The 72,089-nt window shown below is 42.4% G+C and overlaps 1 protein-coding gene across 5 annotated transcripts; it reads right to left on the bottom strand.

The window, feature by feature from the left end:
• Positions 1-35,832: 35,832 nt before the first annotated feature.
• Ints10 (integrator complex subunit 10) lies at positions 35,833-66,295 on the bottom strand. 5 transcript variants are annotated; one of them, XM_028789065.1, is made up of 19 exons: positions 66,117-66,295; positions 65,583-65,650; positions 64,192-64,295; positions 63,141-63,280; positions 60,442-60,523; positions 59,818-59,958; positions 58,001-58,172; positions 55,513-55,682; positions 54,584-54,717; positions 52,820-52,973; positions 51,587-51,669; positions 49,873-50,025; positions 49,214-49,322; positions 44,776-44,855; positions 43,377-43,539; positions 42,136-42,229; positions 40,134-40,211; positions 39,267-39,344; positions 35,833-37,135 (listed from the first exon to the last, which is right to left on the bottom strand). In XM_028789065.1, the coding sequence occupies exons 1-19, from the start codon at positions 66,243-66,245 to the stop codon at positions 36,979-36,981; spliced, it is 2,289 nt and encodes a 762-aa protein (XP_028644898.1). In that variant the 5' UTR covers positions 66,246-66,295; the 3' UTR covers positions 35,833-36,978. The 5 variants fall into 5 exon arrangements, with proteins under 5 accessions (XP_028644898.1, XP_028644895.1, XP_028644899.1 ...); XM_028789062.1 differs by lacking the exon at positions 39,267-39,344; XM_028789066.1 differs by lacking the exon at positions 40,134-40,211.
• Between the last annotated feature and the right edge of the window lie 5,794 nt (positions 66,296-72,089).

Here is a 72,089-nt window from a genome sequence, read left to right as displayed (position 1 = left end):
TCTAGTTGATGGTTAACAGGGAAATCACTTTCCTCTTGCTGCCCTCTCTCTTCCTCCTTCCCCCGAAACAAATACACAGAACTCAGTCATTTGAAGGTTGGAGTGACTCAGCCAGAACCTCGTTTTCCAGCCTTTTCTCAATATCTTTTTTTTTTCTTATTGTGTCCTTTACAAACCTTTCCCTAACGTTATCTCCACCTGTGGACATTTAGAACACATACATTCAGCACTTCTCTTTGTGCAGATTGGTCCTTTAGAAGAACACACATCATCACAATCACTGACATTTTTCATTTTACTACCTTAAAACCTGATACTGCCTGAGAGTGGCATTACTCCCAAGAGCGCATGGTCCTCAACTGTCCCTATGCTCAGCTGTCCTCTTCATGTTAGCCCCTCACCCCCTGTTCCCTTAGACAATCTCACTTCTACATCATGTCATACAGGCATTTAGTTTTATGTATCTGTCTGCTATCTAGGACCCGCATGAGAGAGAACACACCGTACTTGTTCTTCTTCCTATAGCCATCTCCATTTGAATCCCTGCTTCTTTCCCCCTGTCATGGTTCCACACAGGGTGAACAGCAAGGAAGCCTATAGTTTCATTTATGTATTCAATGTGTGACTTTCGAAAACAGTTATAGAGCATCAACTAGAAATTAACAATATACTTAAACATTGAGTTAAATCTGCTTAGCTGAATATCAGAAGGGGCAGGGAATTAAAAAAAAATCACTCTAATTGATTTCCAAGCTCCTTGTTTGACTAAATGAAGACAGAGGTGAATGTCCTCCCCAAGTGAATGAGAAGGCTGAGTGACGTAAGTGCCACTTGGCTCTTAGATGTGAGACAGTAACCTATATTTTAAGAGTGAAGGTGCTGGTTATGTGTACTAGACCCAGCTTCTGTGCCTTTTTGTCCCTCCTCCCAGTTCTGTACTTTTAGCCTTACCCAGTAGCCTTGCTGAGTAGCTAGAATGTTCTAGAAATGGCTCATGCTGCTGCTGTCATTATGTGGTCACTGAGAAGAGAGACCACCACACTCGTGCTCTGCTTGGATGAGACCAAAAGGCAACTGTAATCCCCAGCAGGTGTTTGTGGGGACTGGGTAACATAGGGCAGAAGTGTGTTGGCTGGCCAACAGGACAGGGGAAGAGAAGGAAGCAGTGAAGTACATACTTCTGCCCAATAATGGATGGGACTAATTTCAGTTGCTCCTGAAAGCAGTGATTTTATATTCTTATGAGACATCCTTCCAGCCCAAGCAAACAGCTAACTCAATTACACAGCACCCAGCTTACTTTTGTACACTTACCTCCCATTCTTATTTCCCAGGGATTGTCCAATCACCTAGTATCAAAGTTTTTGTGTTACACATTGTTTTCTGGGGCAAAGTCTTTTGGGAATTCATTGGCCTATCTCTGTAGGAATAGAAATTACTTTGATATTCATTCAACAAAAGAATTTCATTTCTAGGTTTCCCACTTCCAAAATGCTATCTATTGCAGAAGTATTTTTTTTAAAGTTATACTCAAATCATGTTTCTGACTTATTTGTACTGTGAAACTTATTAAAAAGTAGTGTTTGTGATAAGGTATTAAATCTTATTTTGCCTTACAAGGGAAGTTCTCTGCCTTTTTATACAAAATGAAAAGGGATTTATTGCCAACACAGCTGTATCCCCAGACAGTGTTCTTTCACTGGTTTTATGAATACTGAAGAGGAAGCATCATGTCGGATGACAGCCAAGACAAACAGGCTTCCACAAGTTCGGGCATAGATTCAACTGAAATGCTTTTTCTGTGTGAAATACATTGTGGGGTGTGTGTGTGTGTGTGTGTGCGCATGTGCACACCCTCTCATGTACATACATTTAGCATATGCGTTAGGGCCAGTGGGCAGTGTGTGCACATGTGTGTGCATTTATGTGAGCCTTAGTTGCTCTCCCACCTTATTTGTTGAGGCAAGGTCTTGTGGTCAAACCCAGAGCTCAGCACTGTGGCTAGCCTTGCTACCAGCTTGCCCTCCTGTCTGTTCTGAGGCTGGAATTGCAGATGGGATTCCAAGTCTACCTAACATTTGTGTGGATTCTGGAGGTCTGAGCTCCAGTTCTCATGCCTGCACTTTGGCAGATGTCCAGGATCTGATGTTTAGCCAATCTGGTCTTAGTAGTAAGCCTCAGGTCAAGGAAGAGTATTAAAAAAACACACAAACAAACAAGAGAGAGAGAGAGAGAGAGAGAGAGAGAGAGAGAGAGAGAGAGAGAGAGAGAGAGAGAGAGAATACCATTAGAATAATTAGAATATAATATGAACAAATTCCCTGGACTGGATTCAAGCCAAGTTCTTTATTGATAAGCTTAATACTATAAGGCTCATTGTGAAATGCAGATTTCAATGTATCAAGGACCTCTTTACTTCAGTGAATACACTGAGATAAGTGAGATCTGCTCATTAGTTCAGGCCTGAGAGCCCCCACCTTTGAGAATAGTGAGTTAGGTCTATGTCTTCCTGAACATACCATACTGAATTATTACTGTTGTTATTTTCTTTCTTTTTAACAGGCAAATCCCTACATTTTTTTAACCTACTTAATTTATTATTATGAAATTTTATTAATTTTATTATTTTTACGTCTATTTTATTAGTAGCAATTTTCTTTTAGTAATTATGGTAGAAACATCTCCTTTTTTAGACTGTAGAATTAGTACTCACTTCTGGACTGAGGGACAGACACTGGATGAATTCTAGCCAATGGGTATATTCCATCTTTTGGTTAAGGTATACTCAGGGATAGACACATGACCTGGGAAAAGCCAGTAATTATTGAATGTGCATGGCTAAGGAGCAAAAGCTCAACCTGAACAAACCCAGAAGAGAAGAAAGCCAAACCAACAGGTGGTCAGAGCTGCAGTCCTGCATTCCTGGATCTGGCTGTTAACTTACCAACTTTGTAATCCAATATACTCCAGTTTGTTCTATTGTTGGAAATGATGGAGCTAGGCTCTCCATCTTGCATTCCAGAGTCTTGAGGATTCCTGGAGGTGGGGCATGCAGAGAATAAAATCCCAACTTCAGGCTATGGTAAGACAGTGTGATGTGAACAGGTCACTTTTCCATCTCAGTGACAAGACACCTGATAAAGCAAAATAAGGGAGGAAGGATTAACTTGGCTGTGGATCCAGAGGTCTCAGTACACAGTGATTTGGCTCTAATGTTCCTAGACATACACATAATATGTGTTGATACACATAATCATGGTCTGTGTTCGTATGTTTATGTGTGTTTGTGCATGTTGTGTGCCTTTATGTATTGTATTTGTATTCCTGCCTGTGCTGTGCATGTCAGTATTTGTGTCTTTGCATGTACTTGTGTGAGTTTGTGTGTATGGTTGCATATGTGTTTGTCCGAGTATCTTTGTGTTTATGTTCCCGTGTGTATTATGTGTACATATTTGTGTAACTTTAATTTTTTCAAAACCTATTTTTAACGATGGTTCTTAAACACTTTAACCTCCCTTCTATCCCACCACCCACCAGAGGTAGTAGAAAAGAAAGGATACTGGGGAAGTGGACCTGTTTAGGAATGGTTCTTTGGAGCAAATTCTGTTTGCATTGTCAGGAAATCAGCAGTTTCTTTCAAAGATCAGTATCAGCAGCTCAGTCCACTCAGAAACACTTCACAGATATACCAGCAGTCAGTTCAGTAGTGTCGGGATAGCAGCAGTTGTGACATGAGCTAGCAGGAACAGCCAGGCCTCAGCTGAATCACAGGAAGGATTTGGATCACCAGGAGAAGTTGTTGACTGTGCCTCTCTCGTTGAATTGACCAACAAGTGTTGCACAGATAGCTCTATAAGCTAGACCTGCCCAGCTTCCTTCACTGCCTGTTGAGTCCTGCTTATACTCCCTCCAAACATCACATGTCCTCCATGGGTCTTACCTCACCCCACGTCTTACCTCAGCACCTGAGTCTGTCTTAGTTGACTTCATTTTGCCAATCATTGGAGTCCATGGATGTCCCCTTCCCCAGCCTTGAGCAGTCCAGAAAGAATTCGACCTTGCTGCAGTAGGACCTAGGTGGAGTTATCCACCCTGGCTGCACATGCAAATTCCTACATGAACTTAGAAGAACAGACTGTCCACTGACCTTGACTTGCGACATAATCTATGACATAATCCAGCCTAAAGAAAGGATGGGTTAGGTGGGGCTTTCCATATATATACAAGAGCTGAATATTAAACTTTGAGCTTTTATCAGAGAACTTTGTCTTGGCTTCATGTTTCTCTTGCCTTTCCATCTCTTTTATTTCCAGCCCTCCTTTTAGCTGAACCCAGTTTGTCCATGGTCCCTAAGTGGCTACAGGTGGCACCTGAACAATGGACCTGAAAATAGGGGGAACCACTGAGAAATACTGTTTTGGGTGGAGCTCCACAGAAAACAGAAGAATTGTAGCCCTCATGCAGTAAGCAACGAACAGCATTGATGCTAGCACTCATTATCTTTTGGAGGCTATGTTGCAGGTGTGTTTAGGCAGATTCAGCTAGGCTGAATAGATGTTGACCCGGTGCCCACTTCACCTAGGGGGTGATAGCAAAATTTTGAGTGGGAGAATCATAGGCCTTCATCTGCAGCCTAAAAGCTACTTTAGGGTTAGGAGGAATTGGGGAAGTAAAAGAAAGCAGGGCACTGAGGAGTAACTATCAGTACTATCAGTAGCTGCCTTTGCACCTTCTAAAGAAGGAGCTGAAGAGTTAGACCTTGGATATGAGAGAAAGGGGGTTCAGAAAAGCAATTGTCCCATGTATGGGACACATTAGCAAAAGAGAAGAAAAAATCTATTTCTGAACTCTCCTAAGAACAGGGGGTGTTAGTATTCTGTCTAAACTCCACCTCCACAGTTATCTGGCAACACCCAGATATGCTCCTCCCCACAGTTACCTGGCAATAGCCAGGTAGGCGTGCCCACTATAAAAGGGGCTGCTTGCCTCCTCCTCTCTCTCTTACTCTCTTACTCTCTTGCCTCTAGCTTCTCCTCACCCTTCCTCCCTTCCCTTCCCCCTCTCTCCACATGGTCATGGCCAGCCTCTACCCTCTCTACTCTTCTCTCTCTCCTCCCGCTCTCCCACTCTCTTAATAAACCTCCCCTCGTAGAACCATCTAGTCTGCTGTGATCTGTCCAAGCTGCGTGTGACCTTTTAGGAGGAAATCGGGAGATATCCTGCTTTCACTCTGGCCTCTACTGGAGAAATCCTTAGTTCTGTCTATTGTCTGTCTTTGACATGCCAATCTGTCCACATTTGTCAATTGTCTGTTTTTGATTTCTTGTTTGAATGATTGTTATTCTGTGTTTCATATTCAAAAGAAAAAATGGTTAAAACCTTGTCTGCTGGCTATCCACCCCTTGGTTTAGTTTAACTTGTTTAAAAAGTAGTCTTAATGTGCACAGCAGAAGCTGAGAAGTTACCCTGCACTTGTAGCTATGAGTTAAGCAAAGCTGGAGAAGTCTTTCCAGGAACTGATTGTCTGCATAAGCTGCTCTTAAAGCCAGCAGTTTTTTGGCTTCTATGGTAAGGTGATAGTTGTTTTTTTCTAGAAAAATCTCTGTTACAGTGATTATTGGGTTTAGCAGATGACAAGGTGCTTTTCTCTTGAAATTAAAGCTAGAAAAAGTGAGAAAATTTTGTCTTGTTTAAATATATAAGATATGTGTCTACTTCATTTTTGTTTTTGATTAGTTTTAAAAGTATAAATATGCTCTGTATGTCTTGGTTATAGATTATTGGCTTATAAGTAATTGGGTAGGATTAAAGATTTGTAACATTGGTAACAGAAAGTTGGCTTAAAGTTGGTAACTCATGGTTGGAGTCATTCAGACAACAACATGTAGCATGAGCCAACCCGGGAAAATAGGTCTTCAAAGATCCTAGAAACCAGATGTATAAAGGATAGGATTTAAAACAATGTCTCTTTAATGAGTTATTAAAAGCTGCACTACTATGCATTTCATATATAAGAATTGGCAGCCAAGCTTTGTAACGTGAAAGTAATGCTATTGGTATTGATTTTAAAGAGAATGGATTGTTTAAAATGGGGTTTTGCTTTTCAAAGTTGTGGTTGCTCTGGTGTTGCAAGGGAAACTTTAAAAAATATGGTTGAATTGCCAGTGTTCCATTGGCTGCAGTTTGCAGTTCAATGGCAGGCTCTGGATTTTTGACTCACCTATGTTGATAGTTGAGAAGAGGATCAAGCAGGTAGACATGATTGCAAGAGTAATAAAAGAGTTAAAAACAGCTGTAGCACAGTACAGGCATGTTGCCCCTTACACAAGTTTTATTGGATATAATGGTAGAAGCAAATTTAACCCCCCAAGATTGGAAAGCTATATGTAAGGCTACCTTGTCAGGCGGAGATTACTTACCTTGGAGCTCTAAATGGCACAAAACAAGTAAAAAACCTGCCATGATAAATGCTCAGGCCGGTAACACAGATAGGGATATTAACATGCTTCTGGGATAGGGCCAATATGAAGGTAATGCTAATGAGGTTGGGCTACCTGCAGGAGTGTACACACAGATTGCAATGGCTGCCCGCCATGCTTGGAGTCAATTACTTACTGAAGGGGCTCTCACTGAGAATTTATTTAGGATCAAGGCCCTGATGATCCATTTCAGGAATTTGTGGATAGGCTGCTAAAGTGGCTGATAGAATTTTTGGAGACTCTCAGGCAGGAATCTGACATTGGGCCATGACAAGGAAGTAAGTTCAGGCAGTAATCTAATATTAGGCTAAAACAGGGAAGTAATTTCAGTCAGGAATCCAAATCTTAGGCTAGAACAAAGAATTAGGCTTTAGGCATGAATATGACCTTGGACTAGGACAGGGAAGTAGGCTCAGATATTTTGGTCATCCTGATTAGCCCTTAGAAACAGTGACCGTGGGAGTAATCATGGGACTTTTTTAATTGCTTTGCTTGTTCCTTGGGGAGGAGGGGTCAGCCTCAGACCCCCAAGGCACTCACAATCCGCAGCTTATAGGCCAGGTGTTATAGATAATGATTATGTAGGAGAAATTAAAATTATGGTTGCTTCCTGCCATGGCATTATAACTGTGCCTGCTAGCAAAAGAATTGGTCAACTTGTTTTAGTTGCTTTGCATCCTCTTCCTTCCAAATTTGTTAGGAGTAAGAGAGGACAAGATGGCTTTGTTTCCTTTGATGTGTATTGAGTTCAATCTATTACTAATAAGATTCCTAACCTCAAACTAATAATTGAAGGAAAAAGTTTTGAAGGATTAATAGATACTGGGACTGGTGTAATAATTATTAGAGGACAAGATTGACCTTCAACTTGGCCTTTATCTGATACTCTCACTCACTTTCAGGGAATTGGTTATGCTAATAACCCAAACAGAGTTCTAAACTTTTAACCTGGAGAGATAAAGAGGGCAATTCAGGACAAATTCAACCCTATGTCATGCCACATTTGCCTGTTACCCTCTGGGGAAGAAATATCTTGTTATAGATGAGTCTTATGATGTCCAGCCCTAATGAAGTAGTGACTAAACAAATGCTAAGACAAGGATTTTTGCCTGGTCAGGGACTATGAAAAGAAGGACAAGGCATTAGGACTTTTGAAAGGCCTAAGACTCATTCTAACACTAGAGGCTTGGGGTATTTTCTGTAATGGCCACTATCTTGCCTGCATAATAGGAGAACCCTTAATTTCAGATCCTGTTGCACTGGCTAGAGTAATCATAATCAATTCCATCTCTCTAGTCACACCTTAAGCCTCCAAAATAAGATCACTAAGGAACAGGCCTAGAATGATTGTAAAACAATGTCCTAACTGTCTTACATTATCTCCAGTCCCTCATTTAGGGGTTAATCTAAGGGGCCTTATGCCCAATAATATTTGGCAGATGGATGTAATTCACTATCAGAATTTGGAAATTGAAATATATACATGTCTGCATTGACACTTGTTCAGGATTCCTTTTTGGTTCTCTACATGTAGGAGAAGCTTCTAGAGATGTAATTGAGCATTGCTTACAAGCCTTTAATGCCATGGGATTACCTAAAGTCATCAAGACAGATAATGGATCTGCTTATACTGGAAACAACTTTGCATCATTTTGTAAGGAATTTGGTATTGAATATGAAACGGAAATTCCTTATAACCCAATTGGACAAGGAATTGTTGAACGTGCACATCACACTCTGAAAAATTGACTTTTAAAAACAAAAGAGGGGGAGTTATACCCTCCAATGTCACTGAAAGCACACCTTGCTTTTGTCTTGTTTTAAATTTTTTTGCAAACTGATGCTAAAGATCAGTCTGCAGTGGATTACCACTGGCATCCAGTCATTTGCCAGAGTTAAATGGAGAGACTCCCTAACTAATACATGGAATGGTCCTGACCCTGTTTTAATTTGGGGCCAAGGTTCTGTCAGTGTTTTTTCACAAAGAAAACATGGAGCTCAATGGCTGCCTGAAAGCTTGGTTTGTCAAGTGGACACAGATCCTGAGCCTAATGATTATGACACTAATGAAGACGGCTCAGAATCCCTACCAGTCAGCTGAGTTAACCTGGTGTGTAGTCTCCACTCTTACTGGAGAGCAAGTGTATTTTAAACAATACTCAAAGCCACCCACCATATACCTGGTGGCTAGAGTTTGTGTTTGATCTTTGCCAATTAGCAGTGGGATTAGATACCTGGAACATTCCCGCTTACTACTTTAATTTCTACACTGCTTGGACCATTAATTACAATCTTGCTGCTTTTAACCTTTGGATCTTATTATCTTAAACAGGTTGGTTGCCTTCATACAGGATCATTTTCAGCAAGTCAGCTATTCACCATGGCAGTTATCCATCACCATGAACAAATGTATTGAGTGTATGGCCACAGGTCCTTTGGTCTGAATGTGGCTTTGGTCTATATGGGAAAGAATGTGCCATAGAAGGCCAGGAGTCAGAGATGGGTAACAGTGTTTTGAGCTCCTATAGAACTAAGACAGAGGCATACATTAATACTGCTATGCATGTTCTCCTTGACTGGTAATAAGGAGTAATATAGACACTGGACCTAAGCCAGACATGGTCACCTGGCCATTCTACCCTAGACGAGGTGATGGAAAACAAGTAAATCTTGTGCCCCCATTCAGCTACTGGTATTGTCATCTTTAAAAAACTAAAAAAGGGGGAACTGTGCCCTTCCCCAGCTTCCCCTATATATACAAGAGCTGAATATTAAACCTTGAGCCTTGATTAGAGAACTTTGTCTTGGCTCCATGTTTTTCTCACCCCTCCATCTCTTTTTCATTTCCAGCCCTCCTTTCAGGTGAACCCAGTTCATCCGTGGCTGCTGGGGGAGCTACACAAAGAAGCAGCAAGAAGCCACAGAATACTACCAGAAGTTTTTTGTGTGTGTGCATTTCTGTCTGTGGAGTCCCAGAAAAATGATCTCAAGTATGCAATGTAAGGCAAACCAATACATGCATGTTGTTAGCAAAGAATCCTTCATCACCTGTCCTTTCATGTGCTTGCTGCTTTAGCAGACCTCCTTTTACCAGTGTCTGCTTCATCAAAATATTCCTTCATGTGTTTGCCCCAGCAAAACATCATCCCTTAAGTTTCCACTTCACATTTGTATTATCTATCTCTGTATATATTTGTGTGCATGTTTGTATGTACATGTTTGTTTGTGTTTGTGTGCATGTATGTATGTGTGTGTTTGTAATTTTGTGTGTGTGTTGCTAAGTAGACAGGATATTTGCAGATGATTCCTTATATCCTTCAGTCACAGGTTGTAAGGCCATGAGCTCCCATCCTGATATGGCAGAGAGGAGCACCTGCCATCTGGAGCAGCCAGGTATCTGCAGGAGAGCACTGGTGTCTGGCTGCTCTTGTGTCACTTTCAAAAAGCCCATTGACTGATAAACCTGTGTACTCGCTGGTTTTATGTGTCAATTTGACACAAGCTAGAGTCATCACAGAGAAAGGATCCTCAGTTGAGAAAATGCCTTCATGAGATCCATCTGTATGGCCTTTTCTCAATTAATGATCAGTGGTGGAGGGTCCAGCCCACTGTGGGTGATGCCATCTCTGGGCTGGTGGTCATGGGTTCTATAAAAAGGCAGGCAGAGCAAGCCAGGGGAAGCAGGTCAGTAAGCAGCCTGGCCTCTGCATCAGCTCCTGCTTCCAGGTTCCAGCTCTGCTTGAGTTCCTGTCCTAATGTCCTCTAATGATGGATTGTGATCTGCAAGTGTAAGACAAATAAACCCTTTCCTCCTCTACATGCTTTTTGGTCATGGTGTTTTGTTACAGCAGTAAAACACTGACTAGGCCAACCTCTTAGGTATCTCATCCTCTTTAATAGTTAGAGAACTGAGCAGTACCCAAGGAGGTCTTTGTCTGCACTTTGGCAGAACATTTTCAAGCTTTACTTGATAGTATTATCCTTTTAACATGCACTGCTGTATGCACCCCCTAATTCTCTCTGTCATATAAGTCTTTTGGTGGAAGAGTTGGGAGATGGTAAGCCAGGATGATCCTTTTCTTCTATCTTTCTATGTAAGCTGTCAAAATATCTGAATGAAAGGTGAAAGAAGATGTAGTCACTGATTCAGTTTACCTTTATATGTTGAAACTTAGATACACAATTGTTCTATGCAGTTTCTGGGTTACCATTTTTGTCACTGACCAGATTAAAAGCTTTTTAATACATCCAGGACCAAGGGATCAGGGAGGGGAGGCAGGCGGAGGGAACTGAGACTAAGTATATCGAAAACACTGTATGGGAGCCTGTTACTTGTATGTTAATTCAAAAAATTAAATAAATGGGAGAAATCCATAAATTGTTGATATACGCTGTGAACAACATTTGGATGAAAAAGTCATAGTTTTCTTTTATAGATTTAGTCTGAAATTGGCTGTAGCTCATGAGCCCTGAAAGGTACCATAAATACTGTAAAGGAATAGGAGACAATGATAGCCCCCAGTGCTGCAGAGGAGGGAGGTTGATCTTGTGGACCTGGAACCTACAATCTGACTAAGCAATCTTTATTCCTAAGTTTCTTTCTCTGTAACTATAAGACAGTAATATCTCCCTTCCTACATCAAAGGGTATTCTGAAATCAAACAGAATCAGTGTGTGTGTGTGTGCTGAACACATGTGTACACCGACCTATGGACATGTTTGTGGAGGTGACAAGAGAATATCAGGTCCCACTCATTGCCTTATTGCCTTGAGATAGAGTCTCTCACTGAACCTGGAGCTAGACTGGCAGCCAAAAAGCCCCGTAGATCCCCCTGCTTCTGCCCTCTACAGCTCTAGAGTTGCAGGTGGTTGGCCATCTTGCAATGTTTTATATGATTGCTCAGATACACTCAGTCCCAAAGCTTGCACAAGTGTCTTATCTACTGAGCCATCTCCCTAGACTTTGGCATCAGTTTGGAAAGTAATTGGTGATCTGGGTATGCTATATAAATGCTGGAGTTAGGGATTGTTTGTCCCTTCATAATGATGTTGTTTCTGACCCAAGCATGAAAGTAGTGCCCCGTCCAGCGGGGCGGTGATCTGGGAGTCGCTCCCAACAAAGTAGTGTTATGAAATGCACCTTTGCTCCCCCCCCACAGACAGTCTTAGAAGCTAATGCTTTAAAAGATGGAGAAATCTGTACTGCACACTTACCCAAATAGATTATGTTTCTGAAACTCTGCTGACGTCTGAATTGAAAGCATGTTTCACGCAAGAGCTTTGGCTTCATTTCTACTGTGACGACATGTGAGAGCTTTCACTAATGCTCAGAATTTCACCCCTGAAAATTTAGAGTCCTGAGAAGTGCAGCAGGAAATGACTTTGGAGTCCAGAGCCAGAAGGTCTTTTCCCTATGTGGAGACTGACAAGCAGGGGACACAATGTGCCATGTGTGTTCAGTGCCAGCAACCCCAGGGAGCTGGCCCTTAAATGGAGCCTCTTCTGTGCTGGTGGCTTTCCTGGAGCCTGGGATTTGCAGGAGAGCTCTGCTGTTCGTGCCACTTTCAAAAGTCTATTGAGTGGTAATCCAGTTTACTTCATCCTCTTCAGAGGTTAGTAATATTTCTTTCAAGGCTCTTGCTATGTAGCTCAGGCTAGCCTAGAACACAAGATCTTTTGCTTCAGTGTCCCTTCCTAAGTGCTATGATTCCAGGCATGCACACCCTGCAATTATTGTCCTATGTACATCTGAATTGAGATGCTCTAAAGATTCCCATTTAGGTGGAACTGAAAATCCAAAAGCTTCAGAAGAATTGACAACCAGTTGGTGGCCACTGACCTTTGTCCCTTCATTTTTTTGCCAGCTTGATGTCTGACACCCACTGGTCTGGGTGACGGTGAAACATGGTGCCATCTGAAGTGACTGTTAGACCAGGGTTTATCATAGCCATCACGTCTGAGCCCAGAGAAGTCCCACCACTGCTTCCATCCTCTTTGCTTTTTCTCATAAACTAGCTAGTGAATATAAGTGATGTAGACCTCAACTTTCTGAAATGGAGTCAACTAGGAGAACAGAGCTGGCTATCCAGAGAAGATTATCCCAAGTCTAGTCTTTTAGTTCTCAGTAACTTTTGTATGCTTGTCTGTCTCCTAAGACCATCTTGAGTAGAAAGCTTCCGTCTAATAATAATGATGATGATAATAATAATAATGATCTCTTTTGTCTTCAAAACTCTGAGTTGGTGTGAGTGAGGGTGCTTTTTCTATTCTCTTTAAAATTATACAAGAGACATTCATATTTTGTAGGTTGATTTTTCTGTGGCTATGAAATCATTGTCTGCTTTGAAAAGTATTTTACTATAAGAGTACTTGCCTATGAATATTTATGAGAAAAAAGGCTACAGAACATCAGTTTTTTGGTGGGTCATGATCCTTTTTGGAGGTCATATATCAGCTATCCTTCATACCAGATATTTATACAATTCATAACAGTAGCAAAATTACAGTTATGAAGTAGCAATGAAATAATTTTATGGTTGGGGGTCAGTACAACATGAGGAACTGTATTAAAGGGTCATAGCAATAGGAGGGCTGAAAACCACTGCTATGGAGAGATAGAAATATTAGTTCTCTTATACAATGTGTTTCACTGTTTGTGTGTTAAGAGGTGTCGGGAGTGCCTTGCTTTACCATTAATTCTTTAGCCTGCCATACATGCCTACTGGCACAAAGTCTTGGCCTCTGTGAGAAAGCACTAACCCAGTTAATAACAAATAGCTATAGATTTTGTGGGTAGGTAGCCTAGCTTAGATGAGGACAAATGATCATAGATCTTATGGACAGGTACCTAGCAATCTCTTCTGCTTTGTTTTCTGCTCTGTGAACTTTTCACCCAACCAATAATCTGTTCTTCAGAATATCTGTGCTCCCCAGAAACAAAGATACCCTATGTCAACCCCTCCCCATATCCTGCTTCTATGTGTATATAACCTGATGTGGGAACAATAAAAATTCGACAACTTGATCAAACTTCTTGACTTGCTGTCCTTCTTCACATACCCTTGTCCCCCAGTTCTTTCTTTCAGGTGGTCCCCAAGTCCCAGTTCATTACCCCGCAGAATGGGGCAAAGAGGTGGAAAGAAACTATCTGCATTATACAAAGTATTTAGATATTTGAAAACTTTCCAATAGCTTTGAGTTGTAATCAGTTTTGAATCTAGAAATGAATGCTATAGTGAATCCAATATTGGAACCCTGCTGCAAAATGAAAATTTCTTAAATAATAGAGATGTATTTGTGTGTAGAAACATGTGGGGATGCATGTGTACATGTGTGGGTACCTGAGGACAAGAGCATGGGTTGCTTGTAGGCTTAGATTTCTCAAAACCTGCTTTTAATAAGGGTATTTAAATGCTTTGACCTTCCTCCTAGCCCACCACCCACCAGAGATAGTAGAAAGGAAAAGTTAATAGGGCAAAGGAGAATATGGATCTGCTTAGAAATAGTTCTTTGGAATGAATCCAATCTGCATTGTTAGGATATTAGCAGTTCAGTTCACACGAATCAGCATCGACAGCTCTATCGACTTGCAAACACCATTCCTAAATGGCAATGGCAATGGCAGTTGGATCTAGAAGAAACCTTGAGGCTCTGCCAATCAGCCTGAGTCCATGGAAGTGGCAAGAAGCTGCAGGAACACCACCTATCAAGTCAAGATAAACCATAACCAACGAAGAGTGGCAAGGTGAACCAATACCAGACAGAGGAATCAAAGCTGTCAGGTCCCTGTTAGCCTGCTCTCCTAGTACCTAACTCAGTTTGAAGAGACCTCACTCACTCTTGGAGACTTATCCGGTTTCTTAAGAGGTAGAAATCCATTCATGAGATCAAATGTATTTTATTTTTTGTAAGTGGCACCAATTTTAGTATTTTATATTTCAAATGATTTTCACAAATGTAGTGGGAGATATTAAAAAACAGGTGTCCAGCTAGCTCCCGGCTCTAATGCAAACTCGCTCAGCCCCAGCAGTCCCACATTCTAGCAAGCAAATAGAACCGCCATGTTCCTGCACTATGCCTAACATCTGCGGGCTACCTGGATCCAGCCAGGTTTCTCACCTCAGCAGGCTCTTTGGCCTGAGGCCTCCCCACCCTCACCCCCACTCCCACCCCCACCCAGACATTGTGTGGTCACTGCCTCTATCCATGGCCTCCACAGCCTCCATGGCTCTAGGCCTAGCCCCTAGGCCAACTCCGCTGCCTTGTGGTTAGATATCTCAATACTCAGTAACCCAGTAAATCAAAACTCTTAAAGCTTATAGTTAACCAGTCAGCTTTACATATCGATAAAATCTCAATACACAAGATGCCCACACAATTTAGACAAGTTATCCCAATTATCCTAAACTTTTGATATGCATAACTACCTAAGGCTACTAAAGCCACATGGGTTCTTGTCATCTTCATTTTTGCCTTTCTCCTTCTCTCCCCCTGCCTCCCTCTCTCTCCCACTCTTAGCTCCACCTCCTTTTTCCCTGTCCAATCACAGGCCTCTGGTTGCACTAATATTTAAAATAGATTGGGCAGAGAAATTCCTGGCACACACAATTTTAAAATTATGTTATGTTTCCCCTCCTTCTCCTCCCTCCCCAACTAACCCTCCTCGAAGCCCTCTCATGCTCTACTCAAATTAATAAGCTCCTTTTTCTTTAATTATTACTGGTATGTTCATATTTGTGGATATATATCTATGTATACTCATGCACACATACCATGTATTTCACACAGTTAAAATGTGTTGAAGGAGTGACATTTTGGAACAGTGATGATGTTTGAGTTATGCTATTTTGATATAGTCATACCTTACAAGGCCAGAGGGGTTCATGACTATTGTTTGTGTACGCTCCATCATTTTACAGATCTGGAGACTGGGGCCTATATGATGACCATGTTGTACTCAAGCTTGGCTCTTTCTATGCCTGCCCTATTACTATTTGTATCACACCATAGCAGGCTGTGCTGATCTAGGTAATGTGATCTAGTCTAACAGGGGCCTTGCACTTGGAAGTCAGGCACAGGTGGTCAGTTATTCTGCTGTTGCCTCTGGTCTAGCTGTTCTTCTACTGGCTCATAGTTGTGGCTAATATCACTTATCTTTCCTCCAACACTTCTGATTTTTTGCCTTAGATATTTCTATTGGTAGATATGGAAAGCCCTGATTTGGGGTGGGGGGGTCCTTAGGAATTTGACACTTAAGGGTTAAAGAATAGTATGGTTGTTGCTTCAGCAAGTCATGTTTCTGGGGAGCATTTCAGTGCTTGTATTTTTATTTCTTCCAAACCTTGTTTTATGGGTGGAGAGAAGCTAGGCTGGCTTTATTCCTGGGGCCAGAGAAAGCATGGCTCCAGAGCTCATGTGACTGAATGCAAAAGCACCGAGCCTGGACTTTATATAACGTATATAACGATCTCCCTTGCACAATATCTCACTGTCATAAATCAATGTTCAGATTCTGTAAGGCCCAAGGCCAAGTCAAGGGCTACTGCAAGCAAGAAGGTGGGTGAAAGACCCTGACAGGAGCCTTTGGAAACCCACTTTCTTTTCCGTCCTTTTGCCATTTGAACCAAGCTCACCTTTCCCATCTCCATTAAATGAGATGAAGGGATTTTTCTAGGCCCTATTCTCACTGACAAAGTCCTGGAGTCTCAGCCCTCCACTACCTTCAGATCTATGGTGCTGTGTTGGGCCTACATACAGAAGGACATCAGTAAACCTTGAATAACTGTGGCACATATATTACTGCTATTGACAATATATTATATAAGAGCTCTTGCTTGGAAGTGCAACTCTCTGATAATAAAGATCTTGTTTGTCCTCTGACTTCCGGACATCTATAACTGGCATCCATTTGTACTTGGGAGTCTTTGAGTTGATTCTCTCTGGGACTGGGAAGTAGGAAGGTGGCCGTCAGCTGACTTCACAATACACACAGTCGTGTGACATGTAGGGGAGTTTGTGTGAACTTTTGTGAATTACGGCTATTGCTACTGGTGGGGTATCGCGACTGGACTGGTTGGTGCCTCACCACATAAGACTCCCCTATCTACCTCCAGGTTTGCTGAGTGTCAAGACAATGTATGAACATGCTTTTCCATTATAGAACACTATAGGGAAAAAGTTATTGCTAGAAATGATTAACAACATCATATTGTGAAGCTGGTCTGCCCTTGGGCTCCTGTGCCATCCCTGCTCACAGTGCTATACCCACATGTGATATATACTCACCAAAAGAACTCCCCGCTTCCTTAGTTCACATTGCAGATTTACGTTTTTGTGCCACCAAGCTCCAGCAAACGCTAGTTTTTTGTTTCAGGACTTCCTGGGTTCAGATAATCGCCGTATATATAACTGCCACTTTGAGTTTTGGAGAGGAATAGTCTTAGGCAATTTGTCCCTTTTATTTAACCTTTTCTACGACTATTGGGAAACTATAAGAAATGCTTCTCCACTGTTTCTCAGTCTTCACAGTGACACAAGTTCTATGGGGCAAGATTGTTCTATTTTAAAAGTTCTTATCTTACTCAATTCACATGTGTTGCTGTTTGCCTTATTGGCTAAGAACTGGAAGGCTGGGGACTGCATTTTCACAATGGCTTGACATTTCAAACTCCATGCAAGTGTTGAAAACAAAGACATTTCCAGACAGCCCTAATGTCAGAACAAAATTTAGTGAAAAATCCTAACTAACTCCAGAGCTGTTACCAGGTTCTTCCCTAATCTGCTCCAGGATCTTGTGTGTGTCTGGTGCTGCAGGTCAGAAGGAAAGGAGAGACTGAGAGGCTGTTTAAGGTCATGCCCTCAGGTGCAAGGTGAACTCTGGAGCCCTGCCTGACTTTCTCAAAGCAAGGCTATCTGCCCTGCAGTAACCCAGGAAGCTTCAGAAGCAAAGAGCTCCCAACCCTGATTCTAGCCTCTATCCCTAAGCATGGGCCTAGTCATATTCTTCCTTTCTGCATCTGACTTCTTAGCCATCTCTGGACTCCTGTTTGATTAGACTCTGAAATACTTTTCAGAGACTCATGTGGTATGTCCAGGCCTGACCAGGACACCTGAAATATAGAAATAAAACAGGGATTATACTTTTTGCCTTTTGTAATCTTTTATAATTTCTATGATTTCCCTTCTTATACTCTCTACATAGAAAGAAAAAGGGAAAACAACAATAACTGGACTGGAAGGGCAGGTGCTCCCTCACTGTTCACAATGTAGGACTGGAAGGGGAGATGGTCCCTAATTGTTCATGGTGTTTGTAAGCATCTTGCCAGTCTTTCCACATCTTTCAGCAAACCTCAAGCATGTCTTCTTTAGGACCTTCATCAATGCCATCAAAGGTGATTTGGAATAACTTTACTGTCTATGTAAGCACTCTTTCTCCATGGAGTACCTGGTCTACCAATGGGCAGCAATGATTTTGGAGCATTTCCTGAAGCTAAATTCTAAATCTGTTTTCCTAGTGTTATTTAATGAGGAAAAGAATCACTGAATTAGGTATTGTAGAAACTTCTAGATGTATAGAGAGCATCTAATTACAGAAGGCACTGAGATGCTAGAGATGATGAAAATATTTCAAATTCATCAGAAGGTAGCAGGTCTGGGGTGGTCTGAGTTTCTAAGAACTTTGATTTATGCCTTTAATCCCAGCACTTTTGAGGCAAAAACAGGCAGAATTCTGTGAATTCAAGGCCAACCTGGTCTACATTGAGAGTTCTAGGCTCTCCAGGGCTCCAAGATTAAGACCCTGTCTCAACACACACACACACACACACACACACACACACACACACACACACACAAAACAAAACTAAACAGAGCCACTCACAGCTCTGTACATGGGTCTCATTTAGGGTCACTGTGGGACCCTAAGAAATTTCTGAAACTGAGTCCTATTTTCTGGCCATAAAATCAGGGTAATAAAGTCTCTCAGGCATTGTGTAAGGAATAAATGAGGCAAGTGTGTAAGCCTGCTGTATTAAAAGGAAAAAGCAAGAATATAAAACATGAAATAGATATATCATTTGTTCACTTTGGAGAGCTCACATTTGGAGCATGACTTGGCATTATTGAAAAGTATATTAACTGGGCTACTGAATTATAATACACTCATGATCTCAGAGTCTAGAAAATAAGTATAGATGTGAATCTTTGCACAAATCAAAATAATTCCAAATTTCTCTCTCTCTCTCTCTCTCTCTCTCTCTCTCTCTCTCTCTCTCTCTCTCTCTGTGTGTGTGTGTGAGAGAGAGAGAGAGAGAGAGAGAGAGAGAGAGAGAGAGAGACTGGGGGTAGGGGTGTGTGGGTAAGCTTTTTGCTTTTTAACTGCATCCTCCATTGTAAATAGCAGTCATGGTATACCTACATATAACAAGTTGTTTTTCTTTCCTAATTCATTGTGGCTTTGAAATCTGTTGTGAAAGCTTATTTGAATAGAGTGTCATGCAAGAATACATATAGTCTGAGGAACCAAGGTACACAGTCCATCAAGTGTTATCATGGTGCTTGTGTAAAGTGGGTTTTTTTTCCTTGTCAAAATTGAAACATCTACTCTTTTACACTGTGAGGATCAGGTTGAGGCTGAGAGCTACCTGAGAGAATATGAAATTTGGGGGTTATTCCCTGTTACTAACTATATTCAATCTGTCACCTTTAGACTCAGAGTTTGCACTGGCAAATGCATCTATAGTGGCAAAAGCCTTTTGAGTGGGAGACCACAAGTAGATAGAGAGAAAGGGTTGCTGGTATCAAGTAAGCAGCTGACACATAGGATGGTTCTTTTGCCAGATACCTTGGCAACCTTTACGAGGCTCCGATAACCATCTCATTTAGTCAATATTATTGCAGAAAAAACCAAAAGGCCAAATGAAAAAAAAAGTCAGAGATAAACAGAGGAAAGTGTCAACTCAATATTCTCAATATTTGGAGAAGTATAGCAATATCAGGCAAGATATCTATCTATCTATCTATCTATCTATCTATCTATCTATCTATAGAGAGAGAAGCAGGGCATTTGTCATAAAATAACTTCTCCAAGAGCTGATAAGGACAAGGCCCATCTTTCCTTGATCTTCCTTTCACTGGATTTTCCTTTATCCCAGGAAGGTATGGAGCTCCTAGTTTCAGGTAAAGATCTTCACAGTGGCACTGTTCCACATGTAGCATTCAAAGAATGCTCTGTGGTCACCAATGTTGATGATAAAACTATAACATGGACTACTGTCTTCCTTGGTTCTACTGCACACATTCTGAGCTGTGTCAGGGAGGACTAATCTCTATAGACAACCAGGAACTCTCATGCTCTCATGCTCTGAATTCAGTGCCAAATCGAATGGGTGCTTCTAAACCTTCAGTCCATACAAATCCCTTGGGGACTTGAACAGAACACAGATTCTGACTCAGCAGGTCTGAAGTAGTCTGAGTTTCAAAGAAGATTTTTGCTGCATGCCTTTAATCCCAGCACTCTGGAGGCAGAAACAGGAAGATCTCTGTGAGTTCAAGGCCAGCCAGGGTTATATGATGAGTCCCTGTCTCAACACAAAACACACACACACACACACACACACACAACCAAACCAAAATAAAATGATGCAGAGCCACATCCCACCTCTGTGCACTGGTCTAGTCTGGGTATAGTGAACCTGGAGGAATGAAAACACTAGGTCCAGAGACTGGGTCTGTATCTGTCATATGATGTCATGTTTTCTCTCACTCAACTCTCCTCTGGCATTTGACAACTCTGAATCTTCAAAAGTTTATTATCACTGTGGGACCCTAAGAAGTTTCTGAAACTGAGTCCTATTTTCTGGCCATAAAATCGGGACAATAAAGTCTCTCAGGCATCGTGTAAGGAATAAATGAGGCAAGTGTGCTGTGGAAAGCCTGCTGTTTTAAAGGGCAAAAACAAGAATATAAAACATGAAGGGGTGAACTGTAAAAATCAGATCAATAGGCAAAGAGCTGCCAGCCTGTGGGCTCAAATAACTCAGTTGTTCTTAAGGAAGCTTAAGAAATTGTTGTATTTCAAACCCTATTTCTTTTTTAAGTTTCAAGCCATAAAAATCATAAATGAGGAAATGCCTCCAAAACCTTTGATTGTGTTAGAAATCTCAACTAGATTTTTAAAATATGTTTATTTTATTATATGTATATATCTGTGCATAGGTACGTGCACATGGCTGCTAGTGTTTGTAGAGGAAGCTAGAGGCATATGATCTCCTGGAGCTGGAACTACAGGCAGTTGTGAGCTGCCCAACAGGGATTCTGGGAACTCAGGTTCTCTGCAAGTGTAGTCAGTGCTCGTAACTACCCTGCCCCCTCTCTAGCTCCTCAACTAGATCTTTTAAAGCAGCCACATCTTACATGTATCAGACATCTCATTTTGAGTTATGTTGCTAGCAGAGACAGGAGGCAAAGATTTGGGTTCAAGTAAGAAAATTGGGAGATGTGTTAAGCTAGATATTGAAGATGAGACCCCCCAAGATTTCCATCCCTTACTTGTGGGACTGAATGAACATGGCAAGGTTGCATGATTGAGATTATATGACAATAACACTGTAGAAGGGCTGGGGAAAGTTAGTTGGGTTGAATCCAAAGGGCAGGATTACTCAAATAAGTTCAATCTAATTACACAAGCCCTTTAATAGCAGAAAGTTTTCTCTAGTTCTTGGCAGAAGGAGATGTTACACAAACACAAGTACCGAGAGGCTTCCACACAGGCTTTGAAAACAGGTAGACAGGTAGGAAAGAACTGTGTTAGTGGGCAGGAGTGATTTAGTGGAATGAGTGTTACCTGAAGGCAAAAAGCAGGAAGGACTATTTGCTAGCAGATGGGGGTGGGGTGGGGTGTGGGGTGGGGTGGTGGGGTGGTGAGATGGGGTGGGGAGCAGAAAAAGTGCTTGTGGTGGGGTGGGGGTATAAGGAAGAGATGGTTGTTGAGAAGGAGGGTGAGTAATTACAGAGAACATTATCTCATACACATATCAGGAAACACACACACAGCATCTATCACAAGAAGTCCAGTAACTTATGTAAGTTTAAAATTGATAAACACAAAACAAAAGAACAAACAAAAACCCTTGGGCATGGCTTCCAAAAGCTGTGTCAACTGCAGCTGACAGTTGAGTTGCTAGGACTTGCCCATCCAAATGATGTAGCCTCATATTTCCAGCTACTTTGGAGGCTGAATTACAAATTCAAGGCCTGAGTTGTAGAATTCAGTCATTTCCACCATAACTCCCATTTGTGGGACAAGGGATAACTTGTCCTATAGGTAATAAAGGTCTAGTGACAAGTTGGATTTTTTATTTGGCAATAAAATCTAACGTAGGAAGGAGCCTCAGGAAGTAGGAGTGAGGGAGTGCAAAGGAAGAGGGAAAATGGAAAGCAAGTGCAGAAGTGGCCCATGTGAGAGTGTCATTGGATTAGAGCAGGCTCAGTTTTGTGACTTCCTAGGATTATGTGACAATAGCCAGAATCATCCACAATGTCACAGTATCCACCTACTTATTTCCTTGGGCTGGCTCTGCCTTCAAATATCTGTTGTGGTAGACGATTAATGCTACTCACCCCAATGTTCTGAGTTCCCAAATGAAAGACACACACACACACACACACACACACACACCCTTATATTTAATATGCCTTAATCAGCTCAATGTCTGGGCCACTCCCAAACATCCACATGGATAACACATCCCTTCCAATATTCCTGAGTTATTAATTACTAAAATCTATATTCCATCATTATTGCCCTAGACCCAATGTGGGTTGCTGGGGCTGGTCTTTCTCAACTCTTACATGATTGGTATGCTCCCTCTTGTACAGCTCTCAAATCTGGTCTTCTTTCCTTTCCAGGCATTGTGATTCTAAATCCTCCTTCCTCTCCCAGTCCCCTTGTCTGTGAATCCTAAAGTTTCGCCTCTGTGTCACTGCCCAGCCATTGGTCACTGGCAACTTTATTTACCAATCAAAGCCAACTGGGAGTAGGGACCCTCAGTGTCTTACATGCAGAATCTCATGAAAATTTGGGAACCCAATTAATATAATATAAGCATTAAACCAAATCCACCACAAGTGCCCTTCACTGGGGGCTCTAAATTATCTGCATTTCAAGGCAATAGTTAATATTGTAAGCTTGGCAGGATCTAGAATCACTCACGAGGCAAACCTCTGGAGAAACCTTGGGGGATTATCTAGATCAGTGGTTTTTAACCTTCTTAATTCCCCTTGATACAATTCCTCATGTGTGGTGACCCCCAAATCATAATATTATTTTGTTGCTACTTCATAACTATAATTGGCTACTGTTATAATCATAATATAAATAGCAAGTATGCAGGAGATCTGATATGTGACCCTGTGAAAGGATCCTTCCACCCCTAAAGGGGTCACAACCACAGGCTGAGAACCACTGATCTATATTAATCTCTGGGCATGCCTGAGAGGGATTTTCTTGATGATGTTAACTGAAGTGGGAAGACCCATCTTATATGAGGGTGGCTCCTTCTGGGAGCGAGGGTCAGGGGATGGTTGTGAAGGCCGAAGAACAGCTTTTCCTATTGGACTGGTGTTGGCTTTCACATCTTACTGAGAAGTTCATTTGCCCTGTTCCTGAGTTTTATCTACCCTGTTGCTGTCACTGTCATCCCTCAGTGACATCAGAAGACACCTTCTTCAGCCTACCAACATGGTAAAGGAATCCTCCAGGTCTCTAATCCCAGATAGGACTGCTCAGCCAAGCAGCATCATGGACTGAGCAGCTACCATACTCTGACTACATTGCATGAGCTAATCTAATACATTCTCTTTTAATATACATTCTCCCTGTGGGTTCCATTCCTCTGCAGAACCTTGAAATACCAAGGCTGTTCTTGAATCTTAGTCTAAAGAGTGTGCAAAGTGGGATAGAATAGGCTCTGTGGCAAAGGGCAGAAAGATATAATATGCCCTCTGAGTGAAAGGCAAGTCCTACAAAATGAGTCTGAGCTTGCACAGGGAATTCTCGAAAGCTGTGGCTAAAAGCAAGTCAAGGTAGTATGAATGAGTATTTGCGATAAAGTGTGGTGATCGTAAATAAACAGCCATCTGTGAGTGTCGGGAGGAAACAGTCTCCGTGGACCTGGTACTGCCTGGCAGCGTGGGAATAACAGCTGAAATCTCACAGCTAGCCCTGCTCTGCTCCTCCCAGTGCTGCTGCCCTGCAGGCAGAACAGTGTTAAATCTCAGCAGATTTCTAAATTCTACCCACAGCTTGAGCCTAACCAAACAAACCCACAAGGCCACTTGTAGCCTCTCAGTTCATTTTAACCCCCTGAGTGTGAGAAGCTCTGAACAAGCCATTAGTGTCAGTGCTGCAGTGTTGGTAGGGAATCAGCTATGGAGTTAGCTGGGAAAAATTGAGACAACTGACATTTTCAAGCTTGGGATTTCTCAAATTGGGTTTAGAAGTATTCTTGCTTTTCCTGGCTTGTGCGTATGTATGTACATTCTTTCTATGTCTTCTGGAGAAGGAACTGAATAAGCAATTTAGAAAGTGCCTAAAGTCACAAGGAAAAATAAGACTGCGACAGACACATCACAAGAGATGGAACAGAGGAAGCTTAATATGCAGTCTCAGTGAACTGACCCCAAACGGCCTACATTTATCTTAGTATCTAAGCATGGCAATTCATTAAGTCAAATCCTACCCTTCTTGTGTTTTAACAACTCTGAACTCAGGATGCTTGGGGAACGTTTGTGACGTATTCGGTTTTGCCTAGACATGTAACTCATTTCAAAACTACCAGCATCAAGATAATTCACAGAGGCTCCTAGAGTAAATCTCATGAAGCCTCACTTCTGTCTGCTCCCTGCTATTTTCTCCTGCCTCGTGAACTTTCTCAAGGCTCGGAGGTCTTGTCTGAAGCTGTAGGCTTGGCTGGGCATGAGAGCATTTGCACCACTAATTCAGTTTGCCCGGAGTGTACTTTCCTCCATCTTCAGTAAGGTTATCATTTTTCTTCCCATTCAAATCTCAGCCGAAGGATGGCCTCAAACACCTACATAAATAAAATAGCTTCCAGTCCTTATGAATCTGCATTTACTCACACTACCTGCATTTTCCACAGTGGTTTGCTTATTGATTAATCAACTGATCAATTGATCATCTCCCCTCCTCAGATTTATAAGGTCCTGCCTGACTCTGGACTCCTGACACACTCACAGTACATGCTCAGTGAGTATGTTGAAAGAATGAATATACGACAACTGTACTTTAATCCTGTTATACACAACGTTGGTATTACCAAGACAAGTTTTATCCAAAATATATCATTTTGTTGAGTGAAAAAAACAAGAAAGAGTAAAGTACTTTCTGAATAGAGCAGCCTGGTGTAATGTGCTATGCTAGATCTCAGTGTTAGAGGCCCATCGCCATCTCTAGTTCCAGGTTTTAAGACTCTAAATCAGTTTGTTAAACCTCTCTCTGCTTCATGAATCAAGAACAGAAGTGAACAAAGTACCTGCACTGTGTTATGAGAGAAAGCCAGAGAAAGCCAGAGAGAGAGAGAGAGAGAGAGAGAGAGAGAGAGAGAGAGAAAGGGATGGAGGGAGAAGGAGAGGGAGAGGGACAGGGAGAGGGACAGAGACAGAGACAGAGAGAGCACCTATGTACAACAGTACATGTCTTACAGACAGAGGACAGCCAGCAGGAGTTGTTTCTGTCCTTTGACCGTGGGTTCCAGGGATCAGACTCACGCCACCAGGGGTGTGCAGCAAACACCTTTAGCTTCCAAGCTCCCTCACCAGCCCACCCATATTTTGTTTTGTTTCTTAGCAAAAATGTCTTTGCTGAGGGAATGACTTTATCATCCCGCCAATTAAGACAGGAGAAGGAGTGTAGTTCCAAACAATCCTATGGATGAATCCCCTTGGGATGCAGAGTCCAGACAACGGCAGGGTAAAGGTTTAAGAAGTTCTAATCTTTTCTCTCATGTTACGGATCCCACAAATTTATACCACTGGTACAGACGATGCCCTTACATTTACCTATCATAACCTGTCAATCACTGAGCAAATGGTTTATCTTATTAGCGCCCCTTTCTTTCCTGACACTCTTTATTTCGAGGCTGCTTAAGAGCGGTTTGATAAAATTAGAGACCTTACAAACAAATAAGCCCATTTAGTGCCAGAGCTCCCAATATGGATACTATGGTATCTCTTTTACAGAGAAAGAAAGTGAGCTTGAAGGGAAGTTCTCTGGAGCTGTGGAAATAGTAGGGGGTCCTTGGTCTCACAGGTCTCTTCTCTTTCAAACCCCACATGGTACCCAGGGCCTCGTTATTTACACATCTTACTAAAAATGAGAAGGAGCCAGACTTCTGTCACTGAGTAATGCCAAATTTCTTAAAGTCAGAAAATAGGAAATCAGCTTCCGTTTCTTTTGCTTCCTACACTCAAGTGAGTGGTGTGCACACTATCTCGGTGTTCATTCTTCTAGCTCTTCGCTCTCTTCAGGGTTCTGCTGTATATTCTCTCTGTGGGAGGTGAAATGTTGCCACTAAGCCCCAGAAGGGCCAAATGATGATAAAGAGAGAGAGAGAGTGTCGTTCTCTAGTGTGGAGAATTCATCAACAGAAAGGCATACAGGAATCCTCACCCAGTTCCTTATCCACAGAGTACAACCAAGACACAGTTTCTCACATAGAGAAAGAAATGCACTGTAGGAAAAAAAAGTCAGGAGAGGAGTTCCAACAGAGATAGGCCATCTGGAGAAAAGAGTTTGCTAATTGAAGTCAGGAGTGGGTAAGAGAAACAGTAACGTGAGTGGGGATGGGAGGGAATGGAAAGCTGTCAGGCGTGGGTGGGAAGATCTGTTGATTGGCTACTGAAATGCAGAGATGCTAAGTCTGGAATAGTATGTGTGGGCAGGGAGGGAGGGAGGGAGGGAGGGAGGGAGGGGGGGAGAGAGAGAGAGAGAGAGAGAGAGAGAGAGAGAGAGAGAGAGAGAGAGAGAGAGAGAGAGAGAGAGAAACCACTGTGGAAGAATAGCATTTAGGAACCACTGTGCACCAACTCATTCCTTGTGCTTCTGCAAGATCCATACTCAATGAAAGAAAGGGCTGTGGAGATGGTGTAGCTGATACCTAAGGTCGATCCCACACAAAACCCGGGTGTGCCTGCAGCCCCAGTGCACAAAAGGCAGAAATAGGGCGATCTCCGGGGCGTGCAGGCCAGCCAGTGTTGTCAAATCAGCAAGCTCTAGGTTCACGAGAGACTTTGTCTCAGCAATAAAAACAGGATGGAGTTAGATTGAGGAAGACATCTGATAGCAACCTCTGGCTTCCAGATACATGTGCACATACACACAAAAACTATGTGCACACTCATGCAAATAACACACATGTAGGTGGTAGCATCATGTAGAGTGAGTGCAAACGGCTGATCAGAGACAAGCCTACTCAGACCTTTTCTCCTCCTTGGAATCAGAGTCTACTCTATTCACATAACCGGTATCTTTGTGTTTTCAAAGTATACTCTTACACAAACTCTCAGAAGTCAGTAAATAAATGAGGGGGCTCCGTGGCAACGAGCTGGTCCGCCCTGCATGCAGGGATTTCTGGGAAAGAGAAGAGCTTTAATGAATTCACATCTGCTTTTCAAAACAAACTCCCAAGAGAAATGGACCATATCAGAGAATTTGATGATTTCAGCTTAGTGTGGTCAGTATGGAACTATTTGTGGTTAAGTACACTCTGTAGAAACAAACAATCTCCCCCCACCCCCAAACTAAAGATCAATCCACTTGAGCTTCTGGTTTCCTTAGAAGAAAAACACTCTACATGGACCCCTAGTGGCTGAGAAGAGGCAGACTCTTTCCTGCTGAGAAGAGGAGAGTGCCACCTGCTGGCAATCTAGCATGGTACTTGCTGAAGTTTTTCTTCAAAGGCAAGTAGAGTCTTTAAAAAATAATTTTCATTTAAATTTAAAAATAAAAATAAAAGACTAGTGTGTTTAGAACCAGAGAATAGCCAGTGACACATAATGACAAAAGTCTGCTCTCCTCTTCCCCACAACTCCTTGTTTCCACAGGTAAAGAGTTTCTACCCCTTCTGTCTGTTTTCATGTGTCTTTTGGAAAGGGCTTACCCTGCTTTTGATCAGTCACTGGTAGGCCTTTTCACTAGAGAACTCCTCGGTATGAATAAAATGTCTTTTCTCTTGGCCACTCAGGGTCCCCAGAGACAAACTCATCTCTCTCTGACGTGTGGCAGGCAGCTGTCCCTCCTAAATCAGGGTTGTAAAAGAGGTTTGGAATTTCCCAATATAATCTTTTTTAAAAAATTAACTATTTATATCCGCATACCAAGTAATGGCTTTCAACATGGTGTCTTCGTGCATGTGTGTTTCATCACTCCTTTCTCCTGATGTCCCCCTCACCACCCCACCCTCGGAACCAGGCTCCTTTCTTCTCCCTGTTGGTCCCCTTCTACTTTGTTTTACACGTCTATCACCCTCTCGGCTTCCCGCCTTCCTTAACCACACATAGATGGTCACATGCATACATACATAAACATAGCCTTTACATTTAGGTTCTGACTATGAAAGAACAGATGCTGTTTGTCTTTTGTGAGACTGGCTTATTTTGCTCAACATAGTGATATCCAGTTGCAGCCTTTTTCTTACAAATGTCATGATATCCTTTTTCTTTAGAGTTGCATGAAATTCTACCGTGTGTCTACACCTCATCTTCTACAGCAACCACACTGTCATCTAGACCGAAGCAGAAGAGGCCTACAACAAATTCAATCTCCCTTCATGAGAAAGTCCTCAGGAAATTAGCAACAGGGTGCCTATAACTCAGCACAATAAAAGATCTATACAGCCTAGGATGGTTTGTATATGCTCGGCCCAGGGAGTGGCACTATTTGAAGGTGTGGCCCTGTTGGAGTAGGTGTGTCACTGTGGGTGTGAGCCTTAAAACCATCATCCTAGCTGCCTGAGCCTGTATTCTACTAGCAGTCTTCAGATGAAAATATAGAACTCTCAGCACCTCCTGCACCATGCCTGCCTTGGACACTGCCATGCTCGGACCTTGATGATAGTTGACTGAACCTCTGAACCTGTAAGCCAGCCCCAATTAAATGTTGTCCTTTATGAGACTTGCATTGGTCATGGTGTCTATCCACAACAGTAAAACCCTAACTAAGACATAACACCTAGAGCTGACATTATACTATAGAAAGAAAAACTGAGAGCTTTCCTTCTAAACTCTAGAACAATCGAATGGTTCTCACACTCTCTGCTCTTATTCAACATACTGCTCAAAGCCTTACCTAGAATAAAAGGAAGAAATAAAAGATTAAAAATAGGAAGGAAAGAAATCAAATTATCCTTCTTTGCAGATGACAGGATACCATGGTTAAAAGTTTAAATATTCTTCTGCTAGAAGATTCTTAAATCGGATAAATGCCCTCATGTTTAAACCAGTAGAAGACAGAATCAATACATGAAAACCACTAAGTAGCTTTTCTGTATAACAATCATGAACGCCAAGATAAAAACAGTCAGGGGGAAAATTCCCTTACTTCAAGGAATAATAAACTACCTAGAAATAACCCTCTATGATGAAAACTTCACAACACTGACGAAAGAAATTGAGGACACCAGAAGATGGAGAGACTTTCCAGGCTCAGGGACAAGGCTATTTAATGTTTTGGAAATGGCTATATTACTGAAAACAATCTACAGAAAGCAAACTACTGAAAGCAGTCAGTGTAATCTTCACTTAAAATTCTACCGACATTCTTCTCAGACCTAGGAAAAACATCCTAAAATTCATAGGGAAGCACAGAAGTGCTGAATACCCAAAGCATCCTTGCAGAGAGGAATGACATAGGTACCACAAACCTGCTCTCAGGGTTTATCATGGAGCCAAAGCAGTGAAAACACTATGGTAGTGGCACAAAACCGGACACATAGACAAATGGAACAGACTCGAGACCCCAGAAACAACCACACAGTCACAGCCACCTAATTTCTGATAAACATGTCAGCGATGTGTTATTCCTGGCTGCTTGCTGCCTCACTCTCTGCTTCCTCGTCTAGCCTGAGTGGAGGGAGTCTGTCCTCCATTCCTTCTTCAAGACACACCGGGTCCTCTGAACTCATGAGCCAGAGTCAATCTTTCTTGCTTTAAAGTGCTCCTGCCAGACTTTCTGCCACAGTGACATAACACATGGCTCAAGAACAACGTGTTGCTCAGTAATCATGCTCTCTGGCAAGAACCAGTTGTGTTAATTTCTTGGCCACACTTGGTCAGTGTCCCTTGGGCCATGATGTCTCCATTAGGTCTCTGACTTAGTCTGCTGAGTTCAGCTTCTAAAAGGGATTTCACTACACCAGTTTTTAAGATCTACCCACCACTCCCTTGTATCTAGTTCCACACCCCTCACCATGGTTAATATGCAGTTTCCAGCACAGTACCTCAGACCCCCAGACCTGGCCCAACAAACCTCTTAATTCATAGCTTCCTCACATGCCCACTGGTTACAGCTCTCCACTTGATTCAATCTCTTCAATACTGCAGTAGTCTTGAACAAAACCTGTCTTGCTATTTTTAACAAGTACTGAAAAATAGTCTTTCCAGAAGTAGTGAAAAATAGTGTCCCGGGAATGATTTCTTGTGTAACGCTCAGTAGCCCTCAAAAAATGATGACTAGAAATAGAGTTTTAAAGCACAAATGCCTAAAGGGTAATTGCTTCTTTTTGTTCAAAATGAGCTATATTGTACCATGTAGGAAATGAGCAATTTCATGTACCTGGGTACAGAGACCTATGAATCTTGAGATGAGAGTTAATCTCGCAATTAAAAAAGAAGAAGAATGTACGTGAGAATTTACATATTGTCTGAGACATCTTTGCACTCCAATGGCAGAGCTGAGTAAATGTAGTGATGCCGAAACGTTGGCCCTAGAAGCCCCAAAGATTTATCACCAGGCTGTTTGTATGATTAACATTTTCAAATATACAGTATGAATGGTACTGCAGGACAAAGCACAGAACAAGAAAGCAGAACTCCAGGAAGTTGGAACCAGTCTCTGTGTTTGCAGTGAGCACTGTGGCTGGCTTTGGAATGAGACAGTTGATGGGACAAGGTGTCAGGGGAGCCAGCTGTTTCCTTTGTGACTTGAACATGGAATTGGGTTTAACTTGGGTTAAATGTGAAAATCTATTGTGCCATGGATACATGTTGTACACAGCTTTTAGTATTGTATTTTAAACTTACTTTTAAAACCCATGTGCTAGAAGTTCTGAAGTTTAAGAAAATCAGAGGTAGAAATGTCTGTTGGGTTTTGGACCCTGGGACAAGGGATTGAGGTTCATATTTTACATATCAAAGCAGATCTGGCCCTCAGGTTCTCTCAGCACCCCTCAGTCCCTATCTGTCAACCTGAACTTTCCAGGCAAGACATTTTGTATGTGTGCGTTTTCTCTCTCCTTCTCTTCCTCTCCCTCCCCTTCTTCTCCCCCCTTCTCCTTCCCGTCTTTTTCTCTTTCTCCTTCTTCTCTGTGCACTCACACCCACCGTTTCACTTTTTCTTACCCTTCTGGCCCCCTCTCCCCAGAGTCACTCCCCTAGCCACAATCCTTGGGGCCAATGAACCAAAGAGCAGCGTTCCAATAAACCTGCCTTTAATATAATCTAATCTGGCTTGAACTGGCTCATGTCACTGGAGGGAAATTACCTGTCAATGGAATCATTAAGGATTTAGGTTTCCCAGGATTTTCTTTTCCTATAAGATTAGTATTACTTTCTTCTTGAACAAGTGGTATTAGGTATTTAAATCTATAGAGAAAGGACAAAAATGGTATTTTAGGAAACTTGTAGTTCTTCGAGTCTATTAAAACAGTACAAATAAGTCGACAGCCCAAGGCACTTGCAGTATAATATAAACAACAGCACAGTGGCTAGAACTCCCTCCCATTGCTCTCACAGAAACCCGCAACACATCTGTAATCATGCAATCCTTCTTTCCTCAGAAGAAACTGAATGTGTGAGCTGCAAAAAACTGCTTTATGTACTCACACAGATAGGCTGGCACACCTTAGGAGGTTAAAGTTTTATATAATAAGGACTGTGTGTCTCCCAGGGATATAGCATAGACGTTGAGATCCTTAGGTGAGCCTGGTAACCAGTTTTTTCAACTATATGCAGGGAGACAACACCAACCCCTCCAGCTTATTGCTGCTGCTTCTTTGTTTTCTTACATCTAACTCCTTACTCCCTCCCGCTTTGCTAAACATAGAAGAGTTGGGATTCAGTTAAATAATTTTAATATAGGCTTAACCATGAGAGTTAGAGTGCTCCACACAGGTGACACACAGGTGAGCACAGGCATGAGTGGGCTTCTCCAAGGGGAGTTCTTGTTTGTTCAGTTTCATTAGTAAGCTCTTGGGTTTCATTGGTGGTGGTGGTGGTAGGGTACAGGACAGGGGATGGGAGGTGTTTGGATTTCTGAGCCTGTTTTTCTCTTAGATGTATCACAGTCTCTGCAGTTTTGCTCTTTGGTTTCAATTATCTGCACAGACTTCTTGGGAAGTAGAATAGTTTTACATTCACTTTATAGTCTAGTTCATGAACTAAGATCCAATTCCTCATTCAAGGAGAAGCTTAAAGTTTTAGAAAGGCCAGTTAGAGATTGAGTTTGGGTCAGTGAGGAGGCACAGCAAGTCAAAGTGTCTGCCACCAAGCCCGCTAACTTGAGTTCAATCCCTAGGACCCACATGGTGGGAGAACAGAGCCAACTCCAGTAAGTTGTCCTCTGACCTCCATACATGCACCTGCACACCCACATGCATAAATGAATATGATTTAAAATTTGTTTGTTTTGAGGATTTCACTGTTTAGTTTTGGCTGATCTGGCATTTGTTGTGCAAACCAGGCTTGTCTCAAACTCACAGCCTCAGTCTCCTTAGTTTGTTGGGGTTAATGGTATGCATCACCGTGTATAATTTGATGTCAAAAAAGTTAATCTTGTGCATATATATATATATATATATATATATATAATAAAATATCAACAGTAACCAAATAAAGTCTGACCACTTATCCAGTCAGTTCTGATAATGTGAATCAATTGCCTTTTTCAACTATAAGTAGGTTATAGCTACAATTTCTAAATTACTCCCTTTAATGCTTCTATCAGATAGCATGATAAATCCTTTTTATAAAATGTAATAGCTCTACTACTTTATTGGTAAAGAAACCTGTAAGAGACGGGGTGTCATTGCTCCCAGGACACGTACATCATCTATGACCCCAAACGACACGCTATCTTTCTGGTGAGTGATACAGACTTGGGATGTGGAATTAGACTCCCAACCAAGGGGTGCTATCCCCCCTCATGTGATGTGAGGGTTCCAAATCAGTTCTGTCCATTACCGCACTGCAGTGTTTCCGGGTACTAAGTGCTACAGACATCCTTCCCACTGGGTGAAGGAACATGGCGGTATCAGTGGACATCAGTACGGGGCTTTCACTTGGGTGTGTCCTCATTCCTCTTTATATGGCACTCTGGGATCTATGGGCGGTCAAGGCTGGCAGGTCATAGACATATTAAATCAGAAGAGTCTTACCTGAGAGCCGGGGCATGGTCTCATAAGGGCTGAGGAAGTCCTTTGAGGAGAAAGTGGATATAACTTGGAACGTCTCATTTGTGTCTCTGCTGGGTCCTGTCCTGCCTTCAAACCCCAGCACCACAAACAACCACAGCTTCCTTGTCCATAGTAGGTATAGGCTGCAGAAGCGCTTATTAAAAACATAGAAACTAAAAAAATATTTCTGAATCACTGGCCCCTTTCCCCACCCCAAGTAAATGTTTGTAAAAGTATCTTTCAGTTATTTTTCTGCCATTGATCACTATGTACCCAAGGAACTGCCTGCCAATATTTTTAACAAGTCCATGGGGCCATTAGAATTTTGGCTCCTTGGTTGCTAACAAAAAGAGCTGAACCAAGATGCAAATCTGAGCTTCAATTTATAAGGCAAAGAAAAGCCAATTAAAATCATATTCATTTTTTACCTCATTGAAATAGCTTTTAGTTTCCAAAAATGCTATAAGAAACAAAGGTAGTAATTAATTTATACGAAGAAGTCTTCCCTAGATAGAGATAATGGTTTGACTTTTAATCATGAACTAGAAATACTCTATTATCTTTGTCTTCCCTTCTAGGAGGTGCGTCTGAAGAAAAATGATTAACAAGTCAGTTTAAATTTGCATCCTCCTACTCTGATGAGTTTATATATGTTGGTATAAAGTGAAGGACAGGCCACCTAAAGTTGTCTCTTCAAGAGAAATACTCAATGCACAAATTCTCTAAATGCGAGCTCTTGCCCCTGCTTTCTGTAGCCTGCCTTATGTGAATTACGGAGTGTAGACTGTTAAAAAATGTAAATGGCTTTGTGAGGCAGAGGGGAGCTTAGCTTACTCTGTGTGGTTTGAATGTGAAATCTCCCCCTACAGGTTCAAGTTGCTTCAACACTGGTCCCCAGCTGACTGGTGGTGCAGCTCAGGGGGTTGCAGAGCCTTACTAGTGGGAGTCTCTCAGACATGGGGGTGCTGTTACAGCCAGGCCCTACTTCCTGCTTACTGTTTCACATTCCTGTCGCATGCTTTCCCTGTTTGTCACATAGACTGTATCCCCTCAAACTTTAAGTCAAAGTACATTTGCCTCCCTTAAGTTGCTTTTATCAGGTATTTTGGCAAAACAATGAGAAACATGACTACAATAGTCCTGAAGATTATATAAACAAACAGTAACACAGACCAACATATGGTTCCTAGGCTATTATTGAATTGTCTCTCCTCAGAATGTGTTAGGTTTTTAACCTCATAAATACAGTAGGTTTAGGTGAGGCTACAATGGAGTATGAGAGGTGTCCTTCTGGGAGGTAAAATGGCAGGTGACACAGGAAGAGACTAGGGCTAGGAAAGTCTGGACACCAGAAACTTTCAAAGGCAAAGGACTCAGTTCTGAGGAACAGAATAACAAGGCTGTGGTGACCCTGAGATTGGATCTGAACCTTTACAACTGTGACAGACTTATCTCTTTGACAGCCAGTTTGTTACCCTTTGTTATACCACCCTAGGATGCAAATACCCAGGGCCTGAGCAATGTGTGCAGAATGAATTTATTATTTTTTTTAAATTGCCTGAGTAATTTGTACTGTTGTTGAAGAAGGAGAAGAGGAGGAGGAGGAGGAGGAGGAGGAGGAGGAGGAGGAGGAGGAGGAGGAGCACGCACTAGGCCAGGATAAATATGTGAGGTAAGTGGGGTGAGGCCCACTCTGCAGGACTTCCTGGTGTGACTCCAGTTACACGGCGGCGTTGCTGGCTGTTCAGAAAACCCTCCATCATGGCACTTGAAATTTCACCATTAGGAGCAGATGGTCAGTCATCTCAGGAGAGGCAGAGGCGAAGCAGCTTTCATGAAGATGTGTGAGTTAGCTACTGGCTGTCTCCTTCGACAGGGACAAGCTCTGGGCTACTATGGGAGTTTAAGAAAGAACAAGAGGTTTGGGGGAGGCCAAGGTTAGAACTCTGAATCCACAGAGATGCAATGACCATGAGCTATCAACTCAGTGAGGGTGGGGATGGAGTCTTGTTCATAAGCAGTTCATTAGCACATATTTACTGAGCAGCTAAAAGGCTTTGTTATACCATTTATATACATGTATATAATTTACATCGATTACACTCACTATTTCCTCAGTACTAGGAATCAAAGTTGGGGCTTTTGAACATGCTAAACAAGGTTCTACCACTAAACTATACCCGAAGTCCTTGTGTGTTTGTTGTTAGACTTCTATTTGAATGCCTTCTTTCTATAAGCATACACCAGGATTTGCCATTCATCCATCTAATAAAGTTGACTTTATCTTTCCAGGTCTAGTTAATAGTCCTGTCTCTTGCAGCTCTCCCCAGCACTGCTCCTCCATTCCTCCTTCATGTTCATCTCTAAATGTCTGTTTGACATCACTGGCCCAGGCTTCTAGTCTGTGGGGATCTAATGGGGGGAGGGCTCCCACATGTCAAATTTCTTCAGATAGAAAACAACACACTTATTTTCTAGTCTTCTTAGGTAGCTATTTCCAAAGTACAACACAACACCAGCAGGGGGCACTCTCAGGGAATCCAAGGTGACCCCGGCATGTCACTCACATCTGAACTTGGCATCCATTAGGAATTTAACTGTTAAATATAAGGTACTATGTGACTTTTTGTTCCTGTTTTATTAATGGAATATGGACAATAACACTCAAATCACGAAATCACTTTATTTTTCTTCCAGATTACTGTCTATTCTTCAGCATTGTATTTTAAAGGTACTTGCTGGAGCCCATAAAGACTTCTCAACAGGAAATAAATAAATGAAATGAAAAAATAGAAACTCCTACTGACAGTCTATAAATAACCATAGTTAACTGTACAGCACACTAAACTAATGTGAAGTTAGGGCCAGTTTGAACACAGTGACCTTTGAGTAGCACTATTCCAATCATGACAATTGATTTAGCAAGAAAATTCTTTACACCTGAAGTTTATGCCTCAGTAGGTTAAGACCCAAAACATTCACAAGAGTGGTATTTGGGAGAAGTAAGAATGCCTGTTCCTTGTTTTTAGGAAACATCTGCAAAACAACCTAGTCTGTGGCAGCACCTAGAAAACCTAATTCTAGTTGCCTTTGTGTGTGTGTGTGTGTCTGTATGTATGTGTTTAACCATGTGCATCCTTTGTCCCATAGCAAATACAGGGCAGGGCAGGGGTGCCAGACGACTGCCAAGCTGTGCTGTTTGGCTCCAAGGGCCCAGGAGAGTGCACTGAGGCACACTGACTTCCAGAGACCCCAGCAGAGCAGAGGGGCCCCTGCACTTTACTGTTACCGATATTTCTTGTCCTGGGTTTTCAGAGACTATAAAGTACCATGCCTGCAGTGGACTTTCAGCAGGGATAGGACAGGCTCAAGTTCAATTGCGCATAAAACGAAAGGTCAAATGTTATCTTGATGTATAACACTTACCAAAGCATATCAATAAAAACACACCTGAGGTCATGGAAAACATATTCCATTATGTAAGAATATAAAAAAATCCATTCCGGCATTCAGTTGTGTTGGATCTTTGCCCCTTGCCATATGATTAGAAAAATAGAAGACAAATTACCCTACTTGAAATTAAAAATAAGTTTTTTTAAAAACTTCAAAGTTTTAGGATTTTTATTTACAAAATGGATTGACTTTTGTTTTGTACAAATTAAAAAACCTAAAGTCTTAAAAATAGAAATAACTTCCTGCACTCTGGGGATCGACTTTTAAGCAACTAAGGGCGTTAGAACTTGGTGTTGTCCTTCTTCATCAGCCCTGGTCTGGCAGGCTTGCCATGGCTGAGCCGCTGGTAGCCGGAAGGTCTGTCAGGTCAGGGTCTGCAGGAGCAAGATCTTCTCATTAATGCAGAAGCGGTGCAGGACCACCATCAGGTTCTCACCACAGCGGGAGACCTGGCGCTCCATGGCCAGGCGGAAGTCCTCCTTCACACCTTTGGTGATGCCTCGAGTGACTGTGTGGTGCCTGAGGTCAGCGAAAGGGAAACAGGAGACCACGGTTAAAAGCAGCAGCGTGACCTTGTGTTACCTGGATAGGAATCAGCCTGCCTCATAGCTAAGTATAGTCACACATTTAAACCAAACTTAAAAAGAAAAGCTAAAACCAGATAACCACTCCTGACCGTTTTTCTCAGTCTCAGTATTAGGCAGATATCCTCCCTGTTCTAGACTGGGTCATTTTACACAGCCAAACGGTAAGTGTCACCTGCTTCGACTCTGACCTCCTGAAGCTCACACAAAGCAATGCCCCGGGGAGCTTTAGGTTCCACCTTCACAGGCCTCACTGTGCTGGAGACCAGGCCACAGACCAGAGAGACGATGGTAGGAAGAGGGAAGCACATCCCAGTCACCAAGGAGCTCTCAGGGAAGGCCTTCCATGGCCGCTAGGTGCAGATTAGCTCAGGCCTCTCCAGTCGCTGGGTCCCCGGGTGCAGGCCTATCTATTCCCAGGGAGCCAGGGCAGGGCAGGTCCTCTGAGTGCAGTGTCCATGCAGACTTCTGTCCTGAGACAGACCCGTGTCACAGGCTGGAAGGGAACAATCTCTGCCTGTGAGGTTCTGTGAAGAGTAGAGCTATCCCTGTGCTCGCTCAGCTGTGGGTGGGGTAAGTGGGAGCAAAAGCCAAGAGGTGTCTAACTGTGCCCCAAGAGCCGTGCGTTAGGACGGGAAGGACAAACAGAACCCCAGAAATAAGGACAACAAAATCAACAGAGGAAAAGAAAAGTCCAGCAAAAGTCGGTGGACTCAACCACAAACAGAGGAGGAGTTTTGGCTGCTAATTTGGGAATGTGACAATTTCAGACAAACAAAAGCCACCTCTGTTCCCCCCATCCCGTGACTCTCCTCCGAGTCACCAAGTTTCCAACTAGTGAGAAAACTGAGGCTGTGGTACCACTCTAAATGCTGTGCTTCTAAGTCACGTTATTACATAGGAAGTGAGCAGAGTCACAGCCCCACAGTGCAGCAGGAAAACTGTCGTGTTTAGACTAGAGAAAACAAACCACTGTCAACAGCCCAGACGCTTTAAAGGGCTTTTTGGGAAGACAGCAGGGCCACGAGAAAACACAGTTGTGCATGGACATTTCAAGTCCAGCTGGTTAACTCAGCTAGGTGTCTGAGGGTTAAAGGTCTGGGTCCTGCTGGGCACAGACTGATGCCCACTGCTCTATGGTGCCTTGAGAAACTTCTAACCTCGGTCCCTGGACTGCACCCCAGAATTGAGCCAAGTACAAGTTATAACTATCTGCAGGCCATAGGACAGAGGACAAATTCTCCCCTAATGCTACAAAAGAACAAGTAAATATCTGCTTGTCATGGTCCTGTGGGATTGTTTCCACACGTTAACACAACACAACTCAGTATGTATGCATCAGAGCCTCTATGCAAGTCTGGATGATGTCAACTCCAGTCACGCTCCCCACGCGATGACTGACTGCACTGGTGCCTACAGCTTGGGTATACAGCATGTAGGTTTGAGAAGTGCACAGCATGACGGCCATGCAATAGCACAGAGCATGGCAGGTGTGACTCTGGTGTCAAGTGGCACAGAGATACAGCTAGGTCTTATGGCTTAAGAACAGGAGAATCTAGCCATAAAGGGATCATTTTAGCTTACTATAAATATTGCCAGTTCAGAAAGCAGAGGTCTGAAACTTTAAGGCAGGGAAAGTGAATGTCTGTTTAGAGCAAAAAAAGTCCTGATCATTAATATGGAAATGTACAATAAAGATTACTTGTGGCACATGTATGTCAAGGTCCTTAAATATTTATGACCCAAATCCTTGCATTTTATCAAAACAGAATCGCAGCTTAGCGCTTCCTCTAATACTTAGTCTAACACAGGTTTATCAAACGTGTTTCCCTCCCCAGATCCATAATGATTTTTAAATTCAACACAAACACACTGGCAACTCATGGAAAAAAAATTAAACATGTTACAATATTTACAACCAGATGGTTTGCCGAGGGATGCAGAACAAATTAAAAACAAATAAATAAAGCATGAAAAAGAGCACCGAGGGACAAAGAGCTGAAACCATGGGCGGGAAAACATGTGACAAACAGCACACTATGAGCAGGTGTTTTTCCACTTGGTACCTGTCAGCAGTCTGTATGCTGGGCTGAAGCACAGGTAAGAATTCCTGCTGCAGTAACCCCATGGGAGGGCTAGAAGGCCTTTAAAAAACAGCAAACAGCAGCATTCAAACACCCACACCAGCTCACCCTGCACTGCAAAAACAACACTCCGGAGAAGATACACGAGACTAGAAGCGGACTGTACAGAAACTTTTAACCTCCACAAGCCCCTGGCTGTGGTGTCTTCAAGGGACTGGGAGAAGCTGAGGGACCCACCGCACCCGCTGCTGGTGCCAGTCTAGAGGCGTCTTGGCTGCTGATCCCAGAGCTCTGCCCACTTGTAATTTGGATCAGTGAGGAGGAGGGAGCTGAGATGGTAGTGGGGAAGGTAGCATCTGAGAAGGTCTGATCAAAACCCAGCCTCCGTCACTCACTCTTCCCATGCCCACGTGCCCCAGAAATACACCTGGAGATGCTGGCTAGCCACCTCTGGCAGGACTGAAGCCCTGAGCTGAAAGGCCCTTCAAAAGAGGGCTCAGAAGGGCTGGCAACGTTTTCAATAAAGAAAGGGTGAGTTTCAGATTTGGGAGGAAAACAAGGCTGGGACCCATGGTTTTGCAGAATTCTGTAATAAAGATTTAGCACATTAGCTGGTAGTCACCCCAGAGAATATCTTTTTTCCCATTTTGATGCAGTCTAATGCAACTATGGTACTGTGAATATCAGCATTCAGAAACATTTCTCTAATTTAACAAAAATCAGAACAACATATCTATATAACAAATGAAGAACTGATGTCTCCTTTTGGCCTGGCACCAAGTGCCTGATGTTTGTACTGTACCTGCTTGCATCCGAGATGCTACAACTAGGACGGACTCACAACCTTACCCCAAGGGGAGGAGAGGTACACAGCTCACAACATCTCTGCCACTCATCTGGAGGGACCACCCAAAAGGTCTGCAATGGCTTCAGAGAATTTGTTTGGAACCCAAAGGGAAAAGGAATATAGATAGTTTTATTCAAAAGTCTAATCACACCTCAGTCAGTCAAAGCTGTCTTATGCAGTTTGAGTCTCTTGGTGTCATTTAGGTAGATATTATCTGAAATACAGATTTCAAATTCATATTGAGACCTCACAGAGAACATTCCTACAAGGTCAGATCACTAGTCCTGTGTCAAAGCCAAGTCAACTGTGGTTTGTAGGAGGCTTATCTTCTATAGGAAGTTCAAGGAGATTTTGGTGGACCAAAGTGGGAGGGCCTTGGAAATCAAGACAGATGCCTCCTTGTACAACTCACTCTTCCAGTGACACTATCTGGGCAACTGATATATCTCCACTTTAAATTCCAGGTCCTAGGGACTATTTGCAGGATAACACTGTTCAAATCAAGAGAATATGGGGAAAGCAGAAAGGCCCAGTATAGTGAGGCTAGAGTTCAACTGTTGAGGTTTATAGAGTCATTCCTTCACACTGCTTGAGACAGTCTCTTAGTCCTCTGCAGACTGACCCTTGGTAGGGACAGTTTGACACTAGGACCAGCTATAATATAGCACTCTGAATGGTGGGTTATTTAACTAAAAAGCTTTGCTAAAGACATGTTAGTATAATCAATTTCAGAACCTAGAAGTCCCTACAGAATGGGGGTTACCTAGGTTTCCATATATACAAGTGACCTATTCTTACACGTGGTTAACAACACTTGGAACCATGCAGTTAGGTCCCCATGACTTTGGTTCATAATCAAAGTAGTCAATGGACAAGGGGAGAGGACAGTGTGCAGGGCAACCTGACTAAGCCATCGAGTCTACAAAGCCCTCATATGCCCCTCAACATCTCCTTAGCTCCTCACTGGAACTGTTTAAGGCATGCAATATCACTTACAGGATGGGGAGGGGAGCTCCCAGTCTTCTTTCTGTTTTTTAGGACAGATTCTACTAGGTCCTACTCTTGTTAAAACACAATAAAGACGGGATGCTACTCTAGGCCAAATTCCTAAGTTACAGAAATCCAACATAAGCATTTCTTACCTCTATCCTCCAACAGCCCTAAGTCTACGAAGACAGAGCAAAGTAAGGACGTTTGCTTTCAGTAATTAAAAACTTGCTTCTGCCCAAACTGAAGGACAAAGCACGTTTCCAGGTACAGTAATGCACTCTTGCTGTTCTGGGTTCAGTCTCTTGGTGTAACTGACACTGACTTACAAACACACTGAGTATGCAGGAAGTGAGGAAGGAAGTATGCACATGGTGCTTACAGTACAGAGGATCTATTAGCCAAACTGCAGTGTGGACCGAGCAGAGAAGCAGGGTTTATGAGCTATTTAAACATCATGAGCGGTCTCTAACTTGATGTTTTCATCTAAGGTAACCTGGGGTTTCTGTAGTAGCTTAAGGGTTCAGGGGCACACTGAGGATACACTTCCACAATCATTTTTGGGGAGCAGGTGTGTTTTAGAGGCACTAGAACCAGCTAATTTGCTTTGCATTGCACAAGCAATGAGGAAGCTCAGAAAAGCTTAAGACAGTTTCTAAGTAAAAACCTGTAGATCCTCCAAACCAGTACAATGTCCAGCATAGCTGCTTTTAGTTAAATCACTTCCTGTCTAATCAGAAATGAATACTAAATTTCGGAAAGGAAAAGACATACAGAAATTTCTGTCTAGTAAAAAATTTCCAAAGTAACAAAAATATCCCAGTTTAAGCAACATTTTCCCCCAGCAATGTAGCTAAGAAATGCACGTGTTTAAGACACCCAGGACAAGTAGACCCTTGCAAACTGAGACCAGTTTGGAATCCTTTCCACTAAATTTCTGAAAGGTACAGAAATGTACAAATAAGTCATGCAGCACATGAACAGTGGGCTTCGAAGAACAAAAGATCATCTGCTTACTTGATGAGCATTCCTTGATTTGGGAGTAATTCCAGATGAATCTTCCCTCCTTCCTGGGTCCTTAAATAAGCAAATTCCTCCAGCATATCAATGTCTGCGGCCACATTCAGGTCAACCAGCAGGTAAGATGAAACAGCTCTCAGCAGATAAAGAGCCGCTTATCACTCGCCAACTAAGAACTCCTGATCCAGATGCTGACTTTTACACTAACCAAACTGCCCTATGAAAAGAAACTCATCGCACAAGATCTGCCAGGCTGGGAAGGCGCCATCACTCAGTGACATGAGAGACTCATGTCTTCACGGACTGCATGTGCTCAAGCTTCAGACCCATCAAACTGGAAAGCACTGGCACACGGTTTCCCGGGAGATAATTAAACAGATTCTGTACGGCCATACGAGCAATTTCTTAGTAAAAAATTACAAGAGACAGCAGATAGTAGGAGCTGGGAGGGATCGTCTAGCTGACAGAATATGAGTTAGACAAAGGAAGATTATTACTTCAGACCCAGCAGACAAGGTCTTTCAGATGTCTGAGAATCCAGAGAATTCCACAGACAATGTCAGATGATGCATTCTTCTGGGGGAAAGTTATGTAATTTTCATTAGTCTTTTAAAAAAATACTAAAAAAAAAAAAAAGCTGATCAGGCACTGGGCCATATGTAGTACACATATCCTGCAATTTGAGAGACCGTACTATCAAAATCAAAGAAATGAAAGCAACCAAATGGGGGTGGGGGAGTATCCTCGGTTCAAAGGCTGTCTTCCTTACAAACATGTGAAGTTGAGTACAGCCCAACTCACAGAGCAACTTGGCCTCATTAGCATAGCCTATGGCAGGTGTGGTGGTGCAGGCCCAGTGCAAACTAACACCTGATCCCAGGGGCAGCCTCTGTCCCAGGAGAGGCCACTGGGGACATTTTTCCACAGATAAAGGCCAAGGTCTATGCTAACTCAACTGCTCTGGGCTGGCCAAGAACCCATAGGCTATTTTAACTGTAGGCATCTTGGCTGTCTTCTTGGAAGTCATAGAAGTGAACAACAGCACAGGCGCCGACTGTCCTGATCCCTTGACTCAGATCTGAACTGGTGCTGAGTTTTACAAAGAACTGCCACAGCTCTACTTCTAACCCCTATTCCTCCTTTTCCCCACAAACAGTAAAAGCGGAACGGGTCACAGTGTCCGATGCCCTTGTGCTAAACATTCAGAAGCAACTGAGCTTAGTCCAGAGGAAGGATACTTGTAACATAGCTGAAGAAGTTCTCATACTGGAAATTTCCTTGCTGGCAAATCTTACTGATGGCTTTCAGGAAAAGGTTCTCTCCCCGTGGCCATTCCTGTTGGAGCAGAACAATCACATGGCCCAGCGCCATGTCGTCTCTGTTGTCTGTAAAAGCCCTCAGCTGTAAGACAAAGTTTTATATAGAAGAAATAAATCCAGGAAATATAGCCCATAATAAATATCATCTCCTAAAAAGGGGCTCTGTACATCAGTATATGCCATAAACCATTATTATTAAGACAATAAAACTGTTGTTGGACACCACAGTCTTCTAAGAAGGGTGGGTTCTAAAGACGTCCCAGGCTCCCTCTGAGGGCTGTGCATAGCAGGTGACAAGTTTTTAGATCAATGTTGGACATGAGCAGGTAAACTGGGAGTGTCTGAGTTTGAGAATCAGGGATACAGAAGGTTGAGTATTCCTACACAATGAAGAGAATAAATAGGAATTTTGTTACTGTTTTATTCTTGTCCTATGTATTTGAGACAGGGTCTCAGGAATCACAGGATGGCCCTACATTTGTTAGATAGCTGAGGATCTGCTTAGTCTTTTGATCTTCCTGCCTCTACTTCCCAAGTGCTGGGATTATAGGTGTGTACCACTGTGCCCAGTTTATGCAGTCCCAGGTTCATGGATGCTGGGCAAGCATGCTATCAACTGAACTTTCTCCTCAACCTTAGAGATATCTTTTAAGGGGACAACTATGAGTGGAAAGATGGGCAAGAAGGGCTGGAGATGACGGAGCTTGGATGAAGGAAAGACAGCAAGCAATAAAGTGTTTGGCTTGACATGGACAGGTGCATAAAATCCCAGGACTACTGCATAAAGCAGTAACCTGTTCTGTTGCCTTTTGCACACAAGCCTACTGAAACAGCTATACCCAGACCCCAAGGCACTATAGTAGTTCTACTGTAGTCAAGGGCTGTGGTGCGTTCAAGAGTCTTGGAGCCTTTCCAGTGCTACTAGGCCTTTGATAGTGCTGACCCTCATGTCTAAAAGAATTAACTCCTCATACACTGGTGACCCCAATATTTATATTGCCTTCTTCTGTAGTTAACACATTCTGACATATACAACATCAAAATTTTTATCATAACAGGCAAGGAGATTTGCTTGTCTGTCCTACAATTTATTATACATTTCTCAAGGACAGGGCTTATTTTCTACTCACCTTTGCTTAGCGTGGCTGAATTAAATATAAAACCAAAACCAAAACCCATTTGCTAATTCCTAGCCCACAAGCTTTTCCCATGCATTGCAGAAGTACAGTACAGTATGATCAAAGGTCTTAAATCATGCAGGTCCATCAGGAGCATTTCAAAAGGAGTGTGCTTCTTGCTAATCCCATTTTAAGCTCACCTTAAAGCAGGCCAGCATCAAGTGCAGGCAGTACGGCATAATAGCCTTACTGGTACAGGGCAGAAGCTTCAGATCCAAACCTACCACGAGGCCAGACTGTTAGTGAAGGTCACCATCAAAGACAACAGTTTTGACAGACAAATGTTTCACATGCTCCTTCAGTAAGATAAACAAGTCACAGAATTCAAGACACAGCAGACAACAATTAATTTTGTAATGATGACATTGGTTTTTGATCTCTAGAGTTCATTTCTCCATTTTCTTTCCTACTCTATCAAATAATTATTATATTTCAAATATGTACAATGTTATACAAGGGAAACCTCACAAACCCAATGTGCTTGTCACTCAGCTTCTGCATGTGTATAAATATTTAGCCTGTATATATATGTACATGCACCACATGTGTTCAGTTCCTGTGGAGGTCAGAGAGGTTGTTGGATCTCCTGGAAGAGGCGCTACCGATAATTATAAGCTGCCATGTAAGTCCTGGGAACATAACCTAGGTCATGTGCAAGAGCTCTCCTAACATCTGACATTTTATAAAATGCTAACATCTGGCTTCGACTTTTAAAGACTTTAATACAAATTATGACAAAGCCATTAGGGGGCTCCTTGATGCCATCCTCTTTTGCTGCTCCAGGGGTAGATACTATTCTGAGTGTAGTAAGCTGTCATTTCTATGCACTCTGCATGTTCCTGCAACTCCTATGTAATCTGGATGCCTCTGTACATGTTTGCATTTAGAAACAACACAAAAATGTCAGGCATGTTTTCAGTCTACTATGTCAAAAGGTATCATAACGTATGCATCTTCTGCAAACTGGCTTCTGTATTCTATGTTCTGTGTTTCAGGTTTGTCAACAAAGAATTTCTAGGATTACAAGGTATTCTACTGTTTACACATATATAAAAAGTCACAGATCCCACAGCTGGGTCATAGGATTTCTAAGTTCTCACTATAAAACACAATGTTTGCTCAAACACATTTATATATGACTTCATGTGTACTTGTGGGAAAAACTTTAAGCAATGCCTTTTAAATCAAGATCTCAATCTTTTTCATTATGGCCTGTGCTCTTTATATCTTAAATCCTCCTCTAGTCAGAGGCAAGAAGTACCATGGAAGAAATGTCTTTTTATAGATAGGGATCTTCTATAACACATGATACATCTAAAATGAAACATTCATCATTTTCAGTATTTATCCTTTGTGCTCGAAGGGCAAGAATATTTCATTCCATCAGAAAGAAGCATTTCTCTTTGGAACTCATGACCCAGTCTGGAAACCACTGATATAAGGCAGCGTCTAGGGATGAGGTTCAGAGCAGGGGAATGAGGCACCCATCCTGGCAAAGCCAACTGCTCCGTATTTACTCACTTTCCAAGCACGGGGACCATGTGTTCTATCAGCCCCACTGAGGACCAGCGCTGAGCAGTCTTGGTTTCTGCAGTCTGTTCCTGCAGAACTGTGCTTCACCATGCCCGTCTCAAAGGCTCAGGTCACTGACAGGCCGGGCAGCAATTTCTGCTGACGACTGTCCACAGTTTCTTTACTTATTCTCCTTGGACATACTGACTGGCTGTGTTTTATTCACCTGAAGGATCTCACTGAAACTTCTAGATGCCACATTTGTATTGACTGTAGTTGCTGCATAATCTTGTGTCAGTCCGTGACTTATCTTCTATTTCTGACCAGTCTCCTGATGGCATTTTAAGTTTAATCTGATCATATTTACCAATGCCTCCTAACAGTCTGCACTCTTTGTAACCTAGGTCCTTCTCTAACTAGAAGACATGAAGATTTTCTTTCAAAATTTCTTCTAAAAGCTTCTAAGTTTTAATTCACATGTAAAATTTAGAATGGCAAATATCGTTGTTGTCTTTTACACCCTCTGAACTGTACTATAACCTGATCTTCAGCTTTCTGTTCAGTGCCATTTTTCAACACCTCTGTCAATGCTACACCACTACTTTAACTACACTACAGCTTCACAACTAACCTTGATGTCAGGCTGAGCCAAGGCTACCAGTCACATGTGTTCCTGATCCAGAGATACCTGGTAGTGATAGTCAGAGGGACAGATTGATTCAAACGTGTTCCAAATTCCTTGCTCCTGTGTGTTGAGAGGCCTCCCTCTTCCCACTCAGCTAGCTACTTTGGTGTCTTCATTGAGAATCTTTTGGGCTATCTGTGTTTGTCTACGTCTTCTTTTTTAAAGATAGATAGATAGATAGATAGATAGATAGATAGATAGATAGATAGATAGATAGATAGATTGACTTTGAGTATGCTGTCATCATGCACACCAGAAGAAGGCATCAGATCCCATTACAGATAGTTGTGAGCCACCATGTGGTGGCTGAGAATTGAACTCAGGACCTCTGGAAGAGCAGTCAGTGCTCTTAACCACTGAGCCATCTCTCCAGCCCACTGGTCTACTTCTTGATACTTTATTCCTTTGCTTATATTTTGCCCATAGTGTCTTACTAATTATAGTTATATAGAAAATTTTATGTTCAGCTGACAATGGTTTCTTTTTCAAAATTTTTTTCACTATTCTGAATTGTACTTCCATATATACAAAATTTCAAATTTACACTCAAAGTTTTTACTTTTAAAAAATGCCTGTTGGGTTTTGGTTGGGATCACACTGAATCTACGAATGCACCTGGGGGAGTGATTAGCACTTTAACAGGACCAAGTCTGCCCATGAGCAACCACGTGGCGTCATCTCAAGGGCTGTTTTCCTTTCTCTCAGAAGTGTCCCATGGAGGACCTGTGTGTCTCTCTATCTATATACTTGATTTTTTAAATGTCATTTTAAACCATAACTAAACATTTCCATTTTTTAAAGCTTATCAGCATGCACAAATTTAATTGCTTTTACATTGAAATGTTTTAGAAATTTTACTTATTAATTTTGGTAGCTTTCAGAAGATCCTCTAGGCTTTTCTACAAACATAAGCAAATGTGCGCTGTGAATTAAGAAACTAGTATCTGTGGAGTCTTTTGATTTATTTATTTTTTGAGTTAAGGTCACAAAGCTGGGTAATCTTTTAAAATTTGTATGCCATCATTCTTTTTTGTTGTCTGATGTTTGGGCTAGTACCTGCTGCTTGGTGAACTTTAGTGGCGATCAACAAACCTTTGTATTAGAAAGAAGCATTCAACATTTTATAGTTAAAGGTGGTACCAGAGAAATCTCCTCCTCTGCCTAGTTTGCTAAAATTGTTTAAAATTACAAATTAGTTCTAAACTTTTCATCTATAAAGACAATTGTGCCTTTTCTCCCACAATCTGCTAAGCAGGGAATCACACTGCTGTTCTGTTATATGTTATGGTACACTGGTCCTGAGGAGTCACTGTTAGTCACTGCTCATCTGACCTGCTAATAGTCCATAGAATCCAATATCTGTACCTGCACATACCCAACATCTGCATGTGTATATAACAGAGACTGACCTGTAGTACTCACTCACTGAAGACCTCATTTGGTTTTATATGTAAGAGTCAGGCTGGCCTTAAAGAATGAGTCCAGAACCACACCCTACTCTGTGAAAGAGCTTTTAGTGACATTTTCTCCTTAAGCTCTTGATAAAAGCCATTTGGACTTGACATTTTCTTTGTGCAAAGATTTTACTGTTGTTGTTGTTTTGTTTTAAATATCAAATTTAATTTCCTTTTGTCACAATAACAGATTTTTTTTCTGTTTCACTTTGTGTCTTGTTTTGTAAGTTGTGCTCATCAGAACTTTCCTATTGCATCTAGGATTTTTTATTTCTTGGCATAAAGTTGTCCACAGATTGCTCTCTTACAGTCCTTCTGACATAACCAGGATGTGTTGTGGTACTGCCTTTTTATACCTGGTATTGATAGTTTGTGGACACCATCTGGATCGATCAATCTTGTTAGAATGCTAGTACTTTCCTGTATATTTCCACAGAAATAACTTGTGATTTTACTCATTTTCTTTATTGTGTTGACTCTGCTCTAGTTATTATTGCTTCCCTCTTCTACTTTACAGTTAGCTTGCATATGTACTTTGAACTTCTTAGGTGGAAATTTATATTGTTAGCTACATATTAGTTTTTTCAAGCAGTATGGAAACAGTTAAAGCTCAAAATGTCCCTGGAGGGATACAGTGACAACCCAAGAGGCATACTGATTAGTCTCTCAAGCTCTGCTAGTGCTAGGCAACACAGGGAAGCTGTCCTTCAGCAATAACAAACTCATGGAGTGGAAGTCAGTTTTGGAGGATACAGATTTACAGCCAAAAGAACCCTTAGTTTTCCAAAGTACACTGTGGTGTGATCTCACTTTTCCACAGTACAGTGTGGTATAATCTCACTAGGAAACATGCTATATCTCAGCACAGGGCCTGAAACTCTGCAGAAACGCCATGGTCAAAGAGTAAAACCTCACTGTATACTGTACCTTTTCTACACTTGGGTTTTCCTTTGGATGGCTCTTCCTGGGACTTCCCTCCATCTGGTATGGGGAGCACCATGTAGCACATCAGATCCAGGACTTTCTCACATGTCATCTGCAGGAGACAAGACCACAGGTACTAACCCAAAGTGCTAAACTGAAACCAATAAACACAACTGCAAACATCTACAGCAGAGCAGCGGCAGCCTGTGTGCATGGAAGTCAGTCAAACCCATGACACCTGTTCAGTGGCCAACAGTGGACACAGAGGAAGCCACAGTCAGATTAAGTCTATGAAATGGAGAGAACACTAATCTATTCTTCACTGTTAAAAATGCCCTAACTTTGTATATACTAATAAGCATATATACCGCCTATCTCTAAACTACATAGCAACTGTAAAGACAGTTTGGGATATATGATACCTTGTGTCAAAAAATAGAACAATAAACAAATAATACTAAAACCCAGTTTGAGGGAAGTTACACTATAGAAACACCAAGTAAAACAAGATCATTGTGATTTTCAGCAGCAAATTATGTAACAGTTTCTGATTGGTTAAGTCAAACTCAAGGAAGCATCGACCTGAAAAACCACTACAGAGGAGAGATGTCCCAGGGAGCTTTGGTGCCTTTGAGAATGCCATATGAGCCTCCAGTACTCACTCTGTACTCCCCCAGAGCAAAGTGACAGGTTGCCAGCTGGATGAGTGCTCTCTGGTGTTCTAAAGTCCCCTGTCCTGTGATCTGTGGCTGAGAAAGGGATCCTTGGAGAGCTGCTAAGTGGTGCAGACTGGCTATTGCCTTCTTATATTGACCCTTGGAAAGAGACAAAGGCAGGAAGCATTGACATTAAAATACATACACACACACACACACACACACACACATGCAACACACACGCACACATACACACATACTTCTGAGTTTATTATGCAAGAAGTAGCGAGTATCTGTAAGACACTTACATGATCATCTCTGGAGGAGAGGTGGACTTAGCAAGAGAATCTAAGTAATGCTAGGTGAAGCTTAGAGCAGCCATCCCTAGGAATCCTCGGTAGATTAGCTCCAGGAACCCCATGGACACCAAGATATGCTCAAGTCCCTACTCTAAGACACTAATATGTTTGCAAATAACCTATATACACTTGCAATTACCACTAGTTTACTAAGATAATTAAAATAAATGCTACATTATAAAATAATGATGAAGGGGAAAGTCTGCATAGGTTTAGTAGGGCCACAATTTGTTGTTCAAATATTGTTATCCACACTGGGTTTAATCTATAGGTGGTGAACATACAATACTGAGAGGCAACTGTACAAAGACTTTCTGAACTCTTAAAAGCAAATAAAATAACAGAGTAGACTAGAACACAGCTCAGCTAGTAAAGTGTTTGTACCACACGCATGGAGACCTGAGTTTGATCCCTAGAACTGGAGTTGTAGGTAAAGTTGATCATGGTTGCATGCATTCAAGAGAACAGACAGGTAGATGCCTGGGTCTCATGGAGCCCTGGGCCAGTAAAAGATCCCGTCTCAAAAATCAAGATGGACAGCCCTTGAGGAAAAATAACACCCAAGGCTGCTTTCTGCTCTCCACAGGAACACATGAATGCACACACAAACTAGCACAGTATTTCTGATAAAGCACATTTTAGATACACCGTTTCTATAGAACCAGCTCACTTCTTATGAAGGACAGAAGCAGCAAGCTGTCCGTGTCAGCATCTGGGTAGCAACTGTCTACTCTCCCCATTCGGGTAGCGACAGGAACTGCAGCAGGCTGCATGGCAGCAAAGAGGGACAGAATGCTTCAACAGGTCATCTTCCAGTGAGGTAAAAACACTGCTTTCTTTGGTAACCCCTACTCAAATACCCAAACACTACATGTTCTCTCTCATATGCGGGTACTGCAGGCAGAGTCATGAGAATAGAAAGGGGACCACAAGTAAGAGAAAGAGCTGAGAGAGGGAGGGTAACAGAGCTTTATGATGACAGAGGGGGAAGGGCACAAAGGGGCGGGTGGGTGGTAGAAAAGTAACATAAGCAAATTCTATTTAAACGCTATAAGGAAACCGAAGATTCTATAAGGTGTTTAAAATGGAAAAACATTAGTTACAAACACTGAGAATCACTTATGCCATCTTCAGTGTGCACGGGGAGTTCTTGCACAAGGACAACAGGAACATGACTGGACATAACAAAAGTCACCAAGGTGTCACAGTGAGACACTGGAGATGAAAGTGGATTACAACCTCACAACCACAAAATACTCCAAGCTGTGAGGCAGTGGACTAGCCTCAGAGAAGGAGAGTGCATCCCTTATGCTAAGCCCAGCTTGCAGCGTCCCACCCTACACAGACAGCAGTCACTCTACCTGGTAGATGATCATATCTGTGAGGAAGATTCTTAGCCACAGCCAGGTGTCCGTCTTCCAAGCCAAACAAATTCTTGTAAATTCTATGTGAGAATTCAAAAGCAAATTCACCCACACTGGTAAACACGGAGGCAGCAAAGGGAAAACACACACACTAATAAAAGATGGACGGATCCTCTCACCACTGCTCTAGACTTCCTGGTCGGCAGTAAAGCCAGGGACACTTCTCACTGACATGCAATGACTCCTTTTGCACACTGTATTTACTTAGGCGTGCGTGTGCACCACGGTGCAGGTGGGGAGGGGAACACAACAGCAAGACTCAGTTCTCTCCTTTCACCTCACAGGTCCCAGGCCATCAGGCCAGGTGGCAAGTGCCTACTGAGGGTATGGCACCAACCCACAGGGTTTCTAAACACCAGCATCTGTAAGCATGTGTTATGTTCCAAGAAGTATACTTCCCATGATCACCCCACGTATCTTGCTCTGTGTTCTAAGACAATGCCTTATGTAGTTACACTATAGCCCATTTATCTTTTTTAAAAAAGGACGATTTATAACTAAAGACAATTTCTTTCAAAATAATCACACACACACATCCACAATAATAAATACAACAAAAGAAACTATCTTCTCTTAGAGAATATAATACAACCTGCCTGACATGGGGATGCCTGGCCATGTGACAGAAGGCCAAGGGACACATGGTCACTGCCTAGCAGGAAATTAATGAACCCCCATTTTCACAGGAAAGCAAAAATTACTTGCTAGCAAACTCAGAGTCAGGAGGATCTGTCAGTTCAAGGCCAGCCTGGTCTACATAGCAAGTTCCAGGCCAGTCAGAGATACATAGTGAGATTCTGTCTCAAGACAGAATCTCCATTTTTCCAAGGCAACGGGGCTGATGGCAGACAAAACCCACATTGCCTGTATTTTGCACTGCTGAACCTAGGCACCTGAGGGAGAAGGGGAACAGCATGAAGTAGACGGGAGAGATACAAACACAGGGAGAAACCAAACACCGTCCTGCTCACTCTGCCCCAACCCTGATGGTAATTCTTGGTCTAGTAGGGGCTCAGAGATGAATGGGTGGTTATCTCAATAGTAGTGGAATAGTTTCCTGTCCAAAAACGCATCCTATGAAATGCGGGAATGCCTAGAGCCGGCTCACTGAGCTTGGAGAGCTGACACTAAGAGATTACACGATGTTGATGACGACAAGCACACGCTCACCTTTGTCAAGGAATTCCAGAGAGTAGAGTAGCTCCCAGCTCTCCCTGGCCAGTTTGAAGCTCTCCAGGACTTCGATGGAGTTGCTGAGTTCAGCTTTACTGACAACAATGTGCCGATTTCTGCCTTTCGCTGAACATTCTTCATCATCTGAACTCTGCTTGTGGGATGGGGAGAACATGCTTCATTGAAGGTGACTAAGTGCACTCACAGACTGAAACATCATTTAGTCTTTGTTCTGAACATTGTCTTCTATGGCTTTTCTATCAAAGAATATTACACGTGTACAGCCTTCCTAAATTAACTTGATCTCTGATGATCAATGTATGACTTTCATCTTGACATTCTCATGCAGTCAAATTGTACCTTTAAAAGTAAGTTTGTTGGTTTCTGAAGAGAAAATTTTATAAATCCAAAACACATCACTTAATTAAAGTCAAATCAAAGCAGATTCTTACACTGAGAGTGTGTAAGTGGCACTCACTGTAGTTTCCTTTCCTTAATATGTGACATTAATTTGGTTCCTCAGAACAGTCTGTCACACAGGAGAATGAGGTGGAGTCCAAGCTTTCTCTACATGATGCCCCTCTTGCTCTGTACACATGTCCAGGCCACACCCATGTCACCTTCCACTCTGCTGAGAGGTGTGAGTCTGGAATTTGCATGTATCTACTTAGGAATGTCCTCTATGATTTATAGGAAAGATTTAGAGTTGTGAGTCACCTGACATGGGTGGTGGGAACTAAACTCTGGTCCTCTGGAAGAGCAGCAGGTGCTCTTAACCACTGAGCCATTCCTTCAGTCCCAGGTGCCTCCTGTCTAAAGGCCTTTCTCTCTGTCTTCACATTTTTGTGTCCTGCTGCTCCTTTCACTTCAGGAATGACACACACACACACACACACACACACATACACGCACACTTTTCACAAGCGAAATCTAACTGCTGGACATCCTATTTCATCAGAGTTCTGTTCTATAGCAAATAGTGGTAAACTAAGACCCTATCTACTGTCATAAATAGTGAATTCTATAGTGTTGCAACCCGTGAAAGACAGTTCTGTTTCCAAATTAGGTCAGACACTTATGAAAGAACCTGAGTTTTGGGGGAAGACATTCTGAACAGCATGCAAAAGTTTGAGAAGTCCAGCTTGAAATACATATGGACACTGAAGCTCTGAGAGGAGGCACTGATGCAACAGTCATGGACTGAAGGGAACACACATACGTGTGTGCCTAAAAGCAGGACCACCGTGTGGTCAGCTCCCAGGCCCATGATATGAGCTGTCCAGTGGGGCTGACCAGGCTGCCATTTCCATCCTGAGGCCAACATCCACCACAGCGTCCTACTTCAGCAGCCAACAGCTCCCAGGAGGTTTTATAAACGTAATCAACACCAATCTGTCAAAACATGGTTATGTAACTCAAAACAGGCTTCCTAGACCTTGACCCTCCCAGGCTGCTGGCTGTTCTGGACGGTGTAAGATGTCTGGCTCTGTTCCTGGCTTCTATCCACTAGATGGCAATTACTGATTCCCCCTCACAGAGTCACAGGTGTGACCACCAAAAATGTCTCCAGACATGGTCAGACGAACCAAGGAGACAGAAGGGGTACCAAGTTGCCTCCACTGAAGGCAACTAACTTATACTTAATTATACTATCATGCATTTAATAAGTCGTATTATTTTAGCTCCAAAATCACATTTACAAAGACTCATCTCTGGCAAACGATGCACACAATCTGTTAGCAGTTAAGTGGAAAGGGTTACCATGGTTTTTTCTCTCCCCTCAGCTAGCTTCCTCTTCTTGTGTATGTGTTTACTGCGATCGGTTTCTACCTCACCGTACACATTGGCTACATCTTCCAGAAGAACTAGTGGAGCCTGGCTTGGGGCGTTAGGACCTGCACAAAGGACATGAACGTGAGAAATTAAGTGAGATGGGGAGCAGCGGCCATGAGCAGGAGGCAGGAGGGCAAATGCCACCTCAACATAGAGCTTTCACAAAATACGCCCAGTGTGACCGACTAACACAAGCATACACACAGACAAGAAAAGAGGCTCTATGAATCTACACTAAACAGTTTACAGAGGTGCGCCTTCAGTGCTGAAACAAATGATGGTTCCTTCTGCGCATTTGCTCTTATGTATCTGTGTTTAAGCAATGACCATGTAGTATAATACGATCATGAACGTTACATGTACATCCTAACAACATGCTACAAGCAAAAACAGAACATATGAAAATCCATAAGTCAACATGCAATGTATATATAATGTATAGTTTATTTAAATCTTTGTATATTGTGCTGTATTCATAAAAATCTGTTTTCAGGTTTAGGGCTGAATTTTGTGTTTAGGACTTTCTGAGAAAGGATGCAGGCTGTCCTTGAACTCCTGATCCTGCATTCTCATCCTCCAAAGTGTTGATTTCCTTTCAAACAGAGATATCAGTATCCCTATTTAGTTTTATATGACCACTATAGGTCTTAATGTAGAAATTCCTAGTGAAAAACATTTATATAAAAACTTAAGACAATCTAAACCAAATGAAATCATCAATGACAAAGGGTACTGGTACTACCCTACGGCGTTTTAATCCCACAGCACTGGTGGAGGTAGAACACTATAAACTTCTGTCTCCTTCCTACGCACACTAAGCCAACATCTGGGTTTTATACAAGAACACGCGCACTAGCCTTGGAAGAGAGACGGCTGTATGCTGCTGACGTACTGGAACGCACTCTTGAAGAACACGAGCATTGTGGAATAGAGCACTTGGTTTTTATAGTTGGCGTGAGCCTCGCTGTCAAAGCTGTTCATGTATCTGCAGAGCTCCTTCATCCGGTGCAGCATGTCACTGCAGCTTCTGATGGGACGGGGACAAGAACCACATTACTGCTTGTTAGCAAAAGCCCAGGAAAAAAGCTCCCCGAGAAGCATGCACTGGCCAGAGGCAAGCAGGTAGAGGCTTTAATAAAGCTTTAAAAATGATTTTTATATGATTTATTTTTGTTTTATGTACATTAGTGTTTCTGACTGCATAAATGTCTGTGTAAAGGTGTCAAATCCCCTGGAGCTACCATCTGGGTGCTGGGAATTGAACCCAGGTCATCTGAGTGCTCTTAACTGCTGGGCCATCCCTCCAGTCCCTTAAAAAACTGTACAATTGATATGGTACATTGTGATAATCTGATATAGTATATGATCAAATCAGGGTAATGAACATGTCTAGCTCCTTACACATTAAAAAAATGTGTGTGTGTGTGTGTATGTACACACACACACACACACACACACACTTTTTTTCCACAAAGGCCTAGTGTAACATTTTAATACATATGTACCATATATAAATCAAACCAGGGTAACTAAATTTCTTTTTGAGACAGAGTTTACTATATTTTCCTGGCTTGTCTGGAAGTCACTACATAGAGGTACTTGGCCTTGATCTAACAGAGATCTACCTGCTCTGGCCCCTGAATGCTAGGATTAAAGGCATGTACCACCAGGCCAGGCCCTTGGGTCTTTAGGCTTCTGCCTTCATATCATTACTTGGGAAACTTCAAGCTCCTCTATTCAAATTATGTAAATTAAACACATAATAAGCTATCACAGGGCTGTGGTGCAGCGGTGGAGAACTTGCCCGGCGTCATCAAGAACCCGGGTTCAATCCTCAGCACCACATACAAGGTACGTTATTGTGTATTACCATTCGCCTCCTGCTCTGTGGGACCCCAGAGCTTATTTTTCTTTAATAATTATATTTGGATATTGTTAGCAATGTTTGACTATTTCCCTCGCTACTACCACTCCCAGGCACATACAACCGCTAGTCTATATCCCAAATGTCATTATTAACATCCACACACGAGGGAATATGGGGATGTGCCTGCGTCTGACTCTTTATGTCATCTAGGCCCTTCCATTTTGCCAAGACTGATGTACTATGACGCTTTATGACTAAATAATATTGTAATATAATACCTATATCACACATTCACATTTTATCTGTTCAGGGGCATTTTAGACTGGTTCCATAACACAGCCACTGCGAACGGTACAGTAACAAACATAAATACGCAGGTGTCTCTTTGATATGCTAATTCCCTTTAGAAACAACAGCTGGATCGTAAGGTAGATCTACCTTCAGATTTCGTGGGGCCCCCACGTTATTTTGCATAATAGCTGTACTAATTTACATGCCTGTCAACAGCTCGGTGTCAGTTTTTCTCCGTAGTAAGTATTTATTATCTCTCATCTTTACAGCATTGCATCAGTCACTGCAAGTTCTTCAGAGACATGTCTATTAAAGTTATTCCTTATTGTTTGCATGAGTGGTGAATTCCCCCTTCTGACCTGGAGCTATGAACAACCTCATGACAGAAGCATGACAGGTTACCTCTTCTCCGCATGACTTCATACACGATCAAGCCCTCAGCATCATCTCTGTTTACAATTATTTTGTTACTACTACTACTACTACTGTAATCAGGGTTTCTCTGTGGCTGTTATTATTATTATTATTATTATTATTATTATTATTATGTTATTATTTTAAGTCTGGGTTTCTCTGTAAAGCACTGGCTATCATGAAACTCACTCTGTAGACTCTGGCCTTGAAGTCTGCTTTCCAGCACTGTTTTACTCTGTGTGTGTGTGTGTGTGTGTGTGTGTGTGTGTCGCACAGGGTACGGGTGCTATCAGAGTACAGTAAGTGCATGTGCATGTAAAGACCTAAAGTTGATGTCAAAGGTCTGTCTTGGTCACTTTCCACACTGTTTACTGAGAAAGGGCTCACTCAAGGCTTGTTTAAGGCTGGAACAAGCCAGTTCAAGCTTGTCTAGCTGGTCAGTTTGCCCCAGGAATTCCGTCTCAGCCTCTTCAGTGCTGGGATTCCAGGCAGCTGTTGGGCATGCCCAGGAAGTGTGTTCCTAACACTTGTGCATCGAGCACTTGATCCAGCGGGCAATCGCCCTTCCTCGTCCAACACCATTTTAGGCGTTTACCCTTCAGTTAGGAGTCTTTGGACCAGATAAAAAACTACCCTCTTCTCGTGCATAAATAACAACTTTTACAAAAACTTCCCCCAAAGAAGTGTATCTGCACAAGATACTGATTTTTTAACAAACTGGTTTTGTTTTCGAAAACTTTGATAATCAATACTAGAAATAAACTCTACGTTACCGTCTCCCTTTATCCATTTGCCACTCGCATCTCATTCCGACAACATTCAGAATCTTAAACAACCTCTCCCAGGGGTCTACGATGTGGGATGATTTCTCAGTCAGTCCTTCTATTATATACTTCTGAGAGCTACGTTTGCTAGGCGACATTAAATCAGATGTATCTTGTGTACCTGAGACATGAGAAAAAATAACCTACAATTAGTATCACTACTTATTTAAATGGTACTTGACAGACAAAAAATATGACTCTTTATTCAAAAGACAAAAGTACTGTACATCACAATAGGGGCAAAAACTCATAGGGACAGGAAAAAAAACGCAAAAAAACCAAAAACCCACAACCCTGTAAGCTACAATTACTATCACTTCCTTATGTGGCACTGGACAGAGAAGACAAAGGTCTAAATCTTCACTCAAAAGGATGTCTGCCCTGACACACCGGCAGCACAGTGCCCCAAAGCCGGTTCCCTCAAAGATCATGCTGGAACTCAAGCTCCGATCACCCAGGAGCCGAGAGCCTCAGACGGGGCAAGGGAGGAGCCGAAGCTGCAGGAGAACCCCAGGACACTTCCCGGCTCCCCAGAGTCTGGAAATGGACACTGACACCCACAGATCCTCACAGAGCAGAGCACAGTGAACACTTAGAGGGAAATCTGAGATAAAAAAATGAATAATGACCAAGCAAAGGACCAGAGGCACAGTCCTGAAAAGATGACAGTTCCCCAAGGAGCCCACAGGCCTGTCGCCCAGGAGCTTGCCAGTGCTGCTCAGGGCTAAGGACGGGACCGGAAGACAGGTCAGGACACTGAACACTCCTGCATTTATTGTTGTTTTCATGGCTGTTTATTGAGGGGCATAGATTTGGGTGGTTCTCTCTCTTTTTACCCTTCTTTCTTGTGTTAGAAAGCTTTATTTTTTTTACTTCATAACATTTTAATTAAAACATAGTTAAATCATTTTCCCTTTCCATTCCTCCCGACAACACGTGACTTCCAACCATAACGTTTAAAACATGAAGAAAAAAAAAATTTCCTAGTGAAGAAGTTATGAAGTCCCAAAGAAACCATTTTTCCAGCTAGGCAATGTGTTTAAGTATTAAAAAGAGTCAAAAGGTTTTTTAAATAAAAAACTTTAAAGCTATAATAGTAATTTATTAGTAAAGAAAGACAAAACTTTTAATAGATTTTGTGTAGGCTGAGTCTACAGCGTTTCTAAGTCCACAGCTGCGTGCAGCGAATTGAGGCCTTCCCTTCCTCATCCCTCCCACACCCAGTCAACTTCCAGTCCTGCAAGCTCCACCGATGGCGAGTGCCACAGTCAGGTGCATTGTCTGTCACATGCAATGCTCTTTCAGGAATTCTCTCTGTTTAGGGATACATAACATATGTCACTGTTGTCTACAGTATTCAGTACAGTAACTGTACTGCTCTGTACTTTAGGGGCAATAAGCTAGCCCACATGGACCTGGGCCCATGGCATAGTGGGCTATACCATCTAGCTTGGTATACCTATGCTGTTCATACAGTAAAATCGCTAACAACACGTGTGTGGGGTGACTGGGGAGGCTGAGAACACAGGAAGTAGCTTCTGAACTATGGCACCTGTGTGATGTTTAGCAACCAGACTATTTCAGTCAAGGGATAGAACTGATTACAGAGAAAAATCTTAGCTCTTAATTATTATACTTTTTCTCCTAGGAGCATCTTTTAGGAAAACTACCAAACTAGCACACAAACAGAGAGCAACAATTAGTGGGACTTCCAAATGACTTTAGCAAAGCCAGTCTCAGGAGGGCTGTAGGATGCTTGCACTTACCTTGATGCTGATTTTCCAATTGTGTGGACCGAGTGACATAGTTGATGTAAAATTCAGCTGCTTTGTTCAAGTATTTATATAACAGATTGGCAGGCAAGCGAACGTCATGGTTGTTGATTATTAGAGGAAGGACATCACAAACTGTTTAAAGGAGGAAATGGACTGATCAGGTTGTTTACAATAGAGTTTAGACAGAAATTAATTCATTCTGTTGACTGAACGTAGTGCCTAAAACATATAGGGGGAAATCAGTTGTGGCACAACTGTTGAAATCTGCTGTACAAACAGACATCAGAGGAGGGAGCCAGGAAGGAACATGTCACGCCTGTGGATCTGACACCATGGCGAGAGATCTGCCACCGGCCTTCGAGGAAGCTCAAGTGTCCATGACTAGGCTTCATATGTACACACATGCTATCAGAGGTCTGGCACGTTAAATGACGCACAATTAAGAGTTGTTTAAAATGCTTTGCAACTTGAGAAAATAAAAGCAGGATGAAATTTTATGTCAAAGAGCTCATTTGCTCTTTGACATAACCCCTGAAAGTGACTTAACCCCTGAAATGACAATTCCAGGTACTCCACTTACCCCAAAGAAATAATACCAAATACAATATTTCTTACCAAATAGCTTTCTAAAGCAGTTAACAGGAGATTCTTGTTCTTCAATGGTCTCAGCTTCCAGCAGTGCCTCCCCGAGGCCAACCTGTTTTAGAATAAAAACTCATTTAAATGTGTGCAGTAAGATGTCAGAATTACAGAAAGAAGCAGTATTCTCTGATTTATCACATAGATTTCTCAAAGAAACAAACCATTCTACTTTAAGGACTAGAAACATCAGAGTACGTCAGTGACACTGCCCGGAAGATCAAGTTCACTGACTACCTGTCCATTCTTGTCCCATTCTGCTCTGAACTAGCAAAGTTAAAGGGGTAACAAAATGTCTACAGAAGCTCCAGCTCAGCACTGGAGGGAGAGCAGATAATCATAGCTGGAGAGATCTTCTAAGAAACTGAAACCAACTTCACACTCTGTCAAGACACGCAAGACTGACAACGAGTACTCTCAGAGACCCCAGGAGACAACCACACAGTTTGTGAAGCACGGGACAAAAATGTCTTGGGTTTTAAGGCTACCTTCCTCTCACAGGTAACCTAACACAGCAGAAAGTCTCTTATCAAAATGCACCCAAATGTTCAATTCATTCTTTGTAATGCTGTACAGATCTCTGAGGTGAGAGCAGAACAGTCCAAAAGATCACATGACATACAAAGTTAAAAGCCATTGCAATGATCAAAGAATGTATGGTCTGAGTTGTGTCCCCCAAACTCATATCTACTGAGGACCTAAGGATGTGTCTGTATATAGCCCTGTGTGGCTTACAATACGGGTATGGCCTAGGAACTGTAACATTAGGCAATTCCATCACACAGCATATATCATGACCCATACTGTCACTGGACAGTATAATTTCACAGGACCACTGTCATGTATATAAACCATTATTGACCAAAATCACATTATGGGCTGGATGACTACATAGCTCACCCTCAGAAAAAAGCATTGTCTATGTAGACAAGGTTAGTTAAAATGAGGTCATTTTGGAATAGGCCAAAATACAGTGACTGGCATTCTAAAGAATGTCAAGGAAAGACAGAGACACACAGAGGAAAGGACCAGGTAACAACAGAGCAAAGAACTGGAGTGAAACAGCTAATAACTGACAACACTAGAAGGACTAAATCCTGGGGCCTTTAGGGGTAACCAACATCTTCCTTTAGGATTGCAGCTTTGAGAATTGTGAGGAAATACCCCACTTCTGGTGTTCTGTAATGGCAGATGTAGAAAGGTAATCAAGGAAATAGGGAAAAAGTTAACTAGGCCAGGCACCAGAAAAATGACATGGGCAAAGGTGACAACAGACTAGCCACTGTGCCCTGGGGCTTCCCTCAGGCACCATGCATAGCTGTCTGGCGCCTGTCAGCCCCAGCCCAGGACATCATCTTGCTGAAATAGATGCCATGGAAAGGGTGGTGCCACAGTCGGATACGAATGCCATCCTTGCCGTAACTCTTTACCATGTAGTTGTTGGCACAGACACTGGCAGCCTCCAGTGCTTCAGAAGAGAGCTGTTTAGATTCATCTGACACCATGTGGCCACAAAGTGGGAATTCATCAACTTTTACGTTCTTCTGTCCCAAGTCAAAGATCCAGATCTTAGCATCAGACACACCACAGGAGAAATGAGACTTGGGGTATGTTTGTTCTTACAATACCAGTAACACCTTACAGCTGGGGTGTCAGCTGGTCGGTGGAGTGCCAGAGGGGGAAAAAACCAATTTTTTTCTTAACAGCAGCTTTTTTTTTTAACTGACAAGGACAGGGCTTTTTCATACTCAATAAAAAGGTAGAAGGTTTTCCTTCTCTGAGCAATAAAGGTTGGAGCTTATATTTCATCTAGAATGAGTGAATTCTCTCCACGCTGGTGCTTACTCAATGAAGCCTGCTTGTGGGGGCTTTTGCTACATCCACCATGTATGTATGTATGTATGTATGTATGTATGTATATATATATATATGTACGTACATATAAACGTATATAAGTATACGTGTATATATGTAATTATGCATGAATACTTGTGGAGTGGATGAAACAGGTGGTCGGGCCCGACAAAATATGTAAACATGTCTGTGTATAAATATGTGTGTTTCTGTGCATACTGCACACACAGACCTTCTGCGAGCATGACTTTCTTTTTCTGGCTGACTAAAAGGTAATTGCTCCAAGCCTCCCTCTCACCTGGTCAAAACGAGGGAGGCTTCAGGGCAAGAGAGAAAGTAGCCTTAGTAATAAATCCTCTACTGAATTCCCTGACAGCAGATGCTAATGGCCAGAGAATTACAAAGTAGCTTTATAAAGGAAGTGAGACTTACGTTTCTAGCACTTATTTGAGCATACAGAATTAATTACAAAGTTTATAAAGTAAGAGGTTTTCCAATGCTTATTCAAAGCATATAGAATTATAAAGCAAGTTCATAAACAGTTAAGCTTTCCAGTGCTTATTCAAGCACAGAGAACTATAAAGTAAATAACAAGAGAGATAAAGAGTTAAGTTTCTTCACCAAAGCACAGAACAGTAAGAAAGAGTTAAGCTTCCTACAAGGCGGGAGAATCATCAGTCTTTCGGCCTGCGTCCAATGCTGTGTCGCTGAGGCCAGGCAGCCCCGTGCCAGCTGTGCCTTCTAGAAATGTGTAATGAGCCGAGGAGACGACGGCCCAGCAACTGTCTCTTTCCTTAAAGACCCAGGCAGAGCAGGCCTACCCCGTGTTGCACCACTGTCTCAGGGAAACGCCTCAGCAGCAGCAGCAGCATCTCGGACCGTTCCAGCGTGTTGAAGCACTGCTCTGTCACCTTCAGTAACATCTCGCACTGGACCCGACCCGGAAGGGTTTCAAATAAACCTGTCAACAACATTTCACCTGTAAAATTTTCTCTTCTTCCCCCCCCCCCCCCCGCAAAGAAAATAGGCATTTTTCCATTCGTAAAATACTCATTATTCATCTGCAAACTAGCAGAATGATCATGAAACATTTGGAGGCCTGACAATCCAGGGGGCAGGATTCAATCACCACAGAGCTACCTACACTCAGACAGAGGCACAGACTTACTTAAGTTGAAATAGCCAACACCACCTGCTTGCCAATTATATAGAATTGGGAGTCTTTGACAGCAATCAACGCAGACATTTGATACATTTTTCCTCTCTTGTGAAGATCTGGTTTATCTGTGATGGTTTGTATATATTTGACACAGGGAGTGGCACTATTAGGAGGTATAGCCTTGTTGGAGTAGGTGTGTCACTGTGGGTGTGGGATTTAATATCTTAGACTTAGCTGCCTGGAAGCCAGTATTCTACTAGCAGCCTTCAGATGAAGATGTACAACTCTCAGCTCTTCCTGCACCATGCCTGCCTAGATGCTGCCATGTTCCTGCCTTGAAGACAGTTGACTGAATCTCTGAACCTGTAAGCCAGCCCCAATTAAATGTTGTCCTTCTAAGAGTTGCCTTGGTCATGGTGTCTCTTCACAGCAGTAAAACCCTAACTAAGACATAACCATGTTCTGGTTATTGTAAAATATGTTCAAAATAAACTCAATCTTCTGATCTCATTGACAGACTACCATCACACAGGGACACTCAAAGTCTTCTGAGTAAATGTTGAAAGGACCAACTGATATCACTGTAGACTTTCATTGCCTAGAATAAAAAATAATGTGGGTCTTACTATGACAGGTGTGACTGAGATGTCTATGACAGATATGACATTCCAGAAGTGGCCATTTATAAACTATTAGACTGTAACTGTACTCACTCCTTAAAAATTGGGTTTGCTTATCTTGCGAATCATTCCTCAACGCTGACGTTATGATACTGATTTCCCTCCACACCACTGGCTGGTCTGGGAAATTCACAAACCTGTTTTTAAGATGAATGCAAAAAGTAGGACGTGAAATTCAAACAAGTACGAGTAGAACAAGCCTTTAGAGAAACACACTTTTCTTTAGGTAATGATTATATACGTCTGAACAAAAAAGCAAAGTAAATAATAACACAAAAATAATCTGTTAGTTTAAAAAACTGAGACTACTCATAAAAGTCTTTAGACGTTTTTGTGACTGAGGGGCTGGAGATGTAGCTCATTTGTTAGACTGGTTTCTCATCATGCACAAAGCCCTGGGTCCCATCCCTGTACTCCACCTCTATTCTACTTCTGTACAGATGAGATGTGGCTGTGAAGGCCTGTAGTCCCAGTGTTTGTGACACAAAGGCAAGAAGCTCAGAAGTTCAAGGTCACCCTCAGAGGCTTTAATGAATCTGAACCCACAGCAATCTGGGACACAGGAGACCTGGTCTCAGAAAGAAAACAACCAAAAGCAAGCCCAGAGCCATCACTCATTCATCCTTGACATCCACGTTGTGACCTGTCACCTCCAGCTCCTGTTGCCACGCCTTCCCCACCAGGATGGACTGTATACTTAAACCCTGAGTCCTCACACCCTTCCTTTCTGAGTTGCTTTCCATCAGTCACAACAACAGAAAAAGTAATACTCTCTTAAAACAACAACAACAAAGACAAACCACAGGCCACAAATAACCAAAGAGAACAGTTGTACTGATACTCAGTGTCGTTGGTAGTATGAGAAGCACAAACTTAAGAAACAATATAGTAAGATACCATTTTCCCCAAGACACAGGCCTGGTGTGTTGGTATAGCCTGTGTCCCAGCTACAAAGGAGGCTAAGACAAGAGAAGCATGTGAGTCTGAGTTCAAAACCACCCTGCCCAACAAAGTGAGACTCCTCTGTCTCATGAGAAAAAAAAGGGCAAAAAAAGGGGGGTGTGTGGCATGGAAGAGATGAACATCAGGTTGGTAAAAATGTGGAAAACTGGCAATTCATATATATACACATATACGTACATATTTCATTCACACACACACACACATTTCATTCTATCAATTGCTGTTTGAATGTTTGTAATGAACCTATGATTCTTAAATCACTGGCTACACATTTTGGGATTAAAATTGAAGAATAAAAAGTCGTCTCTGCAGAAGGCCTGCTGGCAATTAAGAAAGCCTGAATTCTAGGTACCAGGGAAGTGGGTGATCTTGCAGAGCCCCAACTACTATTATTGTTAATATCTGAAAAGGGCCCCTTCAGATATCAACAATAGCTCCCGGAACGATCCCAGTTAACTCACATGTCATACAGCAACCTCCCTGCGGTGGCAGTCCTCTCAGCATTCCGTTCGATAGTGTACATCTCATACTGAAACAAGGCAGACAGGGTCAACGGCTTCCACGGCGGTAGATGGTCCGGCTCCAGCCCACCTGCAGCACTGCTCAGAGGTGGACCTTCACCCAGAACACCCCCAAGGGAAACGAAAGCCTGGTGGCCCAGAATTCAGGACTGGGACTCTGGGTTCACTCCATCCGCAGGGCTTCTGGGATCAAGTGGGGTAGTAACATGCCAAAAGAAGCAGGAACTGGACAGATGGCTGCCACCATGATCAATGAATGAGTGCCCTGGGCTCTAGAGGCGAAGATGCATTGTGAAGGATCAATCAGACCCGAATCTACTGTGTGGTCCCCGCCTTTGCAGGCGCTGGGGGAGGGTTGGTCAACTGTCCCGTGGAGAAGGGTAGGAGCGACTTGGGGAGGGGGGCAGCGGCCGCGCAAAGCGCCCGGGGCCACTGGGCTCTGCCAAGCGTGGAGACGCGCCGAGTCTGACTCACCTGAATGTTGAAGTCGGTCGGGTAGAGGCTTCGGGCCGTGATCAGCCACGCCTTGGCTGCCCACAGGTCCTGGGGCACTAGCTCCCGGGCTCGCTGCACCAGGAACTCACAGTCGCCCTGGGCCGACATGGCCCCGGCTTCTAGCCCTTCCGGTACGGGACTCTCGGGCGCCGCCAACCCCGGGCAGCCACTGCGCATGCCCAGAGGCCAGCCAACCACACGCCGCAGAGGCTCTGTTGAGTCCTCTGGAAACTACGGAGTACTGGATTTTTCATCTCTCGGATTGCCATCTCTCGAATGGCCTGGGAGTATGCGCCAGAACCGGCATCCCTGTGCTCCAGTTCTTGCGTTCTCCTTGGACTCCAAGCGGGATTCTAAAGGACTGGGACACGCACAGACACCGAGCCTTGGTCCTTGAATGTAAACAAACCTGGTGCCCAGGGTTGAGATGTAGTTGGAAAGTGTCGCGGAGGGCTGGGCCTCAACTGTGCACAGAAGACCCCATTCTCGCAAGCGGAAAGATCTTGTTGCTTTTGAGCTCTGCCGACATCTTTGCCCCACCCCCGTCCCGCCACTGTTTCCCTTGAATCTATTCTTTTTCTCCAATACAGAAAAATTAGCATTTAGAAGATGCTCAACTGGATGTCCGAACCATCTGCCCTGCAAGAGTTAAAAAAAAAAACTTTGATCATTTGACCAATGGAAAATAGCTTCAGTATAAATCGGTACCAAAATTATTCTGGCTTTGTTTTGCATTTGAACAACAAAATAGTCTTCCAGTTCTGTTGAAAAGGCAATATTCATATGTTGAATTGGAAGAGTGTCCGGAAAGTGAATTGTCAGCTTTAGTTTCCAATCTAAGAGCATATACACATACACATACACACACACACACACACACGCACACGTATACATGTATATATACATATATACGTATATGTATATAATAGTTATATGTATATAGTTCCTATCAACTGTAGTCATCATTTGCCACTTAAAACCAGGACATGGAAGGATTCAGAACTGATTTCTTTCTTTTTTCCTTTGAGACGCTCTTTCATAGCCCAAGCTGGCCTTAAACTTGGCGAGTATATGACGATGCCCTTGAACTCCTCATCCCTGACTTCCGTCTCCAAAGTGCTGGAATTAAGGACCTGTGCCTGCTCTGACTAAATTTTTTCTTTAACAACGAAATTAGGAACGTACTTATTTAAGTAAAAAATACAGATATTAAAAACGAATATGGAAATATATATTACAACAGTGAACTGCAATAATTGGATGAAGCTTTGTTTATGTCAAAGGTTATGCAAACAACTTAACCTTGGGTGATTAGAATATTGCTATTGTGAAGAGAAGGGACATAGGCTGCGAACCAAAACTATTTGGGGCCTTTAATAAACATCTACGGCATCTCTGATATCTGACTCTGACCTAACTTTCTTCTAGCAGATAAGGTTTGTAGGAGGGATCTTTAAGCCTGGCAGACTTGAGGCTCCACTAACCTTAAAGCTAAGAATGAAATAACATCTGGACTTTATGGAAGAGGTTTCCCAGACTTTCTTTAGCCTAGCTACCTGATACCTACACAGTGTAGCTGGTTAAATGCATTGATCTGCTGCTCTCTTTAGTTCTGTGATTCTAGAAGCTCAGGTGGCTCCTCTACAGTGAACGTGTCATTCAAGGCAAGGTGAATCCCTGGCCCTGGCCAAAACCCCTTACTCATATTAAGCTTTGAATACACTTTCTTTTAAGTTCCTTTATTGCTCTATATCAATGTTATTTAGAGAAATATAAAAATATAGGCTTGCTAATGAATAATTTACAAACTAGTAGTAAAAATATGTGGCGAATTAGTGTGCGGATTCAAAAAGTGCAGAGACAGAGGGGGTGTTCTTTTAGGTAAAACGCCAAAAATGTCAAAATCAAGTTTGGTTATCCTGAATTTTTTAAGACAGTCTGAAAATTTAGCTGGCCATGGTGACTCAAACGTTTTATACCAGCACTTAGGAACAGAGGAAGGTGGATCTCTGTCACTTCAAGGCCACCCTGGTTTATGTAGGCAGTGCCAGGCCAGCCAAGGCAAAGAACAAAAAGATAAACAAAAGAAGGGAAGAGGAAATTCTGAAAATCCACACGATGGTCTGAATGAGAATGCCCTCCACAGGCTCACAGATTTGAATCCTTGGTCACCAGGGAATGGAACTATTTGAAAAAATTAGGAGGTGCAGCCTTATTGGAGGAAGTGTGTCATGGGCTGGAGTCTCATTCTTCCTGATGCCTGCAGATCAAGATGTAGAACTTTCAGCTACTTCTTCAGCAGCAGGCCTGTGTGTATGCTGCCATGCTCCTTGCCATGATGGCAGTGGAATAAACCTCTGATACTGTAAGCCAGCCCTAATTAAAATGTTTCCTTTATAAGAGTTGGCCGTGGTCATGGTGTCTTTTCACAGCAAAAGAACATTAAGACAGAAGTTGGTGCTGTGGGGTATTGCAGTGACAGGCTTGACTATCCTACATGTTGGTAGAATGTTTGGACTTTGAACTAGAAAAGCAGTTGAATACTTTAAGTGAGTTTTAATGGGACATACTACTAGGAACATAGAACACAGTAGTCCCAAGAGATATAGATTATGACAGGTGAGCTCAAGGGGCTTCAGAGGAGAAGAATGTTAGTAAATGGACTACAGACAGTTGTTGGTGAAGAATGTAGCTGCTTTCTGTTCTTGTCTGAAAAAAAATCTATCTCGTGTTGTGCTGTTTAACTTCCCTCTGTCTTACTCCTGCCCTTAGAAGTAGCATGAAGCCCTTCCGGTCTGGGCCTGAGCAGATCCCTGGTGGCAGCTCTACACCCGATCTCACAAAACCCAGAGGAAGCTGGCCTCCCAGGAGCTCTAACCCAGGCAGTATCTTAGGTAAGGAGACAGCAACACTAGCCCCAAACAGGGAGTAACTGGGACCCACTGGGACCCAGGAATTTACTCCTGGCCTGGAACACTGGTTCCTTCTGGTCTGGGACCGAGCACTGAGCAGATCCCAGGCAGCAGCTCTAATCCCAGTAGTAACACCGACCCCACACAGTTCTGACACAACCAAGATAATAGGAAAGACAGGCTCCAGTCAGAGACAGGGCAAGTAGCACTAAGGAGATCCAGATGGTAAAAGGCAAGCACAAGAACATAAGCATCAGCAACCCAGGGTACTTGGCATCATTAGAACCCAGTTCTCCCACACTAGAAAGTCCTGAATTCTCCATATAACCAGGAAAGCAAGATTCAGATTGAAACTCACTTCTAATGATGATGATAGAGGACTTTAAGAAGGACATAAATAGCACTCTCAAAGAATGTGAGGAGAACACAGGTAAACAGGTAGAAGTCCATAAAAAGGAAACACAAAAATCCCTTAAAGAATTACAAGAGAACACAACCATACAGGTGAAGGAATTGAACAAAACCATCCAGGACATAAAAAATGGAAGTAGAAACAATAAAGAAATCACAAAGGAGGACTACCCTGGAGGTAGAAAACCTAGGAAAGAAATCAGGAGTCATAGATGCAAGCATCACCAACAGAATACAAGAGATAGAAGAGAGAATCTCAGGTGCAGAAAATACCATAGAAAATATTGACACAACTGTCAAAGAAAACGCAAAATGCAAAAAGTTCTTAATACAAAACATCCAGGAAATCCAGGACACAATGAGAAGACCAAACCCAAGGATAATAGGTATAGATGAGAGTGAAGATTCCCAACTTAAAGGGCCAATAAATGTCTTCAACAAAATTATAGAAGAAAACTTCCCTAACCTAAAGAATGAGAAGCCCATAAACATACAAGAAGCCTACAGAATGCCAAATAGACTAGACCAGCGAAGAAATACCTCCTGTCACATAATAATCAAAACACCAAATGCACAAAACAAAGAAAGAATACTAAAAGCAGTAAGGGAAAAAGGTCAAGTAACATATAAAGACAGACCTATCAGAATTACAGTAGACTTCTCACCAGAGACTATAAAAGCCAGAAGATCCTGGACAGATGTCTACGGAACCTAAGAGAACACAAATGCCAGCTCAGGCTACTGTACTCAGCAAAACTCTCAGTTACCATAGATGGAGAAACCAAGATATTCCATGACAAAATCAAATTTACACAATATCTTTTCACAAACCCAGCATTACAAAGGATAATAATAGGAAAGCTCCAATACAAGTAAGGAAATTATACACTAGAAAGAGCAAGAAAGTAATCCTCTTCTAACAAATCCAAAAGAAGATAGCCACACAAAGATAATTCCACCTCTAATAACAAAAATAACAAGAAGCAACAATCACTGTTCCTTAATATCTCTTAACATCAATGGACTCAATTCCCCAATAAAAAGACATAGGCTAAGAGACTGGATATGTAAACAGGACCCAGCATTTTGCTGCATACAGGAAACCCACCTCAGTGACAAAGACTGACACCATCTTAGAGTAAAAGACTGAAAAACAATTTTTCAAGCAAATGGTCCTAAGAAACAAGCTGGAGTAGCCATTCTAAAACCTCCAGCCCGAGAACACAAAGGGAGGGACTCATGGCTCCACCTGTATAGGTGCTTGAGGGTGGCCTTGTCAGGCATCAGTGGAAGTGGAAGGCCTTGATGCCTGAAAGTTTGGATTCCTTAGTGTTGGGGAATTCGAAAGAAGGGAGGCGGGAATGGGAGGATGGTGGGAGCACACCCTCATAGAAACTTCCAGAATTATATGGATTAGACATGACAGAGGCAGGCAGCCAGAAGACTAGATTCCAGAATTCAAACAAAAAGTTATCTTGATACTAAAATTTGTTTTGAGAATTGTATATTGCAGAATACACAGTCTTGGTGTATCTACTCATCAACCAAGCTGAGCAGACCTGCTCAAAACTCTGATGTCCTGGAATTTCAGCTGAATGCAGTGAAGACACAGAAGTCAGAGGCTTATCAATTTACTCTCCCCCCGCCCCTCTTCTAATATCTCAACGCCCATAATCAGTTTGAAGACGTTAATGAAGAGTTGGTGCCCCTATTCCCTGGGCTTGTGGACTGAGATGGTTAATATTGGGCTGTCTTTCTAGGGAAAAGTAGTGGTTTTGTTGGAACAGGGAGGAATAGCTAGGATTAATTGCATAGCCATAACCTATTGGTAGAAGTCTGTATAAGCTGAAGTTATAATTTCTTAAATGGTACAAAATTTTCTTTGATTTCAAATTTAAGGTTTTCATTGGTACGAGTTTCTTATTGATATAAAAGTGAGATTAATATTGTTACTCTCGTAGGCATTGTGCCTATATAACACATTTAAGATTACAAGGCTTAGACCCAGTCCTTCTTGAACTTTTTTTAACTGATTTGAGATGGTTAGCCTGTGAGTTAAGGGCCTATAGCAAATCCATGGCTTTGAGTTTATTTTAGAGTGTTTTCTATATTTTGCTTAGAACTAGCTGAGAGGAATTAACAGACAGCAGTCCAGACTGCTTTACATGGATAGTTGGTTTTCAAAACGTCAGAAGTCCAGAGAATTGATGTTACAAACATTTCTGTATTAATGTTCATTTTGATTAGAAATGTCAGGAGCTGTCTGCTCCTGACAGCTTCCCTGTCTTGAATTCTAAGAAGAAACTGAGCATCTTTGGAGTTACTCCAGCTGTGGTGAGACAGCCACTAGTCAAGAATTGCCTCTTTTCATCTACAGACAAATTACTGTCCAGAAAAGGACATACTTGCAGAATAGTCGACTGATTATATCTGCCAAGACAGAGTAATCGCCCTTAATAATTCTGCATCACTAGGTCTGTCAGATGATCCTGGGCCAGAAGGCTGAAGATTGGATGTTCCAATGTCTTGTAGTATAGGGACTGTCCAAGTGTTCAGCAGTCTCTATAAATTGGCTAAGTTTTAGAAACTATGCTTTGTTCTTCCCATAATTTCAGTTAATTCAGTCATT

This window comes from Grammomys surdaster, unplaced genomic scaffold (assembly GCF_004785775.1).
Source record: "Grammomys surdaster isolate TR1022 unplaced genomic scaffold, NIH_TR_1.0 125780, whole genome shotgun sequence".
Classification (NCBI taxonomy): domain Eukaryota; kingdom Metazoa; phylum Chordata; class Mammalia; order Rodentia; family Muridae; genus Grammomys; species Grammomys surdaster.
Note: the sequence above shows the minus strand (reverse complement) of the source record. Positions and strands in the feature narration are given on the sequence as shown.

What these genes read in the sequence shown, in the direction of transcription:
- Ints10 (XM_028789065.1), bottom strand. Translation starts at nt 66,245, where the DNA reads ATGTCGGCCCAGGGCGACTGTGAGTTCCTGGTGCAGCGAGCCCGGGAG. An exon ending in AGACAGTGGTGCAACACGGG is followed by an intron (nt 60,524 to 63,140) that starts GTAGGCCTGCTC and finishes ATTCTAAAACAG; the next exon opens with GTTGGCCTCGGGGAGGCACT. An exon ending in AATCAAGGAATGCTCATCAA is followed by an intron (nt 40,212 to 42,135) that starts GTAAGCAGATGA and finishes AATTCTCTGAAG; the next exon opens with CCATTGCAGACCTTTTGGGT.